Source organism: Talpa europaea (assembly GCF_964194135.1).
Source record: "Talpa europaea genome assembly, chromosome: 2".
Classification (NCBI taxonomy): Eukaryota; Metazoa; Chordata; class Mammalia; order Eulipotyphla; family Talpidae; genus Talpa; species Talpa europaea.
The window spans coordinates 135,947,237-136,019,325 of record NC_140068.1 but is presented as its reverse complement, the minus strand read 5'-3'; the positions used below and the strand labels follow the sequence as shown (position 1 = coordinate 136,019,325).

The 72,089-nt window shown below is 40.6% G+C and overlaps 2 protein-coding genes across 2 annotated transcripts; both read right to left on the bottom strand.

Annotated features, from left to right (window-relative positions):
* Positions 1-57,713: 57,713 nt before the first annotated feature.
* On the bottom strand, positions 57,714-58,649 carry LOC311185528 (olfactory receptor 14J1-like; the record flags this gene model as incomplete). The annotated part of the gene is made up of 1 exon (XM_084256153.1): positions 57,714-58,649. One exon carries the CDS (start codon positions 58,647-58,649, stop codon positions 57,714-57,716), a length of 936 nt encoding a protein of 311 aa, XP_084112279.1.
* Positions 58,650-66,712: 8,063 nt separating this feature from the next.
* LOC311167725 (olfactory receptor 14J1-like) lies at positions 66,713-67,645 on the bottom strand (the record flags this gene model as incomplete). Its single annotated transcript, XM_084228774.1, has 1 exon — positions 66,713-67,645. The coding sequence occupies one exon, from the start codon at positions 67,643-67,645 to the stop codon at positions 66,713-66,715; it is 933 nt and encodes a 310-aa protein (XP_084084900.1).
* Positions 67,646-72,089: the final 4,444 nt, after the last annotated feature.

Here is a 72,089-nt window from a genome sequence, read left to right as displayed (position 1 = left end):
CAATACTTGTTTCATGTCTTTTTTGCTTTTTTAAAAAGATTTATTGATTTATGCATACAAGAACTGGTGTGCAGGTGAGAGGTGCGGGGGCTGAGAGGATTCACCAGAGACAGAGTGGGGAGTAGAACAGGCAGATGTACTGAAATTCACTGCTGAGGGGAGCAGCGGGGAAACAGGAAAGGTCTGCTGCACCATGAGGTTCAGCTCCCTGGGTGGGGATTGAACTCACGTTACAGAGGCTGCGGGTAGCTTCACAGTGGTGTGCTTAACACCTTGCACCACCAGGGAGGCCCTTCTTGTCATTCTGATATAAGACATGCTCACAGGTGTGAGATGGTGTCCCACTGTGGTTTTGAATTGCATTTCCCTAATGATAAGTGATAAGGAACATTTTTTCAAGTACCTGTTGGTTACCTGTATGTCTCCTTTGGAGAATTATCCATTCAGATCCTCTGCCTATTATTTGGTTGGGTTGCATATTATTGTTGTTGCATTGCTTGAGCTCTTTGTATATTTTGGCTATTAATCCCTTTGTGGGATGTGAGCTATGAATATCTTCTCCCATTAAGTAGGTTGCCTTTTCACTTTTTTTTTTTTTTAAGATATATTTATTTATTTATACAAGCACTGGATACAGTCAGAAGCGCGGGAGGGTGAGAGAATTCACCAGAGCCAGAGCTGGGAGCATAACAGGCAGACTGACAAAGTACACTGCTGAGGGGAGCAGTGGGCAGCAGGAGTGGTCTGAGCACCATGTGGGACTCTCCCGGGCTGCGGGGGATGGAACCGGCGCTGCAGAGGCTGTGGGCAGCTTTGCAGCCCAGCGCTCAACTGCTGCACCACCAGGGGAGGCCCTGCCTTTTCACTTTTATCATGGTTTCTTGGACTGTGCAGAAGCCTTTTAGTTTGATGTAGTGCCACTTGTTTATTTTTCCTTTTGTTCCCCTTGTCCTTGGAGTCAAACCTCCAAAGACACCTCTGACCCACTTGTCCTTTTAAATTTGTCCTACACAGGTTTGATTTCAAATTTGAGCAATTTTTATATTCTTGGAATTCAGCATTGCCAGTGATGAATAGAATCTGCCTGGCTCATTGATCTAATGATTCATTTTACAGGAAGAACAAGGGGGAATGATTCGACAATCAACTAGAAAGTGAATTTAATATTCACTGAAACAGTGTGGGTTAGAGGGTAGGATTTTTGGTTTGTTTTCTAAGGAGTTATTTTTGCTTGTTGTGAGTTCATTTTGAATTCAGCAGGAGATATTATTGTTCGCCTCCAGTTTAGACCCAGAGTGTGAGACACAAATTGTTTTCATTTCCGTGAAGTGCCTTTTTCAAACTTTACTAGAGACTGTGCTGTCTTCTATTGGGTTTTCTGCTGGAGAGAATATTTTGATGGAAAGAACAAAACATTCAAATGATTGTGTGTTCCATGCCCATTCAGCACATTACCTTTTAAAAAGAATCAGCATGTGCATTGTGAACATTTTTTAGAAAAAAAATATTTAAATTGTCCTAGGGACAATATTAACTAATATTAAATTGTCCTAGGGACTAATATTAACATTTTGACTTTCAAGGATTTTATTGTCTTATCATATAATACAAATATATATTTACATATATACACAATGCAATACATAATTTGCATATATTTCATAATACAAATATGTATTTTTACAAAAGCAATGTCACAAATATTATTTAGTATTATGAACTTTCCAATAGGCTATCAATATTTTTCAAGTGGTTAAATATAACACATTTTAATGGTTGCATATTTCCTTTGTTATGTGAAATTAAATATTTGTCTATAACACATTTTAATGGTTGCATATTTCCTTTGTTATGTGAAAGTACCCTGGTATATTTAACAGGTCTCTTATTTGGGGATTTTTTTTTAAAGATGTATTTATTTAGTCATACAAGAACTGGGGCACAAGTCAGAGGTGAGGGGTGTGAGAGGACTCACCAGAGACAGAGTGGGGAGCAGAATAGGCAGATTGAGTGAAATACACAGCTGAGGGGAGCAGCGGGTGAGTCAGGAGGGGTCCGCCATGCCATCTGGGCTGCTCCCTGGCGGTGAATCAAACTCGTGCTGCAGCAGCCGCGAACAGCCTCACAGGCCATGTTCCAACCCCTTGCACCACCAGGGAGGCCCCCTTATTTGGGAATTTTTAAATTGTTTCCAGTTATTCAATGTTTAAGCATGATTTTAGTAAATATTGTATTCGTATACTTTAGGGGTTTGTATGTCACTTTTTACATAGGATTGAAATGCTTCCAAAGAGAATGCATGGGAGTTCAAAATGTTTAAGATTTTTGATACTTACTGCCAAATAACTCATCACCAGGCTGTATACCAACAATTTCTAGTTCTACCAATAGTGAATGAAGCACCCGCAGTCCTGCAGCATGTCCGACACTGAGAACATGTGTATGTGGGTGTGTGTGTTTTATCAATAGTATGAGCCAAATATCACATTTCACTTTTGTTATGTGCCAAGACCCTTATTTGTGGTGAATTCTTTGGAGTCCGAAGTAACATGAAATGAGACATAAGATCAAGATTGGTCTGACAGCAAGCTAGACCTAGGGTTTTTATTTTAAAAGATTTTTTTAAGGATTTTTAAAAAGATTAATTTATGCATACAAGAACTGGGGTACAGGCCAGAGGTGTGGGGGCTGAGAGGATTCACCAGAGACAGAGTGGGGAACAGAACAGGCAGACTGACTGAAATACACTGCTGAGGGGAGCAGCAGGCAAGGCAGGAGAAGGCTGCTGTGCCATGTGGGTAGCTCCCTGGCTGGGGATCGAACTCATGCTGCAGAGGCTGCGGATAGTATCATAGTACTGAGACTTAACCCCTTGTGCCACCAGGGAGGCCCCAACCTAGGATTTTTAGTGGCTGCATACTTCTTTATGGTGTGTGGAAGGACTCTAATATATTATACTTGTTCCATAGAGAATGAAAAAACAACAAGAGTACAGAGTTTTCAATGCCTTTGTGTTGTAAAGAGCTTTCCTCTGAAGCCCTACGAGACTGCAGAGCAGTTGTGATGGGGGGGTGAGTGGGTGGGTGTGGGGCAGGGATGGCCGTGGGGTGAAAGGGACTTACCATGAAAGCCAAAATAGAAATCATGTGTCTGGGAAGATGGACTGAGGCAGCTCATGGCGTGTCCAGCATGGGCAGCAGTAGAGGGGTTTCCTGTACACCCAAGAGTGGAGCAGAAGGGTGCAGGGGTTGGGTGCAGGTGGAGGACCTGATTTGGCTAAAAGCAAGTTTCTGGCAACAGTGAAATGGGCAGTCAAATATAAATTGATTCCAGTTATAGAAAGTTCCATTTTATGGTCCTCACAGGTTTCAAGTTAGGAATGCAAGCACCTGCTTAATTGTAACAGTTCTTCCTAGAACCTTCTTTTTTTCCATCACTATTCCAGATAAAATTCCCATGGGATCCAGCTGTCCAGAGGCATGGAGAGAAGGCCTGAAGTCTGAGGACACAGGTTGATAGAATAATTCCCAGGCCTATTCTCTCAGTAGTTCTCTTTTCCCTTTGGCTTGATTTTATTTTGTGACTCTCAACCAAGTAAAGGCTCTTCCTGCCCTCCCCAGAGAGGTGTCTCTCTGTGAAATGATTAACTATACCCACCCTTTCAGCCTTTCATGTGTGGGTGGGAGACTCCTCAATGGGTCTCTAGATAAGTTTCTTTTCTGCTCTGTGATGTCTGAAAAGAGGAAAATCTACTGAAGAGAGGAAGTTCCCACCATCTTTCACCTTTCCTTCTTTTGTCTTTTTTTGAATGGGGCAATATTTATGTTCACTGATCAATATTTATGCTCACTGATCAGAGTGTAGGAGGAAACCCTGAGTTTCTTCTGTGTGTTTATATCTGAGTTCACTGCAGAAAAGCAGGACATGGTGGGATTTTTGTTTGTTTTTTGGGAGGTTGTTTTGTTTTTGGTGAATTTATTTTGAATTCTCTGTGGGGTTAACTGAGTTCACTGCAGCAAAGCACAGAGTGCATAAGAATAAGGTAAACCATACAGATGCCAGACTAGAAGCTTGTATGCCTAAAACCTTATAATGTTATTGGTCAAGGTTACTGCAATACAAACTTTTTAAAAAGGCAAAAGTTAAATGCAGAAAGTAAGCCTTTCCTAGCTGGGAGTTGTATTCCTAAGATGTGTATTTCTCAGCTAAATGATAGGCTTGTGGTTATTCTATGTGGTAGTCTTGCTTTGAGCCAGCCTGCCTGCACCAGTGCAACTCACAAAAGGAAGAACCTCTCCTGAAGGTCTCTCTCCTCCCTCCCTACTTCTGGGATGTCTGGCTGGGCCAGTCAAGGTGCGGGATATGCCATCTTGCTGTAACACAAAGTGGGGCCTGGGAAAATCTCTCTCTGAACCCTGGCTGAGCCTCAGCATCTTCATCTGTTTCCTAAGTTGCAAGTGATCTCACACACACACACACACACACACACACACACACACACACACGGGGCTATGTTCCCTGTTACAAGTGATCACACACTAGATAGCGCCACAGAAATTCATTGGCTCCCAGTTTTGGAGGTCACAAGTTCAGTGCCAAGGTGTTGGCAAGGCCACAATCTTTCTCTCTCCTTGCTTCTGGGGATAGCCTCAATCCCCAGCATTCCTTGGCTTAATGGCTGCATCTGTCCAATTTCTGCCTCTGTCCCTAGTAGCCATCTTCTCCCCCTGTGGTATAAAGATACCACTCACACTGGACGCACCTTAATCCAGCAAGACATCTTAACTAAGTCCATTGACATGACCCTATTTCCAAATAAGGTCACAAATGAGGTAGTAGGACAGTGGGGTGGGGGGTTAGGATTTCAACATGCTTCTGAGACATCTTTAATAGTTATAAAATGGAGTTATGAAAATTAACAGCGATGTAAGGAAAAAACTACTACATTTAAAAAAATAAATAAAATAAAATAAAATATAAAGTAAAATAAAATAAAATAAATAAAACAGAGCTATTGGGCTAGTTAGGTCCTGACCTTCTGGTGTGATTGGAGTGAGAGGCCGAGCTGCAAGTGTATCTCCCTCCAGAAAATCATCAAAAGTTCCACCTTAATGAGCAGGAATGACCTTTGTCATGCTATGGACTGCAGGTTCTAAATACAATATTGCTTACCTAGGGTGAGGGTCCTTACAATATTGAAACTGTATAAACTTATATAAGAGAAAGAACCTGGTAAGATAAAGAATGCTATTCTAGGAAGGGAGGGGGATCTGGGTTATCATTCTCACTTGTTCATTCATTTATTGAGTGACCTCGATCAAGGCGCTGAGTCTGTTTTCTTGAAGATAGGAAAAGGATGCTAGACCAGATGATCTTCAGGGTCCCTTGCCAATTCACACATTCTGTATAATGTGTTTCTTATAGTCTCACCCTCCCACACTGGTTTCAAAATGAACTCAAATCTTTTCTGTTCACCCAACAATGTTAAATTTCTGTATTTTCACTATTTTTTCCCACCTATTATTCTTTTAAAGTATAAAATCCATACACATTTTTTACACAAGGATTGGAATTACAGAAAAGTAATGAAAATGCAGGATTGGAGTGAGTGATAGAAGATCAATTTCACATTTGATAAATGATAAATGTTCCCACCATAGCAGCCTTTAGCAAGACTTGAACCATTCTCAGAAGTCACTAGACCCACATGACATATATCAAAACGAAAGGGAAGTATGGCCCCAGGATATCAGAGAAGAATCAGCACTTTTGACTCACCCCACTCCCATGCTCCTTCCTTTGCTACCTACTTTTACTGTAGTATACATTTTGAACATATTCACTTCTCTGGCACCCAGGAATAGCCATGACTCTCATTTCTGGCCAGTGAAATAGAAAAAGAAATCTATCAGAAAGCCTCCATGACAATCAGAAAACACTGGCACAACTTTCCTATTTCTTCTTCCTTGGATTACACATGTAATACCTGGGGCTGCAGCAGCCATTCTGCTACCACGAGGGAACAAAATGAGGAATGCAGACATGTTGCTGAGCTCCTACCCCAGTCCTTGATCTGGCTATCTTTTATTTAATTTTATCTTTGATAATTAAATACTGTTATAACTGAATTGTGTCCCCACAGAATTCGTACATTGATGTCTTTACCTCTAGGCTCTCAGCATGCAACCAGATTTGGAGGTGAGGTCTTTAAGGAGGTGATTAAGGTAAAATGTGTAGGTAGGTCTTAATTCACTCTGACTGATGCCCTTTTAAGAAGGGGAAATTTATGGGGCCTCCCTGGTGGCACAGGGGTTAAGGCTCAGCACTATCACTGCTACAGCCTGAGTTCCATCCCTAGCCAGGCGCATGGTGGCCGCATGACACAGCAGAACTCTTCTGTCTCACCCACTGCTCCCCTCAGCAGTGTATTTTGATAGATCTGCCTGTTCTGCTCCCCAGTTTGTCTCTGGTGAATCCCCTCGCCCCCACACCTCTGGTCTACAGCCCAGATCTTGTATGCATAAATAAAATAAATGTTTAAAAACAAAAAAAGAAGAGGAAATTTGGGCCACCAGGACAGCATGGCTGCTCAGGCAGAGAAGAAAGGTCATCTAAAGGGGCAACAAGAGACCAGCCATCTACAAGTCAAGGAGAGAGGATTAAGAGGAAACTACCCCTGCCAGTACCTGGATCTTTCAGCCCCCAGAACTGTGAGAGAATAAATTTTATCGTTTGAGCCACCCAGTTGGTGGTACTTTGTTATGGCAGCCCTGCCTGATGAATACACATACCTATTGTTTAACTTGTTACTCATGAAAGCACCCCTGATACTTTTCAGTTCTTTGAAACATGTGCTGGGATTTTTTAGAACCCAGATTGAAAATTCAAAGTCAAGTCTGACTAACATTTTTTCTTAGTAGTGTAACTATTTCCCCCTCAACCCGTGTATCTTAAAACATTTTTGGTAGTCATTTTCTTTACAACCTTCACAATGCTCCATCCAAAGTTTTCAGTGAAAGGACCATCACCCTAGGTAAACAAAAAGTAAATGATACCAGAGTTGAATAAAGTACCATGTAGATAAAATGTTGTCATTTAATGGCTTTCACAATAAAAAAGAATTAGGAAACTTGACAGCTGTTACCATGAATGTTAATATAATTATTTAACTGACATCTTCAAATACTCATCATTTACACACTAATATAATGGGGAAGAGAAGCAGTTAATGGGATTTGACCTTGTCAAATCTGATATACAGAAAGGAAAAGGGTCTGTCGGCAAATGCCAAAGATTTCAGAGAAACATTATTCCAGGAATCACTGAGTTTATGAGTTCACAACTACCACCTTTTTGAAAGCAATGATATAGATTAAAAATCGTCATAACTTAAGTTCTAAGAAAAGATAGTGATAGTTGACTTAAAAAGTAATCTTACTAATTTTGCTCCCCTCAATTTTAACTTTCACAAAAAATATGCAAACAAAGGAAAAGTATATAAACAAATATATATAAACAAAAATATATAAACAAAGGAAACGTTTCTACCACATATGATTGAATATGGGCTTCTCTCCTTATTTTCTTTAAAGATTTATTTATTTATGCATACAAGAACTGGGGTACAGACCAGAGCTGTGGGGGGTGAGAGGACTCACCAGAGATAGAGTGGAGAATAGAAAAGGAGGATTGACTGTAATATACTGCTGAGGGGAGCAGTGGGTGAGTCAGGAGAGGTCTGCTGTGCCATGTGGGTAGCTCCCTGGCCAGGGATCAAATTTGGTTTTGTAGTGGCTGCAGATATTTCTTAGGTTGCAACCCAACCCCTTGCGCCACCAGGGAGGTCCTCTTCTCTCCTTATTTTACAAAGAGCTCATCATATCAGCAAGAGAGAGGTAAACAATTCTTCTGAAAAATAGATTATCAACAGTTCAATGACAATAAAAATGCAAATAGACATCAAACCTAGGACAGCTCTCTCAGTTACATTCATAAAGAAATACAAATCAAAATGTGCAGTGTAAATGATCACTTGACACCAAATAAATGGACAAAATCTAGTTTTGGTGAGGTTTGCCTGGAGGTCTGGTGGGAAGGTAAATATGCACAACATTTTGGTGTACAATACCTGTTGAGATGTAACATGCATTTCCTTTGCCAGTCAATTTTATCTTACATATATATATATATTTTAAGTACGCTATATCTCTTCTCTATCATCTATCTGTATCAATATTTGTATCATCTATCTAATTTTATCTATTTCTAGGCCTACGGATATTCATAGCAGCATTACTTATAAGGTAAAAAAATAAAAAAAGAGGGGGGGGAGAGCAAAGTAAAATTCCTATGTCCATAAATAAGAGACTAGATAAGTTAAGATATACACATATAATGGAATATTTTGCGGTTATTAACAGAATTGGATAGATCAATATATGCTGACATGGAAACTTCTGCAAGTCATGTCACTACTAAGTAAAAAGCAAGATTCAAAGCCACGTTCACAAACACACAGAAACATAGATGTGGGTATATATGTGCGTGCAGGTGTGCTATATATTTATGTATGTGTATGTGTATATTGATAATAATTTCATGTGGGTATGAATTTGAAGGATTTGTAGAGTCATCTCTATATATCAGAAGGAGGTTTAAGGAGGAAGTTTCTGAAGGGAAATGGAGTTTGTTTGGGGGTCAAGGTACCCTTCATTCTGAGTCAGTCCTTAGCTCGTGACTCCAGGAAATCTTTGATTGGGGAGGTAGATCCTTTTGGGCTGTGAGGTTGGTTTCAGTTGACATGAAATTGAAGCACACATTATAGTATATTACATATTACAGTATAGCCTTTTTATAAGACACCAATTCAAGGGTTTCATTTTAACTTTGGGGAGTATCTATGCTTGATGAACAAAGCAAACCACACACACCCAGGTGAGTTTCATTGTCAAAACCATTGAAACTGGCTTGGATCCATCTGGCAGCAAGATGGTGAAAATAGGTCCACACCTTACTACCCACTGCTTGACTGAGCACCTCTACTTTTAGACTTCGTGGGGAAGGGTACAATTTCGCACCTTTGTCTCTTGGTTTCTGATATGCATCTCCTGTCTTGGCTTCTTGGAACCCAGACACACGGAAGGAAGTCTCCACAAACTGGGCCTTCCAGAACGTGGGTCCAGAGATTTTACCAACAATGCTTAAGCGTCCAAAGAGCATGTCCACAAGGACAGTCCACAAAGAGGGCTTGGGAGGCATTACTCCCTTAAAAAAATTAAATCTGCAGAAACATATTATTAATTTTGTCCAGTTTCCCTAAAACTCTCCAAAGAAAGTGCTTGTCTTCACTCTAGAATGGCAGGGAACATTTTTTCCCCAATAAATAAAACAGGAATAAGACAAAAAACATCTGGTGTCTGTTACTTTTATAATGGAAAATGGGTTATCTTTGTTTTACACTGACCCACAGAGTAACAAAAACCAAGATTTTACATTTTTGATATGAAAGTTTCGATTGCATCAAAAAGTTTTAAAACTATTACACCATAGTAAGTCATAAAGATATGACTTAGTTATAAAGTAAATTCATCTTTTTTTCATCCTTCCTTCCTCCCTCTCTCCTTCCCTCCTCTTCTTTCCTTCCCTCCTCCCTTCCTACCCTTGACTGCCTTTTATTTGTTTGAGGACACATTATACATCTTCTCCACATGGAAGACTGCCTGGTCCTTTCCCCCTCTTCCTTCCTGAGGGAACCCCAATTATGTTGAATAATACATTAACTCTAGGGAACATCTCACAATTGGCTCGAAGTGCGCAGATCCATTCCCTTACCAGAGGTTGGTCTAGGAGAAAACTTTGACCCCGTGTTGGCCAATGTGACGTAAGAAGAATTCTGCTGGGTGCTACTTGAAAATATTTTCCTTCCTGGTAGGTAAGAAAGGTGTAAGAAGAGTCTTTTTGCTTCTCTCTTTCTTTTTTGGTTGGGACTATTGGGGTGTCACATGATGCCTGCAACTGGGGCGGCTGTCCTTCCACATCCCATGGTGCACCCTTGGTGGAGAGCCAGTGATAGCAGAGTAGAGGGACAGAAAGAAGCTGGTATTGAAACAGTCCCAGGCCTCTTGAGAATTCCTAAGTAAACTAGAATTGTCCTAATGCTTGAAGTCAGGTTTTTCTGTAACTTGTAGCCACAAAAGCATTTCCATGTAGACCTGGACTCTAAAATCAAGTGGAAAGCTCTATTACATTAAATAGAAAAGTAATTGTGTTAATTATGATGACAGAAATATATCAAAGGGTTTTGGCTACATCCAAGACTGATTTAGTAGCACTGTTAGAAGGGACTGAAGAGAGCTTCCCTGAGGAGGATGTAAGAATGGTAGAAGGGAGAGCTGGAAAGGTGGAATGGGGCCAGTGCGTGTAGGACTCTGTGTGGCCCAGTAGGAGCTATGGTGCTGTCCTCTAGAGGACAGGGGTTGAGACACATGCATGTGTGCATGTAACAGTCACACATGGATACACACACTTCTGCCTGATAAAGAATCTGACCTTTGTCCAAGTGTCTGGGAAGGAATCTCTGAATCCATGAAATTTCCCCAGTGACGGGACTATCTCTGTTATTTGTGAGCCCTGGTAGATTATGTGGATGGAGTGACTCCTGGCAGACCCTAGGATTTCAGTGGGGGCTGGCCATAATGGAAAGACTAACCATGTCGTTGGTGGATTGGGCTTTCGAGTCATGTGACTCAAGTCAATGCGACTTGAGTGGTGGGGGGCTGGAGATCGAGTTAGCCTTGTGGGCAATGATTTAATCAATTATGCCTTTAATGAACCCCCAATAAAATCTTGGACCTCAAGGCCAGTGGAGTTTCCTGGTTGGCAACTATGTTGGTGTGTTGGGAGGGTAATCCCCCCTGAGGACATGTGGAGAGGGCACAGAATCTCTTCATCTGGACCCTCAGCCTAGCCCTTTGGCTCTGTATTCTTTATGATAATCATGTAATCACATTTATTGTGTTTTCCTGAGTTCTTTGAGTTATCCCAGTGAATTCTCAAACCCGAGGGGGTTTGGGAACCCCAGAATTTATAGCACATTGATCAGAAATGCTGGTGGTCTAGGAACCCCAAAACTTATGGCTGCTGTCAGAGGTGAAGATGGTTTTGGGGGGGCCATGCCTCTCAGCTGTGAAGTTCATCCAGCCTGGGTAGTCAGTGTCAGAGGTTGCTGTTCTGCATGGAAAGATGACTCTTGTGCAGGAAAGAACCTGGGTGTGGGGTCTCCAATCCAGACTCTCCACACCGAGTCCACGGACTGACTGCTCTTTCAGGAACAGGCCTACCTTTGGTCAGAAGGGAGCTGGAAAGTCTGGAGAAAAGAGATCTGAGAAAAATAGGGAGAACCAAAACTATCCCAAATGTGGCCTCGGGACAGCTCACAGTCATTGCTGTGACCCCTTGATAGAGATGATGGCGTCATGGCTAGCAGAGAATGATCCTCATATGACTCTGCTGGGGGTTGCGAGTCTGTCCCACAGTGATGGGGTTGCAGCCCACGTGGAGCTCAACTGGGGGGTCCACCCTAGCTGAGTGCAGAGCCTGGCACCTTGCCTCTGACCCAAAGCCAAGGAGACCCAAGGTCAGAGCCCTGAGGAGACAGTTCTGCCTTGGTGCTGGGGCCTGGCAAGGTGAGTCGTGGGTTGGCTCCTGCCCTCCACCTTCCACCATCCTCTCTTCCTTCCAAAATTGACTTCCCTGCCTGAAGCTGCATCATTGGGGTGGGAGGGTATGTGAGTCAGGGTGGTGTTGTAATCTTGGGGCTCAGGGTTGGAGGACCAAGGGAAGAAGCATCAGAGAAGGAATGTCCTTTGGACTTGCAGCATGATTTGGGGCCAGGAAGGGGGGCAGAGAGCTGTCACTCCCCTGACCAGGGAGTGGTCACTTTCCAACAGATGCAGGAGTGATCCTTGGGAGTGAGGCTTGAGTGCTCAGGTAATTGGATTGGAGATACAAAGCTAGGGACAGGGTTCTTGATTTTCTGCCCAGGATAGAGGTGAAACAGAGTCGTAGCCAAAGATTAAGCAGGCAGGGTGAGGAATATGTATGTTCAGATAACCTGGGATTTAAGACTTGCCCCTGCCACTTTCTGTATCTTTCTAGTTTTCTAATCTCTAAAATGGGTGCAGTGTGAAAAGGGATATCAAGACTGGTTTAACTGACTCCATCTTGTATTGGAGACTCCATCAACTAAACTTTTAACTCAAAAACCAAAACAAAACTATTTACTCATTGTTAAGAACTAGTTCCCAGCTAGCTGTGGAAAGATGTATTTTTTTTTTTTTATCTTTTTCTTCTCTCCATGTTAACAAAGACCAGCTTGACTAACAACAAATAAACACTAAGGGATTAATCTATACCAATTCTTGGTTTTGGTCCGTTCTGTTCTTATCCCATTCCCCCCACTGCATTTTTTTTTCTTTCAAAACTCTCTTAGACAAAAGTCCCCGTGGGAAAATTTGGGTTGTGACTGAATTTGTGCTTCCTGATTTGCAAATCTAAGATACCCAAATAAACGCTATTATTTTATTTTAGCTTCTAGTTTTCCTCGATTGACATAGTAATACCTCCTTCATAGAGTTGGTGTGGAAATCAACACAGAGATAGGTTAAGAGTTTTGCACAGTGCTAGACATTCATAAAGCAGTATTATTTTTTATTTTTTAAAATACCATCCAGTGCAGAGGTGGAAAAACTGTGAGCCAGTAGTTTCAGAAAGAAAGGCTCATAACATATCTTTGAGTCTTTAGATATTTCCAGAAAGCCTTATAGTGGAGCTTTCAAAGCAACATACTTCCGGGGCTCCTGCTGTTCTGAGTCACCCAGGTGTCCCTATGACCCAAGCCCTGGGAACAAGCACCAACAACAAGTAGCTGTTATATTAGTGGTTACAAGAAGGGAAGGAGGAAAGAGGGGGTGAGTAAATTAGGTAAAAGGGGCTAATTGTATGTTGAAGCATGGAAACTAGACTTTGAGGGGTGACCATGATACAGCACATAACGTTTACGAGGCTGTGTACCTGACACATATAATATTCTAAACCAAGGCTACATAATAGATAGATCCACGTGCAAATTCATGCATAAATACATGAAAACTAATGCTGGAAAAAAAAAAAGACTTTCATCTGCTCAGATTCAGGTTTATTTGACCCAGGATGTCTCCAGCTGGTTCTGTGCCTTCTCTCCACGTGAGTTTGGTGGGGATCATCCCTCTCCCTCATCACACACCTGCCATGCTGGAGTTTAGAATTTCTGTAAGTGTCTGACACAATCCCTGTGGGTTGTGGGTAAGTGACTTGGGTGTTCAGGGTGGGAGTGTGGAGGCACAAGCAGAACACAGCTCATGCTGCTGAGCGGCCATTGTCTTGGATTCGTTGCTGGTGTTTGGGAATGTGGGGTAGGTTTCTGCCCCTCATTTCATGGAGGAGAAAGGTTAACAGATTTGCTGAGGTGACTTGCAAAGCAGGGCTGAGGTCTCATGTTTGCTTGTCTCCTCCCCACAGGCTGTGTCCCAGACATCCTCTCTGCTGGGGGTGTTCCAAAGACACTCTGTCCACACCTTCCTGCCCGCTGTACTGAAGCGCATTCCAAGCCCACTTCACACAGAGAGGCTACTCTGGGCCTCGCCGACCTCCTCTGAGAGTGGGAAATAATCTCACCCACCTTGCAGGGCTCTGGAAAGGGTCAATGAGCACACACACCCATAGGGCTTAATTCGGGGCTTGACACATGGTTGGCTCCTTATTGAGGTGAAATCAGCTGGCTGTTTGCCACAGAAGAAAGCACCCCCTAACCCACACACCACACTCCCCTCCTACCTAAGCTGTATCAGGAAGGCTTCACAAACCTTCCAGAACCTGTGGTGGAACCATCATTCTTGCACTTGCAGAGGAAGGACTAGATAAAATGAGACCAAGTTTCACACAGGAAGTCACATGGGAAGATGCTGTGTGGACCAGGATCCTGGTTCCCAGGCGTTTCTTCCTCAGGGCAAAGAGAACACCCCCACGACTTGGTCAGAATGTTCTCTCAATGTAACCCCAAAGTAAGCCTCAGGCAGGCTTAAATAATAATAAGCAACGTACTAAGACCTACTTTAGGAAACCCATTTTTGGACAATCTCCAGACACTGCAGACTCCAGTTGCCTATGCTGGGACTCTTTTCCCATTTTTCTTAGCTTTATGTACTTGTTTATTTTTATTGAAGTAACATTCCGTGTCACAACATAAAAGTTTCAGGTGTTCATCATCGAGAATCAACCTAGTATTAGCTACATCAAGTTCATGGTTAAAAACCCAAGTGTCTCCCCTTCAACACACACATTTGTCCCATTTGGTTCACTCATACCCACCCCCTACCCCTCTGGTAACCACTCATTGGTCTTATAAACCGAATGCTCACTTTTGTTTTATATAGTTCATCCGCTTGTTTGTTTTCTCTACAGCCCACAGAAATGAGTGAAATCACACGGTGCTTGTCTTTTTCTGTCTGGCTTATTTAGTGAACAAAGGCTAGAATCATGTGCACATTCTAGAGTCACTGGAGAGAAGACTGGGCAGGTTGGGGATTTAGTCCAGCAGCTCGTATCTCTGGGTGTCTGTTAGAATTATATTCGGAGGTTCTAACTCAGGAGAGGCCTGAGCTCCGGCCCCAAAGATTCCATCAGTCTTCAGTGAAACCTGAGCATCAGAACTTTCCAGAGCCCCCACCGGTGTGGCCACTGGTGGGAAAAAAATCCACCTCTGGCTCAGGAAAGGAAGCAGCTCCCCATGAGGCATTATATGGCTGTCAGCTTGCGATCACCCTAGAGAAGAGTGGGGTTCACAAGCAGCAGCCTGCTCTTTGGGGGCTTGCCCAACCTCCATTCTAGGCTCTTCCTAGAATGAGCCTTTTCTTTTCTTTCTTTATGCAAGTGCAGCCATCCAGAGCAAAACCACTTCCAGGTAATTTCAAGAATGAGCTGTGGGTACCTCAGGGCCACCCCCCACCCCCAGGCTGGGAGGCCTGGTTGACCACACCCGAGGGCCTCCAGATTAGCTGCGGGGACAGCCAGGTCTAGACCAGGACATCTGGCTGATCTGCAGCAGTCTCAAGGGTCCTGGGGTCCTAGCTGTTTCAGACTGAACTTGGAGATTTGTAAAGAGGGTAATAGAGAGTTTGTGCTTCTCAGAAAATGTGCTCCTTTTCAATTGGTTCTGAGAATTTTGCAAGAGGCAGGAGGGACTTTAGTGACTGAGAGCTTTTCTCTTTCACTAGTGATTCCCTATGTTGCATTCCAAGAAATATACTAAGCACTAGTGTAGAGACAGGATATACTGACAAAGTCCAGTAAGAAGAGGAGGTTAAGCACCAAGCAAGCCTGATAAGGGCATGTGGCCTGGAAGACATTATTCAAGTGACTTCCAGGAGAGTCCTTACCTGCCAAAATGAACATAACAGAGAGTTTATGCTTGAAGGGGGAACTTAGGCTTGTTCTGCAAGGGGGTGAAAGTTCCAGCCATGGAAAGACCACATCAAGCAGAAGATGGAAGGGCTAGGTAAAAATCCCTGTTCCTCTTCCCCCAGGAAATGGATAAGAAGGTGGTGAAGACCTGTCAAGGTTGCAAAGTACAGTCACCTCAATTCTGACAACAAATTAGGAATTAAGTTACAAGTGTGAATAGCACAGGTGACTTAGTTCTCATTTGCTTTCTACTAAAGCACTTCCGTGCAGTTTTCCACCAAAAATAAATGCAGCCCCTCACATTTTTCATAAATTGCTCAGGATGAAAAGTGTCTCTTTTTAGAGCCATGTTAGTCAGGTTATGAGCATCTGACTCCTTTGAGTTTAGGCGTGAGGGGGAGGAGGGGGGACACCCCACAGAAGAACTCTGGGAATTTCTGCTCCCTAGACCACAGGATATATGGAAAGCCAAATGTGTGATCTCAGACAAAAAACAGAGGGAAAAAGAGGCAACAAATTATGAAGCAGGATAGATCATTATGACATTTTCTACTCGCAGATGAAAGAAACAGAGCTTTGACTCTGTACAAGCACAAAGAGAATCTCAGAAACACAACCTGGCCTCCTGCGGTCCACGTTTATACTCTATTGTTGAGATAGTTTTATCTAGATTTCTAGCCTCAACAGATTCATCAGGGTTGAAGCATTTTTAAATCTTTGTGGACCTATGAAAAGTGACTGCAGAATTTGCTGTGGACCTGCAGTTTTTATTGCATGCATTGTTGTATGCTCTCTTCCTAGATGTTGTCAAATACTCTTTACAAAAAAGTTTCTACTTACCTATTTTTACCCCCCACTTGCATTTCTTTTGAGGAAAATATGCAACAAGTAAAAAATGATTGTTAACAAAGGAGCTGCAGTGGAAGTTTCATATTTGCAATGCATATGTGAAATTCATTCATTTTCTTGTTATTGTTAGTCATCTTACAAACACAGAACTACAGTCTTCACTTCCTTTGGTGCTTTAGCAATTGCAGCTCTGGGAATTACAAACTCATGATAATTTTTTCCAGTTTTGCAAATAGTGGGTTTCCTTTCTTATTGAAAGTGTATTCTCTCCCCAGGTGTCACTCTTTACATTTTTAAAATCAAATCTGTCAGTTGTTTCCATGTCTAACTCTGGGGTGACATTTTTACTCCCCCATAGGTGCACAAACTTCGCTCACCCTTCACCAAACCTCCCATGCCAATTGCCAATGCCCTGTCCCCTTCCTACCTCTTTTCCTTCCTCCCTGTTACCCACCCCCATTCCCTTTAGCAACCAGAAATTTTTTCACTAAGTTCAAAATTTGTTTTTGCTGTACTTTTCCAGCATGTGGTTACTTAACATTCCACAGATAAGCAAAACCATCCAATATGTCTTTCATTTTCTGACTTATTTCATTTATTAGTATTACCTTAAAGTCTATCCATTTTATCCCCACAGGCACTATTTCATCGTAACAGCTGAGTAATATTACACCAAGTATCTATTCCATAATTTCTTTATCCATCTGTCTGCCAATGGGTACTTAGGTTGGTTCCATGTCTTGGCAATTGTGGACAGAAGACATGAGACATTTCATATTAGAGTTTTCATACTTTTTGGGTACATTTCAAGCAATTACTGCTGGATGATACAAGTTTTCCACTTAAATAACTTCATTGGAAGACTAATGCAGCAAGCTGGAAAATTCTGCTGACTCTGCAATCCACTCTCCAATGCTCCTTAATCCCTTGCTTGAGGGCCTCTGTCCTGAAAGACAATGTTATTTATTCTACATTCACTCTGGCTATCTTTTTATTTTAAGAAGTTCAAAGAAATATGTGTTCTAGGAACCCTCCCTAGAACTTACAAGTTATTTCTTTGTGTCTTTGGCAACTTGGCTAATTTTTTTTTTAAGTGGCAAGTCTCTTAAAGAATGACTGTCATTTCGTGTTTCTTGTGGTCATTTTCAAATTTAGCCATGTGGGTGCGTATGAACTTGTTCTTTCTCTTTTTTTGGTATCACTGTGCCTCTCCTTACCACTCCAGCTGTAGTTTCACACGACCAGAAGTGGAGCGGTGGGGGCATTTACAAGAAACTCAAGGCATTACTAGCATCCCCCACTAGAAATGCCAATAAGAGCAAATAAGATCCCAGCACCCGTGTGGAAAATACACCTGCCGTGCTTTGTGCTGGGTTGGCGTTCCAAGCACAAGGCTTCTGAGAAATGGAAATAAACTATACATTTTTTTCAAATCAACAAAAATTGTTCTTGCTTTCCTCTTGTTTCAAATGTCTTTCCAAATATCTTGTAATGTCGATATTTCACGCCTTAACTGAAGAAGCTAGAGGCCAGCCTCTGAGACAGGAAAGGATGTAGTCTTAGCTCAGTTTCTTTACAGTCTTTGTTCCTGAGATGGGAATAGGTCAAAGTCTGCACAGTGGTCAGGTCCTTGATGGAGGCAGAGCCGCAGGCTTGTTTTACTGCAAAATCAAGACTCTGCTGATTCAAATCCTCCAGGTTCAAGATACATGAGGTTAAGTTTCTCCAGCAACCGGAACTAGGCTGTGAACATTCCGTTTTCTTTCGATACATTCTGTTCTGAATTAAATTACATTAACATCTCATTCTTTGCTAAGCTTCTTGGGTGTGATCATGGTATTGTGGTTATGTAGGAGAATGTCTTTGTTTTTAGTTCATACAAGAATTTTTAGGGGTGAAGTGTTCTGATTTGTGCAACTTTCAAATGGTTTGTGAGAGAAAGCGAGAGAGTTCCAATGTGGCAAAATGTGAATAATCCATATTATCAAGGATGAAGAGTAAATTAGGTGATTTTTTTTAAAATTTTTTCTGCAGGTTTAAATTTTGTTCATTGGGATAAATAGGAATGTAATAAAAATTCAGGGTCTCCATGAATAAATGCAGAAAATACTATTTAATGATCTATCATACAATTTGCATATGTAAAAATATTATTATAGAATTAAATAGAAGTAAGAAAAAATTTCTTATGTTTATATTAAAAAACTGATTCATTTTTATGAATGTGGGAGGATGGTGATTTAAATTATAAAAAGAAAATCAAGTCAACTCATTCATTCTTTTCTTTTAATATTGTTCAATTTTTTTTTAAGAAATTTGTTTTTCCTGCTTTCATTTCATTTCAGATCATTGCATATGATCTTTTATCAATATTTTCACAAAATATTTGTCTTGTTGAAAGCAATGCCAAATTAGATCATTTTCCTTGAGAGGTTGTGATTTTTAGACAGTTGTGGGTTTTTTTTAGCTTTTATCTTTACCATGTTTTTTTTTTTTAAGATTTATTTATTTATGCACACAAGAACTGGGGTATAGGCCAGAGGTGTGGAGGATGAGAGGATTCACCAGAGACAGAGTGGGGAACAGAACAGGTAGATTGACTGAAATACACTGCTGAGGGGAGCAGCGGGCAAGCCAGGAGAGGTCTGCTGTGCCATGTGGGTAGCTCCCTGGCCAGGGATTGAATTCATGCTGCGGTGGCTGTGGACAGCCTCATAGGCTGCGTCTCAACCCCCTGCGCCACCAGGGAGGCCCCCTTTACCAGGTTTTTTTTTTTTTTTTTTACAAATTTTTAATTTTGATTTTTTTATTTTTATATTCCCCATATAATTGCAACCCCCTTATTTTGACCCCAATCCTTCCTTTCCCCCCATAGTGTGTCTCTGGTTCATAGTTGTTTGTTGATTTTGATTTTTTCTTTCTTATAGTTATTCTTTTTTCCTGGTCCCTTATTTAGGTTTTCTAGATTCCTGCTAGAATCTTCCAGCTCCATCCATGTTGCTGCAAATTGCATGTGTTTATCTTTTTTGAATGCTGAGTAATATTCCATTGCGTATATGTACCACATCTTCTTGATCCAGTCATCTATTTTTGGGCATTTGGGCTGTTTCCAAAGCTTAGCTATTGTAAACAGTGCTGCTATAAACATAGGGGTGCAGGTGCTCTTTGGAATTGATGTTTCTGTGTCCTTTGGGTAAATACCTAGGAGTGGAATTGCTGGATCATATGGAAGCTCTATCTTTAGTAGGTTGAGGAATCTCCACACAGCTTTACCAGGTTTTAATGGTGACTTTTAGGGCTGTGCTGAAATATTTTTGCTTTGAAATGAGTTGATAGAATAATTGAGAAGCAGCAAGAAAAAGAAACTCTAATACTGAGTAGAGATTTCATGGCAAAAACACTCTTCCCTGAGAACAAGGGGGGAAGATTAAGCTATAGAACTTAAAGCTATCTTTCGTTTTAGCAATTTTGACTCTTAAAAAAATTTCCTAATAGGGCCTCCCCGGTGGCGCAGCGGTTGAGCGCTGGGTTGCGAAGCTACCTGCGGCCTCTGCGGCGCCGGTTCGATCCCCGGCTGCTCCCCGGCCACCGGAGGAGGGTCCCACATGGTGTGCAGACCTCTCCTGCCGCCCGCTGCTCCCCTCAGCAGTGTACTTCGGTCCTTCTGCCTGCTCTGCTCCCTGCTCTGGCTCTGGTGAATTCTCTCACCCTCCCGCGCTTCTGACTGTACCCAGTGCATGTATAAACCAAAAAAAAAAAAAAAAAACAAATAATAAATAAATAAATAAGACATGCCTCTAGAAAATTTAAAAAAAAAAATTCCTAATAAAATTTTTATTGAGTTAACATTGGGTTACAATGTTATTTGTGTTTTCGAGGTACAGGATCTCCTCCTGCAGATGTTGTTACTAACTCTGCCCACCCCTAAAACAGCCACAGTCCATCCCCACAGTCCTTCCACCCTGAGTTCCAAGCTGCCAGTAGCCCTCCTCCTTCTCTGCAGAGTGTGGTGCTTCACTGGAAACAGGAGATAGAGATAGGGAATCTGGAGGGCACAAAAAATTCAACAGGACATGGTTCTAGGATGTTGACACATTTATTTTATGGTTCCAAGAGAGGAAAGGGTAGACTCAGAATTTTGGTTGAGGAAGGTTTTGGCTGTAGATAAAGGCATGTCTGGTTGCTTTAGGGCCTATTAATGATCCTCTTCACGTTTCCTCGAGCTGTCACATATTAATTTGCAGCTTGATGTCATAGAAAGAATGTTGAATTACTGACAAGAACAGGCTGAGTGATCTTAGGCAAGTTCCTTCACCTCTCTGGGCCTTAGTCTCTTTACCTGTAGAATCAGGGGATTGTATGAACAAATCTTCAATGTTGCTTCCAGTTCCAGGATTTTATGATGTGCCACCCACTTAAGCACCAGATTTCTTCCAGCCTGGTGGGTCTTTTCTTCCAGATTAAATACATCAGGATGAAACTGAGTGCTGAGATGAGGCTCTAAAGCTCCATAAGTGCTGCAAGTTGGTGTCACAGATAATTCTCTTTGTCATGTCAACTGATCAGAATCAACCTCCCCTGGGGAATCTCTAACCTTTCTCCCAGGCCCTCTGAGCAGCGACTCTGCCTACTAGTGCTGAAAGGGGCATTTCCCTCCTAAAGAAATCAGATTTGCCCACCATACCACATCATCCACACTTACTTCATTCGATGGCACCTAGAAATCTCCCTGCAGCTTCTTGACTCAAGTTGTTCTGCTTTCTGTCACATTAATCCAGACCTCGAGAGAGCAATTCCCTTTTCCTCCCCATTCTCCTCTTTTTCCAAAATACAGATGCCCAGAGAACAGATGTGGGGAGAGGTTTTTGCCAAAGTTTTGCTCTGGCCTTCTCCTTAGAAGGGAGAAGCAAAGGGCAGGGTGTGTTTCCTCAAATAATAGATGTGTGGCCTTATTAATATAATAGCTATATGTATATATCGATACATAACTGTAGTATATCTAACTCAGTGAAGAGTTAGAGGATTTTTTTTAATGGAGTAACATTTCTTTTTTATTCATTTTTTTGTGCCTTTCTAAAGATAAAGATATTTTATCTAAAGATGAAAATAAATTCTTTATCTTTGGTCATTAAAAAGACATAATGATGCTTCTTCATTTCAGTCCATTAAATCATTTCTTCTCTGAAAGGGGGGCTTCCCAAGAGTTAAAACTGGCCCTTCATCTTCAAGACAGCAGTGCCTAGTGGAGAGAGACTAAATTGGGTGCCAGACAAGCAGGGATGTGATGCTGGCATCTGCGTGGACTGGCCGCTGCTGGACTTGGGTTCACATAGGGATGAGTGGCACCGTTGGAGGGCATGTCCCCCTCCCCCTAGCACATCTCCACCCTGTAGGGACCTGAATGCACATGGTTATGACACACAACTTAGCACATCACTTCTCGTAGGTGGCATTTATGTTAATAGCCCAGGAGAGGCCAGGGACTGTGAGGGGGGATTCCTAGCACCCTCGAGCTGGTGTGAGGTGCTGGGTGTCAACAGGGTTAGAGATGACACCAATTCTGCCCTTTGCCATTTGGAGTTGGTAATGGAGCTGGTGATATGATTCTTATTTGGCCTTACATGAGTGAACCAAACTTCAGGGGTAGTTAGGGGCAGTCAAGCCCGGACACTGCGTGTTCTTTCCTTTCCACCCTTCATGCTGCACTGCACAGCACCGCCTGCCTGCATGGCCATTTGTGAAGCTGGAACATTCTGAAACCCCTGCTCCTCAAGGCTCTGTGTCTCTCAGGTCTCCACTTCTGGAGGCTGCCCTTCAAAGATTCAGAGGTTTCACTTCAGCATCTCCAAGGGCACCCCTTCCCTCCTGCTGCTCCAACTTGGGGCTCTTTTTTCTTTATCTTGTTTTAAAGATTAATATAGTTATACATACAAGAGCTGGGGTGCAGGCCAGAAGTGCAGAGAGGTGAGAGGATTCACCAGAGACAGAGTGGGGAGCAGAACAGGAGGATCTACCAAAATATGCTGCTGAGGGGAGCAGGTGGGGAGACAGGAGAGGTCTGCTGCACCTTGTGGGTCATCGCCCTGGCCAGGGATAGAAATCGTGCTGCAGTGGCTGCCAGTAGTTTGACAGCACTGTGTCTTTAACCCCTGTGCCACCAGGGAGCCCCAGAGCTCCTTTTTCTTCTCAAATTGAACTATCTGTAGGTATCCTGAGCTTTTTCTGTGTGCCAAATATCCCACGAGCTTACACAACACATACAAAAGGGGAGTCAGAAACAGCCCCTGCATCGGGAAGGTCACAGTTCAGGGGAAGGAAAAGATAATCTTAAAATGAGTATATGGATAAGTTTAGTTGATCAGCTGGTATCCTGGTGGCCTCAGTGATTGGGCTAGAAAGAAATCACGACTCCATGTCTAGAGGGAAAAATAGAAAATATGACCAAAAAAGGGTAAATACTTGAAGGGAGCTGCCAAGGCAGATAATCACAGGAAGTGTGTAGGATGCTGGTAGGAATGAGAAGTGCTATTAATATTAAACACAACAGCAACCATCAGTGTCAGGGTACGGACCGAGCTCTGTCCTTGTCAGATCCAGGCCTCACTGCAGCTCTCCCAAGGAGGTATCACCAGTTTTGCAGGAGAGAAAGTCAAATTACAGTCCAGAGAATGAGACTCTGGCAGAGGGAAATCCACACATCTGTCTTCCTGGCTCCCTTACCCACCACTCCATGTTAATCCCCTTCTGTGCAGCTATGCCCCCCACCCCACCACCACCACTGCTAAGTGGAGGGTTTGGATTCATTTTCAGGAGGCTTGTTCCCCAGCCTTCCCATCCTTTCCTGGGACAGAGCTGATGGAGAGCCACTAGCAAAGGTGCCTTCAGGAGGGGAATTTTTTTTTAAATCTTTGCGTAGAAGAACTGGGGTGTAGGCCAGAGGTGGGGGGCAGATGAGAAGATTCACCAGAGACAGAGTGAGAGCAGAATAGGCAGATCTACTGAAATACACTGCTGAGGGGAGCAGCAGGCACCATGTGGGTCACCTTCCTGGCTGAGGACCGAACTTAGGTTGTAGTGGTGACAGTGCTGAGACTTAACCCGTAGGCCACCAGCGAGGCCCCCTTTGGGAGGGCCTTAATAAAAATTAAGTGGTGATTTTGCAGAGAGAAGAGAAAGACCATTTCAAAGGAGAGAACAGCATGAGTGGAGGTAGGGGTGGGATGAGTCGAGGCTGGTCTGGGGAAGATTTTCTGACCATGGAGTTGGAAAATGGGCAGGGGTAGATCACATGCTGTGGACTGACTATTGTGACAGAGCATTTGAGGGCTGGGAGGACTTTGTTCCTTCATAGAAGGATGGAACTAGAGTATGGTGGGAGAGAGCGGGACTGTCAGGACAGGCCATCAGCTGGCTCCTGGGGGTGGTAGATGGTGGTGAGGGGAGCAAGGGTTTTGGAATAAACTTTTGAACACAGATAAAACCACAGGAGTGGGAAGTGGAGGAAGGCTGTTCTCAGGAGTATTCTGAATCTAGAATATTTAGCACTATAGACTCTATAGTCTTTAATTGATTATCTCAAGTTGAAAGAAGAATCCAGGATGATTGAGTTTGCCGGCCTAAGTGATGAAGAGATGAAGCCGATACAGACTGAAATGGAGAGGACAGAGATTTGAGTGGGATAAAAGAAAACAAGTTCAATTCTGAAGCTGCTCTCCTCCAGCGGGAAAAATGGTGAGGATACTGTCAGGTTACAGGGGGTAGTGAATGTTGAGGCCAAGAAAGATATCAGAATGCGGGGTCTCTACTGCAGGCAATGGCTATCAGGGGTGATGGTTGAAGCAGGGAGTAGGAGACACCTCTGGGCAAAGGTTCTCAAACTTGAATCTGTTCAAGAATCACTCTGGAACCCTGTTCAGTGAGGACACAGACTGATATATTTCATAGAGATTGTTTCCTTCCCTAGCAGATAAGTGTTGCTCTAAATAAATGAGCAATAAAGGATTTCAGAACTATGGGGGGGAGGTAATTTTGTTGTTGTTTGCTGATTTCAGGCACTTTTAAAATCTAATAACTATATGACTGATCCCAATCCTGACTCAAGTGGGCTGAGATCGGAGCAGACTTCATTGTTCACTAGTTAAGAATGTGAACTTCAGAACATGGATTGGGGGTGCATTTTGCTACCTCCAAATGTGATCTTAGGTGATTTGCACAAATGTTGCAGGCTGTTCTCTGTGAAATGCAGATGACAGATGTCTGCACCTGTAGGCTTGTTGTGATGATATAATAGCATAGAAATTGACACCTACTGGTTCAATAACTGTTTAGTAACTGCTGGTTATGAATTTGATCATTGATTGGCCCTGGGGTGGGGAACTCATTGTACAGAGATTTTGCAGCAAATGAGTGCTGGTGAGTCAGAAGGTCATGGGCAGTTCCTTGACTCATGAGAAGAACCATGTGCCAGCCTGTGCTAGCAGAAGCTCATAGTGATACCCAGCCTGAAACTCAGCCAAGCTGCCATGGGTTGACAAGCAGAGGCCCCTTTTGAACCTTCTGGCTACTTGGTCAAGTTTCTGATGTGGGGAATTACAATGACCCGTTGAAGAATTTCCCTTCATTTCCAGTCGGCGAGTGGACTGAGCATCATCAACACTTCTTATTCTTACTGTTGACAAGAGTGGTCTTTGCCAATGGCCACCCTACACCCCACAGGCTAGAGCAATTTCCCAAGGAAACCACTGGATCTGATCAACATGTCACAGGCTAAATCAAAAAAGTCAAACAACCAACTCAACATCTTTTTAATCAGAAAGCTGCCTGGGCTAATGGATTTCCCCTTGTTTGGCCAATCAATTATTTCACTGATTCCATCAATTGTGCTTCATCTTGGAAGCCCATGCCTTCCATCTCCAGCAGCAGCAGCAACAGCACAATAAAAGTTGACATTTAGCAAGAACTTTCCCTGTGTCAACATTGTGTTCAGATCTGTGAAACATAAACTCACTTACACTCATGGCAACACTGATGAGGAAGAAACTGTTTTCATTTCTATCTGGCAGGTGAGGAAGCTGATAGCTGCACCAGTGAGGCCCAAGGACACGTCTCTGCTGGTGTAGGTGACCTTGAGGATTGACAGTCTTTGTTCAAACCTTAAACCCAATTCATCATTTTTATTGAAGTAACATTGATTTACAATGCTGTATCTGTTTTAAGAATATCTCTTCAAAGGCATGTTACCATGCTACACCCGCCACCAAAGTACCGCATCCATTCTGAATCAAGGATAGAAAGATAGTAATTAGCACAATGAGAATAAATGACAAGGCCAACATGGGCAGCAGAGGGGCTGGGGAGATGAAACCTGGAAGTTGGAAAGATGGGGTTCCAACTGATGGAGAAGAGGCAGGAAAAGACCCTGCCTTAGTAGGGATGAGGGCAAGGACAGATATGCAGGTATGGGAAGGAAGGGGCTGGGATTGAGGCGACAGATGGAACAAAGGCCTTCACATCTTATTTACATGCATGTAGCCCAGCTAGTGCCACTTCAGGAGGGGCGCCTGTGCTGCTGCATTACTAAAGAGTATTTATTTTCAGTTACTAAAGAAGCAGGACAAATGTCAGCTACTCAGAACACGGGTTTTTATTCCATCTCTGTCTTCGAGGGAAGGGGGGCACCTTGGATCTCATAGATGGGACATTTCTGTCCTTTTCTCTTGCACTTAGAGAAATTGGCGGAGGAGAGAAAAAAGGAAAAATGGGTATTTTCAAAGAACCTGAAGATCTTTCTTCAGGCTAAAGGAGAAAGGCACTCATTGCAGCAGGCACTTTACTGAGTATTTGATGAGGAATGGGCAGGCCTGAGTGGAAGAGGGGATAGGAGGCCAAGGGAGGGGCTGAGAGGGGAGCTGAGTGGGCCTGAGAGAGGTGGAGAGGTAGGGAGAAATAGGGGTGAGGTCAGGGAGAGAAGCCTAGCCTGCCAAGCAGTGCAAAAGCTGGAAGGCAGAGGCCCCAGACATAGGCTGGCAGGAAGAGGTGGGGTGGGTGTACAGGCACAGCTACGGAGACCTTCTCCGCTGAACCTGCATTATTTCGCAACATGCCTCCTATCTTGGGCAATGGTCTTGGGTGTGAGTCACGCAAAAGGGGTGTGTTCCTCATTTGGATCTGAGCAGAGAGAGGGAGGAGGGTGCTTGGGCAACCAAGACCCAAGGGAGATGTAAGCTCAGAGAGCGCTGGTGATGCAGCCAGCGGAGGCCTGGCAGGAGAGTTCCTGTGTCCTGAGGGACCTGTGAACACGGGTGCTGCTGCTGGGTTCCCCCCAGAGGTAACATAAAGGGACAGAGCCATGAAGCACACCTCTGGGCTGGGGAGGCCTCAGCGGCAGTTGGCCCTTCCTGTGAACCAGTGGAGAGATATCCTGGTACTCACACAGAGAAACTGCTTTGGTCTTGTTGTTTTGCTTGTATTGCTCTGCGAAAGTCAGTTAGAAACAGACAGTCTTAGGAGTAACTGGTACTTTCATTATTTATGGCTTGGTTTCGTGATATATGTGGTCTCCTTCCCTTTCTCTTTTTACTGTTCTCACCAGTATTTGAAAATCACGATGCCATGGAGCTGCTGACACAGTGGTGGATTCTGTGATTTCCCCTTTCTCAGAGAGAGGCTCCTGTGTGGGCCAAGGCACATTGTCCCCCCCCCCCTTTCTTTCCCTGAGGTTTCTCCCTCGGGGTCCAGCTCTCTCCTTTCCTCTCTGAATCATGGGCATAACCTCCCCCTCACCCAGCCCTGCTTCCCAGTCCAGCTCTGTGGTCACGCTTCTCACACACCTCTGCCGACAATATATGTGACAGCTCCAACCTTTTCACAAAGTTGTAAACCAGTGGCTAAGTCATCCCTGCCCCCCACCGCACACACCCAAACCTGAATTATTCTGAGAACTGTTGATTCAGATTTTAAGCGAGGACACTCCAGCTGAAGACAGTCAAGACTCCGTTCTCAAAACTCTAAGGAAAACAACATGGAGGTAGGTGGTGATAGTTCCCCCTTCACAGATGAGGAAACTGAGGAAGAGAAGCAGGAGGACATCTGGTAGGCAGAGAAGTGGGAATAGGATACTCCCAAGGCTCCAGGGGAGCCCCTGGGATGTGCCCCCCACCCCAGCACCCAGGGAGTGAGCTCTTAAGCAGAGTAGAGGCCACTTCTGATGAAGAACATTGGGCTGTAGAGGCCAGCTTCTAAAGAAGATCTACTAAGAGGAACCCGCCCTTCTTCCTCGGGGATGCCCCCACACTGCATGTATCCTGACCACCCGAAAAGGACTTAAGGCAACTGAGACTAGACAGGTAGCCACTGGGGCCTGTTGGGGATGAGGGGGGCTGTATCTGCTGCACAGGGGGTTCCAGTAAACCCTTTGACCACCCAGAGGCAAGTAAACCAGTCAAGGGAAGCTGTGTCATCAGACAAGCTGGTTTCCGGTTAGTCTTTTGGCTCCAGGCGCCACCTTGCTTCATTTCATTGTTCCCTGAAACAAATGCAAAAGGATAGGCCTCTCCAAGGTGTTCAGGGAGGCTTTCCCAAGACATGTCACCTTAGCATGAGGTCATTGAGACGCTCAGTTTCAAAAGAACTATTATCATTACTTCAACTATCTACAAGAGTGAAGGTTACCAGGTTTAGGGCTATCTCTAGAAATAAATAAAAACCAGAAAAACAACTACATGGCAGGACAAACATCTCATCTGGACTTTGTCCTCTGAGTCACCCTCTCCTCATCATGAGAGTTCCCTCTTCACTCCTTGAAGGCCCCAGACCCCTTTTCCATTGCTTAGCTCAGGATAAATACCTGCGGTTTGTCCTATTTACTTGAGAATTTATAACCCGGTAGACACGCCACAGATATGTGATTAAATTTGTTCTGTTGTCCTGTTAATCTGCCTGATGTTGGTTTTGATGACTCCAAAGCCTGAGCAGGTGGAAAGAAGCAGGTGGAAATTTTTCCTTCCTTGACTTTGCTACTTTGTGACTGCACTTTTACAGGGATCTTAGGTTTCCAAGAGGGAGTCTATATAGTGCAGTGAAGAGGCTCCCAATTTGGTATCAGAGAGACATTGACTCCCCTGTTTATTCAAACTTAGACAAGTTACCCTTTCTCTTTGATTATATTTTCAGGTCTGTTAAGGAGGGACAAAACTCTCTGAGTCACAGAATAACTAGGAACAGAGTCTGGGGGCTGCAGGACATGCATTCAATAATTTAATTTGTTGAGGATTGACGCAACAGACTTCAGACCTCAGGGCCTCTTCTTAAGTGCAACTGGGAAGTTTGTTTTCAGCTTCCCTTTTCTGAAAATTTGCTCCTGCTCTGTGGTTTCTTCTGCCCACCACAGGCACCGAGAGTCTGGATATCTTGCCTACTGAGCTGCTGTCAATACTACATTGGTAAGAAATTATTCCATTTCCAACGGAGCAGCAGGTGCCTTGCTCCTCAAGCCCATGGCTTATTATGAGCAGGTGGGTAGTCTCTGGATAAATCTGTAGATTTTCCCAGAGCATCATTTGGACTCCATGCTAAATTATTTTAAACATTTTTATATTTGAACACACTTGAACAGATCAGGAAGTAAACTATAGAGCTCATTAGAATTTTTAAAGATTAAAAAAAAGGAACCTTGAAGAAATGTTCCCACTTAAGACAGACAGACATTTCAAGTAATTTTCCTAAACTCTGAAGATGTTTAGTTCTAGTCCAACCACCGAAACTTATTTGCTCAGGGAGGAAACAGAGGTCCAGAGAAATGAAGGACCACACACCTCTCCTTGCTGTCTCTTCCTGCAAGGAAAAAGCCCTGGGGTCTCTACCCATAGGCAGAAAATGATCAGAAAATGACATCAGATACTTGAGAAAAGAAATCAAGTTTATTTTCTTCTTTTTTTATTTTTTTTTAAGATTTATTTATTTATGCATATGAGAGTTGGGGTACAGGCCAGAGGCTGGGGGGTGAGAGGATTCACCAGAGACAGAGTGGGGAACAGAATAGGCAGATTGACCGAAGTGCACTGCTGAGGGGAGCAGCAGGCGAGTCAGGAGAGGTCTGCTGCACCATGTGGGTAGCTCCCTGGCTGGGGATTGAACTCATGCTGTAGTGGCTGCAGACAGCTTCATAGATTGCATCTGAAACCCTTGTGCCATGAGGGAGGCCCTATTTTCTTCTTCTTCTTTTTTTTTAATTTAAAGAACAGGTTTATTAGGAAAGGGACAGAAAAGTAAAGTACACTTGATAGACACAAGCAGGCAGAAAGAGCAGCCTACTTTATTTTCAAATCCATTGGCAAGGTGGTAGGAGATGACATCAAATCCATTGCCCCAATTAGGAAAAATAGGTTTTATAGGGTTGGGAAGCCAGGGTTGAGAACAAAAGAGCTAAAAATTGATTGAAAAGCAGATTAGGGGCAAAGAAATGGGGACAAGGCCGAAATCCCTTGGCTGGTCCCCCGGGGAGCTGTTTGTTCCTCAGGCAATTGGAGTTTTTATAATTCCTGCTGATGACACCCTGCCTCTGGGTAGCCCCTCCTGTGTTTCCACTCTCCAGCCAGCTCTTTAGCTCAGCTGGAGGGGTTCACTTCTTGCCCAAGTTGTGATATAAAACCATGTCTGTAAATACAAGATCAAAAAGAGTGTTAGAGAAGTTTTTCCCCTCTTTTATGGTCTAAGGGTCTGAGACTGATTTAACCATTTAGTCTTGGTTTTGGTTTCAGAAGGATTTATGCCTGATAAATTTATGCCTGATTTATGCCGGATGTATCTTCATTTTCTGAACAGGGCCTGATAATAATAGTTGGCACTCAATAATTTTTATTTATCTCAATTAATTTTAAGGAGCCAGAGGATCAAAAATGCCTCTGAATTTCCAGGGCGGTAGTCTGTATTAACTTAAGGTGGGGGACCCAACACTGTGAGCAGCACAGGATGACCAAGTTTTTGATATTCAGTCCTGACCCTGAAGGACAAGAGTGTATATTTCTGGAGATAAAACTTTCCCAAGCATCTTCCTGAAGATGAAAAAACCTCTTCTTTCCTAAAAACCCTTCTCAGAGCAGAAACTGCACTAAAATATTCCCAGAAATTATTTCTCACAGTGAGATCAGGCATGAGTTTTAGCTCCTTAAACTTTTTCCTTGTTTCTTTTTTTATGAATCTCATGTATTTATTTATGCATAGAATAACTGGGATCTAGGGTAGAGGTGGGAGCAGTGGAGTGAGAGGATTTCAGAGACAGAGTAGGGAGCAGAACAGGAGGATCTACTAAATACACTGCTGAGGGGAGCAGCAGGGGAGTCAGGAGAGATCTGCTGTGCCATTGTGGGTCAGCTCCTTGGCAAGGGATCGAACTTGGGCTGCAGTGGCTGTGTGTTACTTCATAGGGCTATGACTTAAGCCCTTGTGCCACCAGGGAGACCCCTAATTAGACTTAAAAATAATAATAATAAGGCCTCCCTGGTGGCGCAGGGGGTTAAGATGCAACCTATGAAGCTGTCCACAGCCACTGCAGCATGAGTTCAAACCTTGGCCAGGGAGATACCCACATGGCGCAGCAGCCCATTGCTCCCCTCAGCAGTGTATTTCAGTCAATCTGCCTGTTCTGTTCCCCATTCTGTCTCTGGTGAATCCTCTCACCCCCCCCACACCTCTGGTCTGTACCCCAGTTCTTATATGCATAAATAAATAAATATTAAAAAATAATAATAATAATTAGACTTTTTTTTTTGCAGTAACACTGCATATAACATCACAGAGGTTTTAGGTGTCAGCATTATTATAAGTCAACACTGTTTATACTGCATTATGTTCACTGCCCAAAATCTACTTCCATCCTTCACCATATAGATTAACCCCTGATGCCACCCTTTGTCCCTTCCCTTGGAAGTGTCTTCTGAACACAGGACTCCCCCCAGTCCCTGTATGGTAGAGCTGCCAATTTGTCCATTGTTGAGGTGTTGGGTCAAATTTTATTTGAATGTCAAAGGACAATGTGACTCGAGCCAATACTTGAGTTCCATTTCCAGGGATATTCCTTAGAAGAAGGAGAATTCAGTGGAAATTCAAGAACTTCCCTTTTACTTTTAAACAAGATTCCTCTGCTTACATGTCCTGAAATCCTTATAGGGAGGCAGCACATTTAAGCTCATTGATTTTTCTGTGCTTTGGGGAACCACTGAGGTCAACAAGCATTTATTACATGTACCCCGTAAGCTTAGGCATATAGAAAAAATATCTCTATCCTCAATGAGCTTATACCATAAGTGAGAAAGTGAGATAAAACAAATGCAAGATAGGCCTCCCTGATGGCGCAAGGGGTTAAACCTGGTGTAATGAAGCTGTCACCAGCTTCTGCAGCACGAGTTTGATCCCCAGCCAGGCAGGGAGGTGACCCACATGGTGCGGCAGACCTCTCCTGTCTCCCCACCACTGCTCCCCTCAGCAGTGTATTTCAGTCAGTCTACCTGTTCTGTTCCCCACTCTGGTGAATCCTCTCACCCCCCACCCCCACACCTCTGGCCTGTACCCCAGTTCTTCTATGCATAAATAAATAAATCTTTAAAAAATGCAAGATTTGGTATCCTCTATTTAAGTGTCGAGTGCTAATTTCAGGGTATATGGAGAGAACCAGGCAAGGCCTTTGGGAAACGAGACCTGATCTGAACTTGGAAGCTTGAATGGCCACTCTGGGCATAAAGAAGAAAGTCAGTGTAGACTGGACCTCAGTGGCCACAATTTCAAGGCAGCTTAGCAATAGAGGTGAAAGGAGAAGGGAGATGTTAACACATCAGGGAGTAATTATAAAGCAAAAAGCCACATAACCAGGGGTGATGTTCAAAGTGCTTCACAACTGGTAAGCAAGAGAATTGACCCATGAGAACAGCAGTGACCCAATCAGAAGGAAAAGCACTGTAGACAACCAGTTGAATTCTCCCAGAGCCCACCAGGGGATATCACCAAGGAGATCCAGAAAATAGGAAGGTTCCTTGTAGCCATGAGATTGCAAATATACATATAAAATTATTGGCATATTCTTTCTCCACTGCACACTTTCCAACACACAATCTAGCTATAGGGAGATTCATTTTATCGCTTTCTATTCCTAATTTCTATTCTATTGTCACAACTACATTGCTTCAGTGCCCATGTTTGTGTGTTTTTTTTTTGCACTCTTATGATTATATCTATACAATAAATTCCTGAAAGTGGATTGCTGAGGAAAAGTGTCCTGGATGTTTTACATTTTGATAGTTATTCCGAGTAATCCTCCAGAATGCAGTACAAATTTACCTTCATAGATATGCATGCCTATGATGATCAAAACTTAGTGTGCATGCTAGGAAAGGCCACTGGGTGCACCCCATCTCCCCAAGAGTTTTGAGTGAGGTGGGCTCTGTATAAGCCTTTTGTTTGTTTGTTTGTTTTTAATTTTCACTCAGTAAGTTTGACTCTGGGGCAGGTAGAGTTCTGAGACTTTCAAATCCAGGTAAGGCACTTGTGTGGCTGTCCCAATCAGGACAGAGAAGAATTCCATCACCCAATGAGCTCCTGCATTGCTGCCTGCTTACTCCCTACACCCAGCTCAGACCCCTGGTGGACACCATATTTTCTCTGTCATTATTGATTTTTTTCTTTTCCAAGATGGAGTTATGCAGTACATAACCTTTGTGATTGTCTTCTTTCAGTGGGAATGATGCCTTTTAGATTCACCCAGGTTGTTGCTATGGCAACTGTCACTGTCACCCCTGATGTGCAAATGCCACTGTCTGTCAGTTCAACCACTGATGATGTATGGTTTTTTCTAAATTTTGGCGATTGCCTTTAAATAAACCTGCCACAAGGAACTATGGTGATGGGAGACTATAGTTGGTGAGTTGGTGGTGGGAATTTTTTTTTAAGATTTATTTATTTTTATTTATACAAGAACTGGGGTACAGGCCAGAGGCATGGGAGGATGAGAGGATTCACCAGAGGCAGAGCGGGGAGCAGAACAGGCAGACTGACAAAATACACTGCTGAGGGGAGCATCAGGCGAGACAGGAGAGGTCTGCCACGCCATGTGGGGAATCTCCCTGGCAGCGCGAAATTGAACCCGCGCTGCAGAGGCTGCAGACATCTTCACAGCACTGCACTCAACCCGCTGCACCACCAGAAGGCCCAGGTGGTGGTAATTTTACGGGGACTACACCCGAGAGGAGAAAGCATACATTGTACAAAAATGAACACTGATGTAAAATACATATTAATTAATTAATTTAAATAAATAAATAAATAAATAAATAAATCCACCATATGATTCTGATGCAAATGGACACAGTCATGCATAGGGAAATTATGCACCATGAAAGTGAATATTATCCATCTTTTTCATTTGTGTTGACTTGATCATTGGACCCATATGGTCTTTTGTCATCAAAATTTTTTATCCCTGATTCCCTGGAGTTGAAATTCTTTTACATCCTTACTAGCCATTTGTAATTTTTATTGCCCGATTATTACCTTTTTGTGTGTTTAAAAAATTAAGTGGCTTTTGTTTTTCCTATTGAAATGTAGGATCTAGGCCAAGGAGTTTTAATCTTTTGTTGCATGTTTTCACCATATGTTATCTTCTACAGTTTTTTGTCTGAGGTACTTTTTATTTTTATTTAAGGTCAGACAGAAATCATTTCTTATTGAAGTAGCATGGGTTTATAACGTTATACAGATCTCAGTTATACAACCTTATTAATCGACATTCGTATATACAGGACCCTGCTCACCACCAAAAATTTTGTTTCTATCCTTCACCATATACTTAGCCCCTTTTATTTGATTTACCCAAACCCCTTTTGCTCCCTTTTCCCATTTCCATCTGGCAGCCATTATTTTGTTCTTAGAATGTAAGAGTTTATTTTTGTTTTGTTTTGTTTCTTCATTATTTTTATTATTTTTTAATTTTTTTAAGATTTATTTATTTATGCATACAAGAGCTGGGGTACAGGCCAGAGTTGTGGGGGGTGAGAGGATTCACCAGAGTGGGGAACAGAACAGGCAGTCTGATTGAAATACACTGCTGAGGGGAGCAGCAGGCCAGTCAGGAGAGGTTTGCGGCACCATGTGGGCTGCTCTCTGGCAGCCCGGGGATCGAACTCATGCTGCAGAGGCTGTGGATTGCTTCATAGTGCGGTGCTTAACCCCTTGCGCCACCAGGGAGGTCTCTTCATTAGCTTTATTTCTTTATCTACCACATGTCTTTCTCCATCTGACCTCCACCAAGGTCCATCCATGTTGCAAATGGTATAATTTCATCTTTTTTAAAGCCAAGGAGTATTCCTTGGTGCTTTTATCTTTTGAGGAATAATCAGGGTGGCTCCCACTGATCCAAACTACTATACTTCCTTCAACTATGACCTTAGATGAGATCCTTTCCAAGGATTGGGAATAGCATGTTCTGTCTGATGACTAAATACACTATTTTGAAACACACCACTAGGTCCTTTCGTGCTATTGATTTATCTCCTTTTTCCTGCTTACCCAACAGCTATTTAACAATGAACTGAACCAAAAATGCATCATCTATTTCCAGCTGTATTAGTTTTGGTTCTATGTATTACAGAGTCTTCCACATTTGTTTATTATAGCTGCTTTCTGTGGTGGCCATGGCTGAATATCGTTTTCATTGTTTATGAACCAGAAAGTTAAGAGACATTGAAAAGCATGACACAGTCACATACTAGTGTTAGACTGGACTGGAAGTCTTACTCTAATGCTTATTCCCAATTTTTAGAAATTCTAATCAGCTATTAAAATAACCCCCAATCTGGAAGAAACTTAGTGAGAAACAATGTATTCTTTTAAAATAATATATTCTTTTTTAACTCGCTTTGATCACATTCTGTCTAAAATGCATTAAATATATATTTGTCTCATAGAGGAAACTATGCACAGTTTAATCTCTCCATTGATGACTTGAGAGTTTTTTTCCAGTGGGAACATTTATCTTAAGAGATGTTTGACCTATGTGCATTCACCACTGGCTGCCAGATCACCTTCTGTCTCTCCTGCCACCGCTAGTTGACACTGACATTTAGTACCTTCCGAATGTCTGGGTCCTTCTTGTCTTCTCGTGAGAATGAATTTTCTCTTCTCTCTCATCTCCTTTCCTTTCCTTATCAGCTGTTGTTTCCCTAGAAATTTCCTGCTGCCTCAAAACAGATGAGTGGATCATGAAGATGTGGTATATATACAAAATGGAGTACTTCTCAGCAATCAAAAAAGAAAAAATGATGCCATTTGTGGCAACATGGATGGAACTGGGATTATTCTAAGTGACGTGAGAAAGATAAATACCAGATTGTTTCTCTTATATGTGGAATCTAGAGAAGACAAACAAAGACTCAGACAGAGACAAATCAACCCTTGAAAGCAGAGCATAGATCTGAGACATTCAGGAGGGAGGGGGAACAAAAGGAGAAGAGTAGAGAATGAGTGGAGGAAAGCACAATGGACTGCAGTAGAGGACTGTGGGGGGGTGCTTGGAATACTACGGTGACCACACTTGAGGGGAGAAATCCTATATTGTTAAAAAATGAACAAGGATGTTTAAAAGAATAGGAAATTCCTGCTGTGTGGGATGCTGGGTCTCTTAATGGCCCTCTAGGCCTCAGCCCCTCAGCTCAGACATCCTGGGAATAGATGGCAGGTCTACCCTTAGAAGATAACTATCCCTCTTAGTGACTGTCCTTCTTCAGAAAAGGACATTATCACCTATGTATTGTTTCCTTTGTTGAAAATACATTTGTTGCCTACCATGTCCACTCAACAGGTGCTGGGAAAAGGTGGTGCCTGACCCCTAGTAAAGAATAGTTGCCCTTTGATTGGATCTAGCAACTTAGTGGGAAAACACTTAACCGTGTCCTGGTGACAAATCAGATCTCTTCTGGCCTTACTGAGGCAACAGCTAGCTCTCCCTTTATGTGCTCACACAAAACATTCCAGTCCCATATTTCTCTCTGCTTTTGATCGCAGTGGTTTGCATGGAAAAATAAGCAAAGGTGCTGGCCCTAAGGGGGATTCAGGCTCCAAAATGGGCCTTGGATCTGTAGTTCATGTTGCAGGCAATGGGTCATTTTATGAGTGTTGCCATAAGGTGTTAGTATTTAAAAGAAAAGATTAGCTCTAGAATTGTTTTCTACTAGTAACAGCTTATCACAAAGGTGATAGGGCTGATCTGAAAACAAAACCATTGCTTCTACTATTATATCGAAGTGAAATTACTCAGGGTTTCAAACATCTAGATTATGGTTATACACAGGACACCACATTAGAAATCAGGTAATGCTTTAGGTTGTATTGTTCTCTGAGGAGTGATGAAGGTGGAAGATTGGTTGCTTGAATAGAAAATTGTCTTGAATCTATTCTATCTTTTGAGTTCTTATGTCTGTTATTTTTAAATAGTTCATGTAGTTTTTCACTTTCAACTGTCTTTTTTTATTTTAACTAAATTTAGAGTTTTCACCTCTGATTAACATTCTTTTTACTTTAAATATCTTCAGTTAACTATTTTTTGGCTCCTAAGCAGGACTATTAATTACACTTGTTAGAGCTGGGTGTGAAAAGCAAATCCCTTTGGCTGAAGATAGGGCTAAGACTAATTTTCTATTTAGAAGTCTTTTGCTGTTGACTCCTGAATTTCAGATTGTTGAAATCCAGGCCTAAACCTCTAATATTTTTTGGTAGATGATTATAACCCATTTTATTAATATTTTCCAACACATATTTGTCATGATGTTCTGCCTGATGTCATTACATTGTCATTATATTTTACATTTTTTTAAATTTCTGCTTTTCAAAAGTGTGGAAGGGGTGAGAGAGGGAGGCAGAAGGGGTATGGGCTCAGATGGGTTGGTGGTGGGTAAAAAAATGAATGAATTTAATTAAATTTAATAATCTATCTCCCCTTAGAAATTAACATTGTAGATATATATGTATAAATAGATTGATAGATATAAAGATATATATATATGCATATGCTAGTACAAATTTACATGATTTCATTCAGTAAGAAAAGATTCTTGAGAAGGCAAAGAGGAGTGGAATTCAAAGCATATATGGAGGGATTGACTATTGAGATAAGACACTTTCAAAAAAATTTGAAATAAATATTTTACAATCAATCAGTCAATAATTTGTCCAGGGCCTCCCTGGTGGCTCAAGGGGTTAAGACACAACCTATGAAGCTGTCCACAGCCACTGCAGCATGAGTTTGATCCCCGGCCAGGGAGCAACCCACATGGAGCAGCAGACCTCTCCTGACTCGCCCGCTGCTCCCCTCAGCAGTGTATTTCAGTCATTCTGCCTGTTCTGCTCCCCACTCTGTCTCTGGTGAATCCTCTCACCACCCCCCCACCTCTGGCCTGTACCCCTGTTCTTGTATGCATAAATAAATAAATCTTTAAAAAAAATAATTTGTCCTGGGCAGCAGGTTGGGCAACCAAGATGTGTGGTCACCTGGCCTCTGAGAAAACCTCTTTTCTCCCCAGACCCAAGGCCTGATCTCATTCACCTTAGTTACCCCACTGTTTACCTTGCTGGCAGAAACAACCCTAAAAAAAATTAAAAAATTAAGTTTCCCCCATTTATGAAGAGATTAACTTTTGAGATCCTAGATAACACTCTTCCTGAAAGCAGAGCAACACACTCTTTCCTTTTGTACCAGGAGTGTGTGGGACTCGCCTCCTAAGTACATTTTGTCTCATGTTTTTCTCTAGTTACATCAATTTTCTCTTCAATAAATCATAAATTTCTTTTAAGCAGGAATCCCTGGTGCCTGGCACATTCTGCCCCCATACATGTTGACGAAGGTCAACTAAAAGCAAGTGTGTCTTGAGTATTGTCTGATAACAGTGCCTGGTGATGCGGATTCTTCAATGACAAATGTATTCATTGGGGTACCCCAAGAGGGGTCCTCTATGTGTTAAAACCTTATAAAAAAGCCTTCAGTAGGATTCATACCTCATTTACTATGCCTTTGATAAAATGACCCCCAAATTTAGTTTGTTTTTGGCTGTGATCCCCTATAAACTTTTTTTATATCTGAGAAAGTTAGAAAATGTGCAGCTGCAGAGAGGCCCAGACTCACGGGCTGCAGGAAACTTGGTCTGCCTAGGCTCCTGGGAGAGCAGTTCCAGTGACCTCATGGTTGAACTGGAATCATGTCATCTCAGGAGTGAAATGTGGTTGCCCATGCTGGGTACCCACTCTGAGAGCACATACATGTGGTCCTAATGGAAAGGTGCACATGGCTCACTGGAGGAATCCCACCAAGCTGAAGCTCCCTGGAGGGAGAGGAAAGGCTGCAGGGATTGTGCCATGTTTTTGTTGTTGCCTTTAGTGAGCAACTCGAGGGGTTTTATAAGGAATGGAGATTAATCAGAGCTCATTACTGTGTCCTTGTAATTGAGAGCAAACACTGCCTAAACAGAACCCTGACACTTGGGGTGTTTTGAAGTGAAACTTAGATTTATCATCTTAATAAAGATTCAAATTGAAATACAGCACCAAAGTAAGTCAGTAGTAGCTTTTTCATCCCATCTAGCCATCTCTCTACCAGTCCATCCACCTATCTATCCACCCATCTATCCATCCATCCATCCATCCATCCTTTCCTCTACCATCCACCCACCCATTCATCCATCTATCCATCCCTCTTCCCTCCTTCCCTCTACCAGACCATCCCTCCTCCATCCATCCATCACTCCTTCCTCCCTCTACCAATCCACCCATCCATCCTTCCAACACAGTTTTTCATTCAGACCTATCAGATGCCAGACACTTGATGCTTGAAATACAGAGATGAATCAACCAGATGTGATCCAGTCTTGGTTCTCATGGAGTGAATCTTACATTCTTGTGGAGAAACTGAGTCAGAAAATAGAATCTACTTAGTAGGTCAAGTGATGCTAGAGGACCTCACAGAGGAGTAGACTGATATGATTCATCCAGTTCATAGTTATGAGAGATTAAATATATCTCATTGTCCTCTGGACTGGGGTCACAGCACTCCCTCCCCCACAAGCTGCTCCTCCAGAAGGAAGTCATATGACCATTTCCTATAATGAATTCACTGGTGTCAACCAACTCATGCCAATGACTATTTTAACTTGTGATGATAAACCTAAATGGTGAAATTCAAAATATTATTATTATTTACATGATTTGTTAAACATACATTACATGTTAAACATACACAGACACAGACTCTGGGGGGTATTGTGGGTCTGGAAAACATGAGCAGTGGGGCCAAAGAAAAAAGGTCAAATACTCCTGGTGTCAGAGATTTTCTGGCCCACAGAGCTATAGCAGGTGACTCATGAGGTACAGCTCCCTTTTCAGGTGTTTTCATTTCAGGACTCTTCAAGGGGTATATGACTTTCCAGCACAGCTCTGTGGTTTGCCAATGGAGTAGAGTCAGTTTTTCATTTGAGTCCACCCCAAAGGACAAATGAGCTGTGTCGACTCTCTTCCTAGATTCTTCCTCAAGGCGCCCAATGTCTTAATGAATCCCCTGCTTTATAGCACTTTTTTGCCTTAGGCCCAGCAAGCTGCCTTCAATGAAGAGGCAGGAGGAAACTTTTAATGAAATGGAAAATGTCAGTTATGTAACATTGGGTGACAAGAAACTGTATATACAGTCTGATAAAATTTTGTATGAATAGACTACTACACAGACATATTCCAAAATAGCTGTTATATTTTCTTCTTGAAGTTTTACAGTTTTATGATCCATTCTGAGAGATCTCAGTATCAGTTTATCTTGTGACATATAGGTGTATAATTATCCCAATATTGTACTATGAGAGATCCACTTTCCCCAATAAGTTGCTCATGCACTTTTGTCATTAGTCAGGTGAACATATTTGATTAGGCCTATTTCTGGACTCTATTCTAGTCTATTAATCTGTCTTTAAGCTGAAACCACATTGTCTTATTTACTATAACTTGATAGTAATTCTTGAAATCAGGCAGTGTGAGTCCTCCATCCTTATTCTTATCACCTATTTATTTCTGTTTTGCTAAAATGTTTCAGATACTTGGTATTTAATGTTATGGCAACTCTCCCCTAACATTTTATAATGCAATGACATCATAATCCACCATCATCCTTAACAACATTTACACTAATTTCTTATTGTCCTCAAATTCTTGGTTTCTCTTCATATTTCTAGGTACAATTACCTTTTACAGACTTCTTATTCCTCTCTCTCTCTCTCATTAAGATCCATAGCACCCATTTGGAAGCAATACAACAAAAAAATAAACTGTGGTTACCCCTGCGATTCTCATTGCTTCCTATCACGTGCTACAGCATCACAGAAAGTTAGCTAAACCTCTATCCCAGAAAGTGGGGAAGGAAAAGGCAATTTCTGGTAACATATGATTTTTATTTATTTATTTATTTATTTTAAAAGATTTATTTATTTATTTATGCATCTAAGAACTGGGGTACAGGCCAGAGATGTAGAGGGTGAGAGCATTAACCAGAGACAGAGTGGGGAGCAGAACAGGCAGATAGACCAAAGTACACTGCTGAGGGGTGCAATGGGCTAGTCAGGAGAGGTCTGCTGCACCATGTGTGTTGCTCCCTAACTGGCTGGGGATTGAACTCATGCTGCAGTGGCTGTGGAGAGAGCTTCATAGGTTGTGTCTTAACCCCTTGCACCACCAGAAAGGCCCCAACATGTGATTTTTAATTCCACCATCACAAAACAACTGGGTCATCTTCTATTTGCTGATATTTTGGTCTTCAACGAAATTCAATGTATTAAAATTTTAGAAATCAAATTCCAATTTTATCTCTGAATTGTGGTTGTAAACTTATTCTCTCAGCATCCAATTAAACTGCTTATGAGAATTATATTTCCTCTGATTAATATACAAAAAGTTATCAAGTGTGACCAATGCTGTGACTTTAGGAAAAAAAAAAAGCAACACATTAAAAAATAGACTAATTAGTCTCTTTCCGGTGTCACACTATCTCTCCTAGGACATAGAAGTAGGTCCCTAAAAATGTCAAGAAAACTCGCATATCCAGAATAAAGGAATGATCAGAAGTGTGCTGAATCATTTCACTGTTAAAACAGGACTGGGGGGCACTTTCTATCTTGCTAATATGCTAAGAGGTTTAAAATCAGATGGAAAAAAAAGAAACAGGAAAGAGAGGAAGAAAAATCAAGCAGATGTGCAATAAGGAAGTGACTTTTTCGAAACGTGCAAGGTGTTCCTCTGAGTGACAGCTGATCTGGAAGACTGGTCAGTTACAACGTTCTAGGGAAATTGTGTCGTGTGTGTGTGGGAGTTGTTCGTCAGCGGGAATACCCCAAGGTGCTCCACTTCTTAAAAATTCACGAGGTAGAAAGTACAGACAGAATTGTGTAATCCTTCTACCCTCCAGCTATCTCTGTAGGATTCCTGTCCTGCAGTGATTGTGATTTAGTCCCAATAACCATAGTTGACATTTTGATATTTACTGTGTCTGGAACACCTATGTAAAATACAGGTATTAATTCATTCAATCGTCAGACAAAATACCTGGACATGCTGACACTATTGTTATTCCCACTTTATAGGTGAAGGAACAGAGAGAGGCTCAAGGTCACCCTTGAGTTCATAAGTGGCTTTGCTCAGATTTGAAGGTAAGTCTTCCAGCTCTAAAACTGGAGACAATGCCACCTCCTCTCAGCTACTTCTCAGGCTTGCTCCTGAATCATAAAATTATCTAATTCTTATACAGATGCACACATAACACCACAGGGTAGCAGCCCTTGGCTGGCATTCATTGCATCCACCCACATTTATCAACATTGTCACCCACTGGCTCTCCGCTTGCCTCCAGAGTGCTAGCTGACACCCCAGCATGGACAGATTCATTTCCCCCTGAGGCCTCTCCTCCCTCCTCACTATGAGGGACCTACTGCAGATCCAGACTGGTGAGCTGCTTTCCTTGGCATTGCCCACTCCCCGCCAGTCTCCTGGCACTACAAGTGTTCTTCTCTGACCCATTGGGACCCACTACATCACAAGTTTCTTGTTTGAAACCAGAGGCAACTAAGCTGCTTTTCTAAAATAACATTTTTATTGTTACCTACAAAACATATCCAGAAACACATTAAAAAGCTTCCCGTATGAGAAAATGCCCTGGCCTCCATCCAAGAGAACGGTGGGGCAGGGCTAAAGGAAAGGTCCTCCAGATGTTTCAGGTAGGGCTACAGCTACCAAGGCCCTGAGGCAGGAGAGCTCAGCTGTGACCAGCCTCCAAGGAGCGATTTTTTCCTGAGCATTTTGCTCCTCCACTAGCCACATATAAGGCTGTTTCCTTATAAGGGTGAGAGCTGGGTGGTCACACAAGGTCTGGTGCTCAGGAGGACCCCACGCTAAGGATCACATTCTGTTGACACCATCTAGATAGTTTTCACTCAAATTTTTTTTGGTAATTTTTTGCATAAGGCTTGCACATTTTATTTTGCACTGGGCCCTGCAAATGACTAGCTGGACTTGGTTGGTCCTGTGTTCAGATCAGAAGCGGCCAGTTCTCCTTTCACACTGATCTTAGGAGCCTCTTATGTGGGCTTCACCCTACAACCTTCTCCCACTCCTGTCCTAACACAAAGTGGGCCCTTGAGAGCTCCAGTACTTCTATTTCCCTCTGCCTTCTGCTCAGGCCCCAGTTTTCAAGGGCTTCCCTGCCCCTTACACAATCCTCGACTTCCATCATGAGCTCAGGGCAGCCCTTCTCTTCTCTGGGGACTTTGAGTATGTTGAGGGCCTTTTTCATGTAAGGGAGCATCTGTCTCTGGCCTACTGAGGCCTGTAGGTCTTCAAGTAGGAGAAGGCCTGCAGGTCTTCACCTTGGCCTGATGCGGCCAAGGAGGATCCCTGAGTATAGGCAACGAATGACCTCTGACCTCAGGGTGACACTTTGGCTAATGTCCTTTGTTAATCAGCATTCAAATAAAGAAGAGACCCACCAGGGCAGTAGTGTTAAATTTCATGGAAAGATCTGGAATTGTTTTCTCCACTCAGATATATTTGTAGGCTCAGTAGTTTTTTTCTTTGTCAAATAAGGGGATTAATGAATTGCTTGGAAAGAAAAATTCAGATTTGTAGGATTACTGAGGAATGCATAGGCGTGAAGGTGAGTCAGATTAAAATGAAAATGTTTTGCAAATTAAAAGGAATTAGTCAAACATTTCTAAAGGGGTGCCTCAAAACTTGCTGCTCTTCCACAATCATCTGGCTCCCTCTAGAGGGCCTTTAATCACTGGAAAGTGTGAGAGAGAAAGAGACTTGGTTTTACCCATGTTCCTTGCCTAAATTCTTGTCAACTCCTCTTCAGAGCTGTGGGAAAAGGAGTCACCAAATATGATCTGCAGGTTGAAATGCAGATGAAGCACTCAGTTCAAATGCCACCACCAGGAAGCCTTCCCAGATCTCCCAAGTGGTTTATGCTCGTGTGTGTTGAGGCAGCTTGGCATATACTATAAAATTATGTGGGCATGTCTGTTTTATCCTGTAACCCATGAACTACTGGGACATAGATTTCTTTCCTTGTTCTTTTTTTTTTGTTTTCTTAGCACTGATAATTGTCTAGCACTACAAGTGCTCAATAGATGAATGTTTGTTGACTTAATAAGAAAATGAATTGCTTGCTCATTCATTCAGCCCCCTGCCTACTATATACACATAAAGGATTGACACTTGAGGATTAGTCTTCTGTGGATCAGTGGACTTTATTCTGAGCTGTAAGAACACCATGGACTGTAAGAGAGTTTAGGCATTAGGTTTCCTGGAAGAGATGAAGTATTCGCTAGATCACCAAAATTCTAACTTATATGGTAAATTACAAGCCTCCTTGTCATGGGGTTCTGTGGGAAGAAAACAGGCTAAGGAAGTTTTGATGTGTGTCTTTTGCTGGGAAAAGACAATGGGAAGGAATTGGGGGCAAAGAAGAATGAATTCTCTTTGGAGGACGTTCAGGTCCTCCAAAGGAACTCACCAGTGAGTGTGGTGAGGAAGTGATGCAATTGAGTGTGTGTGAGAAGCAGAGCATGAGGACTTCAGTGCCCTGGCTGGTCCAGTCCTGTTGCTGGTGAGACAGTTGTGAGGGAACCATCTCCCAGAGTGCCCTCAGGTCCCAGGGCCTCCCGTGATCAGCTGGACCTCATCTGTGCTGCAGAAATTCTGTGTTCAGAAATTCTGTCTGTTAGTGTGAAGCTGTGGTTGAGGATTGGCAAAAGTAGTCAGAAAGATAAGGGGGCTAAGCTCTGAGTACCCCCCACCACAGAAACAAGCCAAGGTAGCTCATTGAGGGGGTTACGACTATGGGGTTAAGGATTTGACTTCAAACCCAAGTGGTGCTAGCTCTGCCGGCAGGACCTGTCTCAACAGGGTGACTTATTTGCACCGACTTCATTGTCCTCTTCTTTGAAGCAGCCTGCAAGTTGGCTGCTGGTTTTATTCAGCAGGTTGGCTGTGGACAAGGAGTGCCACAACTGAAGCAATAAAGTGACCCACTGGAAGACTAGGTGTGATGTTTTAAAGGTTAATGCCAAAAAAGGTCCTGGAACAGAGTGTGATACACAATAACTCCCCAGTAGACGTCGGTCAGGGCTTCCCTGCAGTTATTGGGGTTGGTGATGGTTAAGGCAAGGCAAGGCACTTAGCATCACATGTGTGCAAGCACTCTGTAACCTGGATGGTATAATATAAGCTTTTAAATGTGATCACTTTGAATGCAAATGGCCAAAAAGCATATGAAAAAAATGTTCAACATCACTCGTAATCAGGGAAATGCAAATCAAAAACCACAATGAGATACCATCTTACACCAGAGTATGGCACATATCAAAAAATCTAGCAACAACAATTGTTGGTGAGGATGTGGAGAAAAAGGAACTCTCCTACACTGCTGGTGGGAATTCAAACTGGTCCAACCACTATATGCTGTATGGAGGTTCCTCAAACTACTAAAATGGAGCTTCCATATGATCCTGCAATTCCACACATAGGTATCTACCCAAAGGACACAAAAACATTAATTCAAAAGAACACCTGCACTATGTTTATTGCAGCACTTTTTGGATAGGTAAACTATGAAAACAACCCAAATGCCCAAAAATAGATGACTAGATCAAGAAGATGTGGTATATATACACAATGGAATATTACTCAGCAATCAAAAAGGATAAACTCATGTCATTCGCAGCAACATGGATAAAGCTGGAAGGGACTATGCTTAGCGAAATAGCCAGAAAGAAAAAGAAAAGTATCAGATAGTTTCACTTATAGGAGGAATGTAGAGGAAACAAATAAGGGATTGACAAAAAAAAATAATAAAGTAAAAATCAAAATCAACAGGAAACCAGAGACATTCTGTAGGGGAAGAGGAGGGAGAAAGATCAGGACAGGGGTAGTAAGAGCACAAGAAACTATAGTGATGGTGCAAGAGTGAATTGGTGGTGGGATTTTCACAGGGAAATCACACATTGTACAAAAATGAAGGATGATGCCATATATATATGGCATATATATATATATATATATATATATATATAAATATATAAATGTGATCACTTTGGAAAAGCACCCAGAACAGAGCCTGGCCCATGGGTACTCAATAAATGGTGGTGCTTTTAATTATTTTTAAATAGCAAGAGATGATTACAAAGCATTAGCTTGGGTTTCAAACCCCATATTTGGGCTGGAATACATTCTTCTCCAGAGGAAACCCTTCCATCCTCTATTATCCTCACCCCAGATAGAACTCCTGGACCCTGTAATTCCTGGACCCATGATCCTAATAAAGTCCATTTATCACTCTGATTGGAAAATAATTGCAGACCAGGAGGGTGGCCCCCCTCCCCACACCCTGGTCAATCCAGAATGAAGAATGAAGAATGAAGAACACCAGCACAATAACACAATGCTAAAGCTGGTTTCAGGAAGGTAGACCAGGTAACATGGGGAAACCCAGTGGGCCTCAGTAGCCTAGGAGACCCCAAGGGCCCAGCCAATCAGCAAGAGACACAAAGTGGAGACACTCAACAGCAAACCCCCACTCCTTGCCCATTGTACTCCATTGCTCCATTGTATTCATATAAGCATCTGCTTTTCGCCCCTCTCTGCCTACCCACCGGGAACCTGTTCCACTTGGAAGCTTTCCCCTTCTCCTTCCTATCTATCAATAAATCTCTTGCTTTTCTGAGAGTTGACATTGAATTCTTTCCTTATCAAAGACAATAGCCAAGAAAGACCCCTCCTGGGGTCCTCAGATTCCAGGCCTGCTCCAAGAACCCCAATTCAGGGCCTTTTGCTCAGAGAAGGAAATATTTGGTTCAGCACAGCCCACTGCAGCAGGGACTTTTCATCTACATATGGGATGTCAAGCAATAGCAAAGCCAAAGGAAAGCCTCTGGCAGAAGCCCTGCCAGCAGGCTGGCTGCCCCAGGGTCTTGAAGGCACGTCCAAGGCGGTGGCCCATGAGGTTGGTGGAGACCTTGCAGCAAAATTTGTGATCTGTCCCTCCAACCTGAAATCTATAGCTCTGACCAACACATTTATATGGTCTTCTCTTCTCTTTCCTTTTTTTTTTTAAGGATTTATTTATGATTACAAGAACTGGGGTACAGGACAGAGGTGCAGGAGGTAAAAGGATTCACCAGAGACAGAGTGGGGAACAGAACAGGCAGGTAGACCGAAGTATACTGCTGAGGGGAGCAGTGGGCGAGACAAGAGAGGTCTGCTGCTCCATGTGGGTAGCTCCCTGGCTGGGGATTTAACTCACACTGCAGAGGCTGTGACAACTTCACAGCACTGTGCTCAACCCCTTGCGCCATCAGGGAGACTCTAGTCTCTTCTTTTCAATGCTTGTCTGTTTTATGTGAGTGAGGCTGATATTTGTTGCAAGGTTCTAGCAGAAAACAGATGACCAGGGTTTTGTGCACTTAGGATCTCTGAGCAGGGGTCTCGATTTAAGTGTAAACAGGGAGGGACTGAGGAAACCACACAGGAAAGTGAAACCTGCTCTTACCTTGGTGATGGGCGGCTCTTACCACTCCTAAATGGACCTAGAGCCCAGAGCCCAGGAGAGGTGAGTGGATCGGGCTGACTAGGGGGCTACTGACAGCACCCACACAGGCAGCCAGAAGGGGAACTGCTTGCGAGCCCCATTCTGCTCTCCTCTGGGTCCCTACTCTCTGATCCAAACTGAAGCCAGAGGGCAGGGGTCACTGAGTGGTATCCTGGAGCCCAGGCAGTTTCTAGAGAGTGGGGGAGGATATCCTAACGTAACAGTAAGGAAATTCTTAAGGTAACAGTGAGCTGCTTAAAGGGCACAGACCCTATCCTAAATTCCTAGCTTATAGAGTTAGGACCAGAGAAAAGTTTCTCATCTTTTAATGGGGATAGCAATGAAATGAAGACAGGCTCACTCCAGGGAGACTAACCTTAAAACCACAAAGGGGCTCACATGGCTAGAAGGTGGCAGAAGGTCCGTGGGAGATTCGGAGGTACTTCCCCTGCCTGGTACTGTCCCTAATTCACTTTGCTTAAGGGCATACACTGGAGGCCAGCAGATGCTGCTGCTTCTAGGGGCCCACCTGAGGGTGGAAAGGCATGCAGCTTACAGGAGTAGATGTTTCCCAGTTACCTTTCACCGGTTCCTCTTAGCTTAGAGGAACAGCAGAACAGGTGGATTAACTGAAATACAGATAAACACATTTTTTAACAACAACAACACCCAAAAGAAGTGTAGATTCAACTTCAAATTTATGGTGGAGAATAAGTAAGTATTCGTTAACCTTCTCTTCTCTCTCTAAGCCAAAGCCTATGGTTAACCAAGTACTAACAATTTCAAACCACAGAGTCCTGTCAGGTCCCTGCTTATGAAATGTGAGGTATCCAGTCTCATCTTTATTTTCACCAAGGCTGAATTCAAGAGCTCTGAAGCTTATACTTTTCTTATTCCACTTAATGACATAGAGAAGTTTCATCTGGACATGAACATTCCATGAGCTGGAATTTTGACTATTCAACCAAATATCAGGGAGTATCTTCTAACAACAACAGCATAGAAGCATAGACAGACAGACAGACAGACAGATGGATAGATAGATAGATAGATAGATAGATAGACAGATAGATACATAGATAGATAGATAGATAGATAGATAGATAGATAGAGGCAGGCAGAAGGAAACTAGTAGTTCTTAGAAACACCTTTTTCTCTGCTACTTTGCAGTGGAGTTGCTAATAAGGGCATTCTGAGCCAACTCAGAAGTTGCCAAGGCCTGTTTGCTCAACCCTCCTTCCAGCTGTGGGCCACCTGGGGAGGAACAAAAACAAAATAAAGAGCCCCATTCTCCCCCCACCCCCGGAGTGTGGGTCCCCCAGCTTCCTGCTCCTCTTCAAGTGATTCTTCAGACTAAGGTGGAGAAGAACTGGCAGCAGATATCAGCCTCTCCCGAAAGCAGAAAGTTGAGTTTCAGAAGAAACTTGGAGGTTATGAGTAGAGAAGATTTTACTAGTGCCTATACCACAAAGGAACTCAGAAGCAGGAGTGAGGACACAGGCAGGAACAGGGCAGGCCAGGATTGGGAGGAGAGACAAAGAACCTAAGCCCCAGGTTAGGGCCTCGCCAACCTTACAGTTGACTCTACAAACATTTCTACCAAGGTCGCAAAGAGACATGCAATGAAAATTTCCCCTAAATAGAATTTCCATGGCCCCCGATTGCAAAAGATGCCTATGGGGTGAAGAGACAGAGCGGAAGGATTCCTGAGTAGTCACCGACATCTGAAAGCAAAGCAAAGACCCTAATATCCATGACACCTTGGGTGGTGAATCTTTTATTGGGTGGGATATTAGTTATCCATCCTCCCCCCAACTTTCCAGGAAGGCCATTTGTCATCTCCAGTGAAGCAAACCTTGTTACTTTCCCAGCAAGCTATCCCTTTTTTAATAGCTCTTTATTTGGAACTACTACACTGATATGTGATTGACATGCAAAAAGCTGTACATATTTAATGTAGACAATTTGATGGGTTTGATTATTGACATATATCTGTGGATCTGTGGCCTTCACTGCAATCCTGGAAACTCCAAAAGTTTCCTTCTGCCTGCCTCTATCTATCTATCTATCTATCTATCTATCTATCTATCTATCTATCTATCTATCTATCCATCCATCCATCCGTCTCTCTGTCTATGTTTCTATGCTATTGCTGGTAGACAATACTCCCTGATATTTGGTTGAATAGTCAAAATTCCAGCTCATGGAATGTTCATGTCCAGATGAAACTTCTCTATGTCATTAAGTGGAATAAGAAAAATATAAGCTTCAGAGCTCTTGAATTCAGCCTTGGTGAAAATAAAGATGAGACTGGATACCTCACATTTCATAAGCAGGGACCTGACAGGACTCTGTGGTTTGAAATTGTTAGTACTTGGTTAACCATAGGCTTTGGCTTAGAGAGAGAAGAGAAGGCTAACGAATACTTACTTCTTCTCCACCACAAATTTGAAGTTGAATCTACACTTCTTTTGGGTGTTGTTGTTAAAAATGTGTTTATCTGTATTTCAATTAATCCACCTATTCTGCTGCCCACTCTGTCTCTGGTGAATCCTTTCACCCTCTGTACCTCTGGTCTATATCCCAGTTCTACCAATAAATAAATAAACATTTTTTTAAATGTGTTTATAGGTCTACTTAGATAAGGCAATGAGATAATACTGGAAGGTTTGGGGTTTTTGTTTACTGTTCCACCTGGCAAACTCAGCTCTCTGTCAGAGCAGATGGTATTTGGTAGCGTGTTTATTGAAGGAAACTACTTTTCTCTGCAAATTGGGATGTACGTTTGCACAGAGCTTGGTCTCATTCTCTAATCTCATAGTGACTACCCTGGTGATAAACAACTTGCTGATTTCTGTGTGTCAACCTTGGTAGCAAAGATTGTATAGACCCTTATAGAGCTATTAACCTAGCTAAAGGCTTCTCTTTCAGTAAATATAAAAAAGTGGCTATTGTAGACTAACTTTATAAAATGATGTACAATCTCAATTTTTCCTCAATAAGCATAAAAGGCCAGCATGTACATAAATTTCAATAAACCTGGTCCATGCTGGAAAAGCCAAAAGATGTGATCAGATCACATCTGCATTTTTAATCCAGGTGTGTACAGAAGTATAACTTTTTAGGGATTATTGGGTATTGACTTTTTTCCCAGCAAATATTCCACCTTTGTCTAGAATTTAATTTCAGAATATGCTGGAACCACATGATACTTCAGCAGATCAGAATTTCTCAAACCTTAAGTGATCACTTTTATCACTCAAAGTAAGTGCTACTAAGTATTCTATGTTGGTATTAAGTGACAATTAGTCCAAAACAACCTGAAATTCTGCTTTCTGACACCAAGAGTGAACTTTGCTGAGATTACAGTTTCGCTCACCAAAAATATCATAAGAATGCTCAAGGGAGTTTTTTTCTTAATGTAACTTTCATAAAGGAAATGAAAGAAATGTGGATTGAAACAGCTCAGATAGCTAAGTTAGCTATCAGTATGTAAATATGATTGTATTCTAAGCAAGCTGATTGCAGTATATATTAGACTTTCTATCATTTTATTTATGCTAAGAGACTTTATACCATTGGAGAAAAAAAGAAAACTTATTAATAAAATCAGAAACAAAAGGAGGAGAAATTACAACAAATACCAAATAACCTATGAACTATCTATCTAAATGCCAACAAATTGGACAACCTAGAAAAAATGGATACATTTTTAGACTTATACCACCTCCCAAAACTGAATCAGGAAGAAACAGAAAGCGTGAACAGTAAGGAAATCAAAACAGTCACTGGTAAGGAAATCGAAATGGTAACCAAAAGCCTCCCCTCAAAAAAGCACAGGATCAAAAGTGTTCACTGGCGAATTCTACCAGATGTATAAACAAGATCTAATACCTCCCCTTTACAAACCTTTCCAAAAATACTGAGAAGGCGAATTTTCCCAACTCATTTTATGAAACCAGCATTACCCTGATTCTAAAACCAGACAAAGACATCACCATTAAAAAAAAAAAAAAGAAAGAAAAGGAACTAAACTATGCACTAATATCTCTGATGAACAAGTCCTCAACAAAATTAGCAAACTGAGGTCAACAAAACAGGAATTTTTACATTGTCCTCCTTTGTGGAAAGAAACCACAGATCCTTCCATCTTTAAAACAACAGACTGTTTCAAGTACTCCTGTCTAGGTGTTCAGGAAATGTTCAGGTTCCTCTCATCAAGCTTGTCAAACTATGTGACTGTGACTTCTGACTCCACCAAGGCAAGCCTCTTATGTTATTTCTTTTTCATAAGTTGGTTTGAAAATGAACTTACAGGGCTTCCCCTGCTGGCGCAGGCAGTTGAGCGCCCTGCTGTGAAGCTGTCTGCAGCCCCTGCAGCGCCCGTTCCCGGTTCGATCGGCCGGCGAGGGTCCCACATGGTGCAGCAGACCTCTCCTATCTTACCCACTGCTCCCCTCAGCAGTGTATTTCTTCAGTCTGCCTGTTCTGTTCCCGGCTCTGTCTCTGGTAAATCCTCTTACCCTCCTGCTCATCTGGCCTGTACCCCGGTTCTTGTATAAATAAATAAATAAATCTTGAAAAAAAAAAAAAAGAAAATGAACTTGCATTTAACATATGTCCCTGTGGTTGCAACTCCTGCTTCTCTATGGACTCTCCCCATCAAGGGCTAATCTGTCACACGCAGATGTAGCACTGTGCCACCCTCAGGCCAGCTCCCTTGCAAGTTCCAGATAACATCTAACTCAGCATGTCCTACAAGCTTCCCTTCACCAGGCTGATTTTTATCCATCTTTCCAAATGAAACCTCTCTTCTCCTGGCCTAGAATGCTTCCCTATCTTCTTTTCCATTGTTAAGATAATCAGCTCCTGATTATTGGTCATATCCTGGCAGAGGCTGAAAGGCCTCACACTCTGACAAAGGTACTAGATAAGAAGCTAGGCTGGAAGATGTTTAAGGCCAACTCCTATGTCCTGTGAGTATCTGGGTTTCCTGGAATCCTGAGACCAGATGATTTCCTGGCCTCAATATCAGATCTGAGAACAGCTATTACATCCTCCTTGTTCTGCTTCCAACACTCCATAAATAGACCCCCTCTTGTACTCAGCTTCTGTTGTATGTGAAGCTGCAAGGGAAACTATATTTGAAATTGTATTTGAAAAATCATAAATTCAGTTTGCATTTATAAAGGTCATTAGAGTTTTTAATCTACTAAGGAATATTAGCGGTTGTTTTGCTTGCTAAGACCTTTAAAAAGAGATTGATGTGGAATGTGTATGTGTGTATATATAGATAAACATATACATATATAGGGAATATGTACACATACATAATGAAATACTACTCAGTCATGAAGATGAAATCTTGCCATTTGCTACAACATGGACGGAAGTGGTATTTGGAGAGAGAAAAACCACTTTGATAATGGGATGACGATGACCAATAAAAGGAGTAGGTCCAGGAGCATTATCAGCAATAAGCAAAGTCTTGAAAGGTGTTATTTGCCAAACTATAATTCTCCATTTTGCTGGCATAGCAATTGAGGAGGGCATCCTGGAAGATGAGCCGTGTCAATGTCCCTGCAGTTCACTGGCAGTGTGTGCTTACTGATGTCCTTGAACGTCTTGGGTTCTCACTGTGCTAGGCCACAAAGAGTTTTATAATAGTTTGTATCCTGCAACACGGCCCCAAGCAAGACTATCCTTTCCTTAAAAAACTTGAAACCTGGTAATGACTTGACCTCTTGATGAATGAAATTCCTTTCAGACATCTGTTTCCAGAACAGGGAGCTTCATCCCCATTGAAGATTCGCTCTAGCTAGTAATTTTCCTCTACCATTAGCTTATCTAAAGTTTCCAAAAAACACTTTAGCTGACTTTAGATCAGCGCTGGCAAGACTCACACTCACTTCCACACTGTGTAATGAATACCAATTCTTGAACCATTTAAACTACCCAGAGCTTGGTTTAACATCACAACCTATTTCACAAACTTTTTGCTTTCATTGTGATCATTTGGTGCCAAGAGGGATACTCTCAGTCTTGAGTTTGGTGCCAAAAGGGATACAGTCTTTTTTTTTTTTTTTTATTTATGCAAGCACTGGGTACAGTCAGAGGTGCAGGAGGGTGAGAGAATTCACCAGAGCCAGAGTGGGGAGCAGAACAGGCAGAAGTACACTGAAGTACACTGCTAGGGGAGCAGCGGGCGGCAGGAGAGATCTGCACGCCATGTGGGACCCTCCTCCTGTGGCCAGGGAGCAATCGGGGATCAAACCAGTGCTGCAGAGGCTGTGGACAGCTTCACAACCCAGCACTCAACTGCTGCACCATTGGGGAGGCCCAAGGGATACAGTCTTGAGTTCGGGGCTAGTGGAAATTTCTCCTATATTTGATATCGCCCTTCTCAAATTTGCATTGGTTTTGTTACTTTCCATGAGGTAGATGCTTTATCTCTCTGCCACTCTGTCCTTGCTCTTCAAGATCATGGGGAAACAGGACATGCCTGAGCCATGAGTAATAACAATCACCAAGCTTCCATCTTTAATCACTTTTAAATTTGTTTTCAGGTTAGACACTCAACTGACCTCTTAGTGACATTAGCACTGTTTTTGTAAGCTTAGGGTTCTTGTTGAACAAAACATGAGATTAAAGAGAAATGATGTAACCAGAAGACACAGTAACCACAACATGTCTGAGTCTGTTCCCAGGGAAAAACCCATGAGGTACCCTGACTCTGATATCACCAGGCAACTGGCATTTGGAATTGCTTTGTGTGTGTGGCTCATCATTGAAAGAAAAGAAAAACAAAGCAAAAAATCTCTTACCCCTCAAAAGGCAAGACTCTCCAATTCAAAAACAAGCAAAGATGGGCAACAATAGTAAAAACAGATAGCTTGGATGATGTCAAAATTAAATGGTTCTGTGCATCAGTGACATAATCAACGGAATGAAAAGGCAAACTTGGGATGGGAGGAGAGATCTGAAAATCATATATCTGATGAGGGGTTAATAGCAAGGATAAAGAACATTTGTAGCAACAGCAAGAAACTAATAATCATATTAAAACATGAGCAAAGTACCTGAATGGAAAATTCCCCCAAGGAGATTGACAACAGGACAATGATACATGAAGAAAAGTTTGACATCATGAGCGGTGAGGGATATATAAACCAAAACCACAAGCAACCTTCCACATCTCCTAGGATGGTTATCATAGAAAAGAAAGAAAATAATAAGCATTAGTAAAGATGTTGAGAAATTAAATCTCCTGAACACTGCTCTATGGAATGGAAAGTGGGTCAGCTATTGTGGAACACTTTTTGACACTTCCTCAGAAACTTGAACATGGCATTACCACAAGACTCAGCAGCTCTGCTCCTAGGCATGAATTAAAAAACCTAGAAAACAGGCACTCAAACAGATACTTTTATACAAATATTTATTGTCATAACATTCACAGCAATCAAATGGTGAGAATGACTCAAATGCATAAATAAGAATGAATGAAGGCACACTAATACATCATGGATAAAATTAAAAAATATTAGGCTAGGGCCTCCCTGGTGGCTCAGAGATTAAAGTCTCAGCACTATCAAGCTATCTCCAGCCTCTGCAGCATGAGTTCAATTCCCCGCCAGGGAGCTGACCCACATGGCAGAGCAGACCTCTCCTCAGCGGTGTAGATCTGCCTGTTCTGCTCCCCACTTGGTCTTTGGTGAATCCTCTCGCCCTCCCTGCTCCTCCTCCCCCCACCCCTGTACCTCAGGCCTATACCCCAGTTTTTGTATGCATAAAAAAATAAATCTTTGAAAAAAATATTAGGCTAAATGAAAGCCAGACACAGAAAAACACATGCTCTGTGACTCCATTTATGTGACTTAACCACAACTGGCAAATGCAGAGAAGCAGAGGTAGATTGGTTGTGGAGGTTGGGAGGAAGGGGGAATGGGCACGAGATTTCTTTTCAGGAGCTGGAAGATTTCTGGAATGTGATAGAGGTGGTGTTTGCACAACCTTGCGAATGTACTAAACCCCAAAGAATTGTGCACTTGGAAATTTTAATTTTCATAGAGCTTTGATTTAGCAGGAATCGATAAGAGAGCTCTTCAAGGAAAAATCGAAACTTTGCAAAGCAGTGTGATGGCTACATATTAAATGCTTTATTTATTTCTCTCCAATGAGAAAGAGCTAGGGCAGCTTTGAGTATGTTAGATGAAGGGAAAATCTTATTACAATAGGACACCATTTGCGTTGGAAAATAGAAAAAAACAAAGAAACTATTTGACTTTGCCCTACTTCAAAATATTTCAACTTCAAATAGTGTCATGAATTGTAACACACATCATTCTTCCATTTTGCAATACTTTCCCTACTACTTAATAGCTCTAGGAAGCATTAATCATTCAAAACTTAGTGAAAGCAGGTGTAAAGGGGCATCCACGTATCTGTGCGGCTGAGTGCTCCCCAACTCCTCCCATTGTGAGCCCCGATACTCTGGCAACTGTATGTCGCTGTCACTATTTTTTATGGGCTTTGCCACTCTCTGAATCTGCATTGGGATTTCTCCTCAGAAACAACCCTGGAGTTGTAAAAAACAAACAAACAAACAAACAAACAAACAAACAAACACAAAAACAAAACACCAAAAAGCCCACCAACAACTATGATCTTAATACCTGAAAACCTTCGGTCAAGAATTTTTTTTTTTTTTTTTATGTGTAAAATAGATCTTGCCAAAACCTTGAGAAAGTCGAGTAAAACATGTGGGAACAATCCAGAAAATGAAAATGTCTGTGCTTGCTGTTCTAGAAACGTGTCCCAGGGAAAGCCAGTCCAGCCTCCTGCTCAGATGTAAGACCTCAGGCTGGAGCGTTTGCTGGGCAGAAACCGGTCTCATTTGCCCCCAAGCCCCCACTGCCGCTCGTTTGTTACCTAGGAAACGAAGCCCCACGCTCCACGGGAACTAGAAATGGGGTTCAGGCGCAAGCTGCTGATCAAGGATGGCAGCGCAGGATGCTGAGAGCTCATAGTTTAGTGGTTGAAGGGCGCCCCTTTCAGGTCATCGATTAAATCAAATTGCGAACTTCAGAAGAAAAGGAGCTCAGTATCGCGTCATGATGAGAATTGGTGGAAATAACAAGAAGCAAAGAACATGACAATGTACAGAAGTCTATTACTTTCTTAAATGCTAGTAATGAACCATTGGAGCTTGAAAGAAAAACACCATTTACAACACATGTGCAAGGAGGGATGGAAGAGTGGTAGGAAGAAAAGAAGAAAGAAAAGACACCCTCGGGTTTCAATCCAACAAAAAATGTACAAATTTGTATGTAGAAAACTAGGGAACACTGTCAAGAGACAAAATAATTTAAAATAATTTTTTCCAACTTAATGGATAGATTCATCATAAACACAATAAAAATCCCAACAAATACCTTTGCAGCTCTAGACAAATTTTTTAAACCTTGAATAGTCTAGAAGGCACTGAGGTACTGATCGGAAGAAATCATATTCCCAATTCCAAGATTTATTGCAAAATGAGTGTAATCAAGAGCGCATGTTATTGGAAGGAGAATAACAGATAAATCAGGAAAAAGACACTTGCAAAAGCAATCAACAGATCTTGTCAAAAGTTTGAATTCTTGTTATTATGTCAGTCCCTCTCCTTTCTCTTCCTTGCCTCTGATCATATCAATATTGGTGTCTCTCCAGTGTTGATTTCTTTCCTCAGATGTGGTCAAAGTGAAATGTTCAGCCACTCACCAGTGAGAGTGCCTGATCAAGAGTAAGATGGGACCAGCCATCTTATGAAAAGGAACAAATTTCAAAGCTCATTGTAGTGCTGCCTTGCTGCCCTGTCATCGTCCCCAGGAGGCCAATGTTCATATTCCATTTCTACCCCAGGCCTTTGCTAATCCTTTATTCATGTAAAATTTGAAGTCCCTCAACAGCATATTTAATATGTAGCTATTTTACAAACCATCTTTTTTTCACATGAAATTATGTAATTAGATGCTATCTGTCTGCCTTGATAAGTCAACCAATACCCGAATTAAAAACTATATCATTTTAACAAATACACTGTATGGATAAATGAAAATAAACATGTATTTCTTATACTCATTGTCTCACTTAGCTATAATATCTTGGTGAGCTATGTTATCAATATATTTTTCCAATATATTTTGAACTTATCTCCCAACTAAGAATTAACAGATGTGCATCAACAAGAGAGGTCAGCTTTTGTTCTTTGGAAAACCTTTCTTAGAGCTGCCTTTATAGCTTTATTTCTCAGACTATAGATCATCGGATTGAGTATTGGGGGCACAACTGTGTACATAATAGTGAGTAAAATGTCCAGTGCACTAGGAGAGTCAGAAGGTGGCTTCAGAAACTCAAAGACACCAGTTGAAATGAATAAAATGACAACAGCGAGGTGGGGAAGGCAAGTGGAAAAGGCCTTAGTTCTACCCTCAGCAGATGGCATCCTCAACACGGTAGAGAATATCTGGATATAGGACAGTCCAATTAAGGTGACACAAAGAAAGACCATAATAGCTACAAAGCAAGTGACCCCAATCTCTCTGATATATTCATTAGCACAAGAGAGTTTCAGGAGCTGGGGGATGTCACAGAAGAACTGGTGAATGATATGGGAACCACAGAAGTGCATGGAGAAAGTGGCAACTGTGTGCATGGTTCCAGAAATGACCCCACTGACCCAGACTCCAGAGACCCCGTGAACACAGGTGCTGACATCCATGATGATTTCGTAGTGCAGGGGAAGGCAGATGGCCACGTAGCGATCGTAAGACATCACTGTCAGCATGGAGAGCTCAGCAGAGCTACAAAGAATTAAAGCAAAACACTGCACTATGCATTCACCTATGGAGATATACCCATTATGCATGAAAGAGTTGTAAATGGACCTTGGTACAGTCACGGAAATGTAGCACAGATCCAGGAAGGAGAGATGTTTCAGGAAGAAATACATAGGTGAGTGGAGACTATTGTCCATGGAAACTGCAGTGATAATGAGGATATTGCCAGTTAATGCCACCATGTATAAAACTAAAAACAGAGACGCATGGAAGAGTCCTAGCTCAGGGTTGGCAGAAAATCCCATCAGAAGAAATCCACTCATAGTGAAATTAGCCATAGTCCTTCTTAATTTCCCAGCGAAGTTGGCTGCAAGACAATATGGAACCATTGAAAAGAAAATTTCTATTACTTAACCACCTAACCCACCTTGGACTCAATGAAATTAGGCAAGAAATCACTTGAAGAATTCACTACTTCATCATTAATGTGGCAGTCCTTCTAATAATCATGTATACTAATAAAGTCAACCAATTTTAATCACTTACATTCAGTCGTGGAAACATGGGTAAGGAGATTATAAATTTCATTATTGTCTATTTCAATCAAAGAAAAGGAAAAAGGTATGTATTTAATAGAATTAGTAAAACATATAATCTTGCTATTGGGAATATGGAGCACTGAATTTGCATTTCTATTGCAAAGTTTTATATAGCTCAAATACTCACATGTGTAAATGTTTGTTAACTACCCATTAATTTCCATTCATCATCCTATCTATTCATATACCACTCCAATTACAATGTTTCTGTCATTTAAATTTAATAATTTTGTTTATTATAGGAGATGAAAAATTTCTCATGATTTTTTCAACTGTTTATTTTCCTAATAAATAAAATTATGAATTGCCAATTTGATATGTATGCAATAATTATAGCTATAAACAACCATTATCATTTACATAAAATATCATAAAAAGTGGTGAAAAATACTAATTTCCCAAGGGAAATGGAAAAGAACAGACTTTCCCCCGGGATACTTTTGTAAGAAATAATAGAACTAATACACACATGGAAATATCATCTATTTTAACTCCTAGTTAAATAAAATGTAAATCAACTATGAAACATCAATTTGTATCCAACACATTAATTAAGAATAAAATACAAATACTCAGTTTGACTACCAAAAAAAAAGACATCTAAAGGTGTAACCCTAGACCCCTAAATCATATACAGTGTTGTAAACAAATGTTACTTCAGCAAAATAATAAAATCAAAAAATAATAAATGTAATACTTAGTTCATGAAATAGATACAGAAATAAACTTAAAATATGCAAGTAGTATGTTCATAATTTTGTGCATACTTTCTAGTAAACAGCAAATTATTTAGCAGAGACTTGAAGCAACCTGCAACTTAAACCTTGTCACTTTCTATTAGATAATATTTCAGTTATTTGATAGTGTTAAAAAAACTATGTTCATTTCAAATTAGCTCAGTAGCAAACTCTATTGACAAATTCTAAAAATATTTTCATGATAATATTTTAGGTACTCTTGAAAATCATCATTATGAAGTATTCTTTATGAAATGGAATCTAATCACTACATTCTGACAAAGAAATAAGAAATTATATTATAAACACTTTATGTTCTCAACATATGTAAATACACAGGAATGGAATAAGCACTGAATAAAGAGTCTAGGGAAATGAAACACATAACTATAATAATTATTAACGAATGGCAAGTGAATGATTATGTTTATTGCTGGTTGATAGATTTGTTAGCTTGACTTGAGATGCACAGAAAAATGACCCTCCTTTTCAGTTTTTCAGTCTGAAATTCATGATATACCTGCAATGATTTATTAGAAGCTGAGAGTGATAGAAGCTTCTAAACATTTATATTTAGTGTTTAGGTGGATATAATATTTTTAAAACATGACAAAGTTTATGTTAACAATTTTATGATATATTTAATGATTTTACCAGTTATTTTGTTGTAAATCCTTTTCTCTACATTTATAGAAAAAAATTGACCATTCACTTGCCCCTTCCAAATCTTCTTGAACTTTCTGTAACTCAAAAATTTCTCTAATCATTTAAATCAGATGACTGGGCAACTGGTTATGACTAGAAGTTGGTCTTTTTTTTCATGTTCTTTCAGTCTTTACTTACGGTTCCTTTTGATTCTTACCATGTGAAGATGGAAAATGTGGTTGTTTTGCTCTTATTAAAATATTTGATTCATTCTCAAATTTTTAATTTTTTACCATACCTTGTTTTTATTGGTAATAGCTGATGTGCAAAGTATCTCACAACTCACATCAATATTATAAGAGTCGATGGATAATATGAACACAAAGACTATCAAACAACATTATCCTGAAACACATTCACACTGAGTTACTTCTATGATGGTCACATAAGATAAGGCATTGCTAGGGGGGTGGAAATTGCACTCCAATTTTTTTTTTTTTTCTGTAATGGAATGAATTTACAAAGTTCTCTCCAAGATTCCTAATGTCCATGAAAATACTCATAGTTCATACATGTTTCATGTATTTCAAGTTAAATGGTAGTGACTGGCTCTCTCACCCACTCAAACCCAGGAACATGTGGGGTTTTTATTATTCCATGTAATTTATTCTTTAAGAGCCTAAGGAAACTCACCAGAGCATATGCAAGAAATTCTTCCCTCAACAGAACAAGAACATGAGCAGCTGACATTTAGCTCAAAGTCCTGATCTCTGAAATTTAGTCACATTCAGAAAAATATGAACTGTGGAGGAAAAAAATAAATCCATTTCAATCCTTCTTTGGCCCCTGGAGATTAGACTATGAAATCTCTTTGGTACAGAGTTTCTGAGTGTTATGGGTATTTGGGGTTCTTTGTAAATACCCTGGGAGCAAAACTTTAAATTATCTTGATTAGTCCTGAGTCGATTTATTTTTATCTTGATGTCTCTTCTGAGTTGATTTTTTTTTTAAGATTTATTTATTTATTTGCACAAGAACTGAGGTACAGGCCAGAGGCTGGGAGGGCGAGAGAATTCACCGGAGACAGGGCGGGGAGTAGAACAGGCAGAAAGACCGAAAACACCACTGAGGGGAGCAGTGGGCAAGACAGGAGCAGTGGGCAAGCCGTGCTCCGCCATGTGGGAATCTCTCTGGCTGGCTGGGAATCAAACCCGCACTGCAGAGGCTGCGGACAGCTTCACAGCACTGTGCTCAACCTGCTGCGCCACCGGGAAGACCCCCTGAGTTGATATAATGATCACTCCTGGTCACCTGTAATTTCAGCATTTGTGTTTATTGGACCAAATTATTGAAAAATGTTTTTATTGTATGTTAGATTTAGATATACACAGTAAAGTCTTAATTTCATTCTATTCATTGAATTAACATGTAATTAATTTATAGTTAATATTGTCTAACAATATGTCCAAAAAATAAAAAAAAAATAATCTTATACCTCTAAATGGCAATCTAATTTCACTTTCGATGAGAAAGTAACAAATAGTCATTTTTTAAAAAACATGGATGTGTGTCCTATGGTTTGTCTAGCACAAATATAGTATTTAAAAATAAACTTATTGTTTCAAGTTTATGTCCATATTAGAAGAGTTGACATTGTGCATTCCATTATCACAAAAAAGTCTTATCTTGTTATTTCACAAAAGTGAGCTTTTCCAGTCCCAAAAATGCCAATAAATAGAATCCTCCTGGCTTCCAAGTAAACTATCACTTTAAAAAACCTTACAACTGGTTATCAATGCATCCACTTTTATGAACTAAGAGTAGCATACAAGGTTTTAAGTTATTCATTCAGTACATGTAGTTTCTTAATTTAGAGAATAAATCCTCTCTACTAGTTAATGAAAAAATATATAGATTTCTGATGACATAGACCAAATAACAAAGAAATATGTCTGAAAAAATAAGACATATTTCTTATTATTTGTGTGTGTGTTGCTCTCATTCTGCCTTCAGATTTTTGAACATTTGCTTTAAATTAAAAACACTTAGATGTTGGGTGTATATAGATTTACATTTGTTACAACCTCTTTATGAATCTATCTCTATCATTGTGTAAAAATGATTTTGTCTCTTCTTAAAGCTTTTGACTTATTGTCTCTTTTGTCTGGTGCAAGTGTCTCTTTTGTTTTCCATTTACATGAAATATCATTTTCCCTCCCTTTCCTTTCAGAGAATGAGAGTCCATAAATGTAAAGTATGTATCACATAGACAGCCTTTAGTTGGATCTTGGTTTTTATTCCAAATTTATTGACATATAACTTTGTATACATTTAAGATGAACAATGATTTGATTCGACACACATAATTGTAAAGTAGTAATCATGGTAGCACTAGCTACTTCATCCTTCATGTCACATAAATCCGTATTTCTTTTTTGTTTTGAGAACATCTTCTTTACTCTGTTAGCAACTTTCAATTATATAAAAACAATTATAAGTAACCATAATCATCATCTACTCTACAATAATTTCCAAAACTAATTAATCTTATAATTAGATGTCTATTGTCTTAGAGTTGGGTGTTTTTTAAATCTATTTAGTCACACAACTTACAACATAGTGTCAACATAGAGTTTTCTTTTGATGGGAAAATTTACTTACAATTAAGTTATTAATAAGTAAGGACTTCTATGACCATCTTGAGAATTGGTTTCTGTGATTTGATGCTTTACCATAATGTTTTGCTTAGTTTGCTTCACTTTATTTTTTGTGTATCTATGATAGTATTTTGCTTTTTGGATACATGGTTCTTAACTAAAACAACTGATAATATAATAATTTATAATAATTTATTTTAAACTGGTAACTTGATTTCCATTGCATGCAAAATCTCTACTTTTTTATATGCCCTTCCACATTTCATGGTGTGATGTCACAATTTACCAGTTTTTACATTGTGTATCCATTAACATATTATGTCTAATAGTTTTTAGTACTTCTGTCAGTTAAACTTTGTTACTGTGAATTGATTCACACACTGCCATTATGGTGCTACGTCATTCTTAATGTGACTATATATTTAAATTGCCAGCAAGTTTTATATTTTTATATTTTGTTGATATTAAGAATTCTTCCATTTCAACATGAGGAACTATTTTTTTCCCCCACTCTAAATATTTTTTTTTTCATTCTTGATAGGATCCTTTTATACACAGAGGTGTTTATTGTTGGTAAAATCTAATTTATTTGTTGTCCTTATTTACTCCTGCTTCTTGTGTCATATTTGACAACTTTTTAACAAATTCAAATTTACATAGATTTACTGCTATATATTCCCCTATTTCATAATTTATCTCTTACAATTATTTCATTCTTTCACATCTGGTTATGCAGTTGTCATGTCATTTACAAATCTAAATAATTCATCTCCCATCAACAACATATAGATGGATTTTAAATAATTAATTCCAATAACCTCTCTATTTTGATTACCTTATTTAATAGTCATATCATTGTTTATAACATGATTACATTCCCTTGTCTGTTTACTTTTTGTTTTCAGTATTCCTCAGATAATTTTCAACCCTCTAATAAGCCCTTTATGGCTCTCTTTTATTGAATTTTAGTCAATAGGCAAGAACTGTGTACATGGACAGATAAATGGATAAAGAAGATATAGTATATATATGGGATGGAATGCTACTCAGTAATAATTGAAATCTTCCCATTTACAGCAACAGGGATGGGTCCAGAGGGCAATTCAGCTAGTGATGTAAGTCAGAAGGAGAAAGACAAACACTATGATTTCATTCACAATGCTGTGTACAGCAAAACCAAACAAATACATGAACTAAATTAAACAAAACATTCTTTTAGACTATAAGACAAATTAGTGGTTGCCAGAAAGGAAGAGAAGGGAAGATTAGGGAGTAAAAATAATTTAGAGTTTGATATTGTAAGCATAAACACATCAATTTAACATTTATAATTCCCACACCTATATCGTCATCTGACCTTAACAGAAAAATATTTCTCAACAAGTCATATTGATTCAGTTGGATAACCCTATGAATAAAGTAAACCACAATTTATACTTTCCATCATATGTAAAAACAATTTTAAAATGGATTACTGAATGCAGAAGATATAATAAGGTTTTTATTATAATTGTTAACATTTTTGTCCTTGGTTTTTAATAGATTCAGTGGGATACCATACTTGTGAATTCAATTTACTTACTGGCCATATTTTTTCTTCAAATCTAAAGATTTATATTTATAGTAATTCTAAAACATGTAGGAATTATTTTTATATATCCTAATGCCAATTCATCAAATAATGGGAAATAATGGGGAAAATTGATCAAATATATACTTGGAAAAATTTAATGGGATAATGTTAAACTCTTCTACTATTTATGACTGAATCTCTCTTTTTAAGAGAGATTTTCTATTTTCATTTAAATTTCAGTGCAAAATCATATTATTACATTTGATTACCAACTTTCGAATTCCCTAACTCTGTCTTTCCTTGTTTTATCTGCTGATTAATCCAGTCAATAAATTTTAAATTTTGATCATTAATGTTATATTAACACAAGTATTTACAATTTTTTTTCAAGTGTATCTTTTTCTTAGCACACGATTCTTTCAATATTATTTCTATTTCTTTAGTCATATTTAATGTTTAAAATATTTAGTCATATTTAATGTTTAAAAACACACATTTTTTCTACTCAGCTATAAAGAAAAAAAATCAACAATGATCCAGTCATCTATTTTTGGGCATTTGGGTTTTTTCATAGCTATTGCAAATAGTGCTGCTATAATCAAAAGGGTGCACGTGCCCTTTTGAATTAATGTTTCTGTGTCCTTTGGGTAAATAGAGGAGTGGAATTGCTGGATCATATGGAAGCTCTATGTTTAGTAGGTCCAGAAATCTCCACACAGCTCTCCATAGTGGTTGGACCAGTTTGCACTCCCACCAGCAGTGCAGGAGAGTTCCTTTTTCTCCACACCCTCGCCAACATTTGTTGTTGCTAATTTTTTTTAATATGTGCCATTCTCACTGGTGTGAGATGGTATCTCACTGAAGTTTTGATTTGCATTTCCCTGATTACAAGTGATGTTGAGTATTTTTTCATATGCTATTGGACATTTGCATTTCCTCTTTGGAGATGTGGTACATATATACAATGGAATATTACTCAGCAATCGAAAGAGATAAACTCATGCAATTTGCAGCAAATGGATGGAGTTGGAAGGGATCATATTCAGTGAAGTAAGCCAGAAAGAAAAAGAAAAATAACAGATGGTCTCACTTATAGCAGGAATTTAGAAAACCTAAATAAGGGTCCAGGAAAAAGACTAATTATAATAAAGAAAAAAATCAAAATCAACAAGCAACTATAAACCAGAGACACACAAAGGGGAGTTTGAGGGGACAAGAGGAGGGATTTGGGTCAAAATAAAGGGGGTGGGGATTATATGGGGAATATAACCAAAAGAAAATCCATAAATTGTGCAAAATTGAAAATGATGTAAGAATTATATAAAATAAAAAAATAAACAAAAAAAAATGAACCATGATAACCTGTGACAACATAAATAGAACTAAAGGGGTTGATGCTAAAAGAAAACAAATACCAAATGATTTCACTCATATGTAGAATATAGAGAAGTAAAGCAAAGGGAAAAACAACACTAAATCAAAATAAATCTGAGAAATCTGATTGAAGAATGAGTCTACCAGAGTAGGAGGCTCTGAGTTGGGAAGTTTTTTTTTTTTTTTTTTGCTTGGTTTTTTTTTTTTTTTTTTTTTAAATTTTCTAGAGGCATGTCTTATTTATTTATTATTTGTTTGTTTGTTTGGTTTATACATGCACTGGGTACAGTCAGAAGTGCAGGAGGGTGAGAGAATTCACCAGAGCCAGAGCGGGGAGCAGAACAGGCAGAAGGACCGAAGTACACTGCTGAGGGGAGCAGCGGGCGGCAGGAGAGGTCTGCGTGCCATGTGGGACCCTCGCTGGTGGCCGGGGAGCAGCCGGGGATCGAACCGGCTGCAGAGGCTGCAGGCAGCTTCGCAACCCAGCACTCAACCGCTGCGCCACCAGGGAGGCCCTCTGAGTTGGGAAGTTATTGGAGAGGAGGGACCCAATGGATTTTTGGTGAAGGATTATGATGCTTTGGGGTGAAATATAGCTGAAGATATGTGAACTTATACCCTTAAATCATGAAGAACATTATAAACCAATTCTTGAATTAAAGTTATATAATTTGAACAAATAAAATACCTGGCATATTTTAAAAAGTGTATTTTCTATAACATTGTCTTATTTAGCTTTAATGTGTTGGTGGCCTCTGTTATGTTTTCCCAATATATTTTGCACTTAACTCCCAAATAAGAATTAACAAATGTTCATCAACAAAAGAGGTCAGCTTTTCTTCTTTGGAAAACCCTTCTTAGAGCTGCCTTTATGGATTGATTTCTCAGGCTGTAGATCATTGGGTTGAGTGTTGGGGGCACAACTGTGTACATAATAGTGAGTAAAATATCCAGTGCACTAGAAGAGTTAGAAGGAGGCTTGAGAAACTCAAAGACACCGGTGGAAATGAATAATAAAACAACAGCAAGATGGGGAAGGCAAGTAGAAAAGGCCTTAGCTCTGCCCTCAGCAGAAGGCATCCTCAGCACAGTAGAGAATATCTTTGTGTAAGACAGTCCAATGAAGGTGACACAAAGAAAGGCCACAATAGCTAAGAAGCCACTGACCCCAACCTCACTGATATACTCATTAGAACAAGTGAGTTTTAGGAGCTGGGGGATGTCACAGAAGAATTGGTGAACTTTGGAACTACAGAAGTGCATAGAGAAAATGGCAGCTGTGTGCATGGTTCCAGAAATTACCCCACTGATCCAGACACCTAGGACTCCTTGGACACAGGTGCTGACATCCATGATGATTTCGTAGCGCAGTGGAAGGCAGATGGCCACGTAGCGATCGTAAGACATCACTGTCAGCATGGAGAGCTCAGCAGAGCTACAAAGAACAAAAACAAAACCCTGCACTATGCATTCCCCTACGGAAATGTAGCCACTATGCATGAAAGAGTTGTAAATGGACCTTGGTACGGTCACGGAAATGTAGCACAGGTCCAGGAAGGAGAGATGTTTCAGGAAGAAATACATAGGTGAGTGGAGACTATTGTCCATGGAAGTTGCGGTGATAATGAGGAGATTGCCAATTACTGCCACCGTGTATAAGACTAAGAACAGAGAAGCGTGGACAAGTTCTAGTTCAGGCTTGGCAGAAAACCCCATCAGAAGAAACCCACTCAGAGTGAAATTAGCCATAGTCCTTAATTTCCCAGTGATGTTGACTGAAAGACAAGATGGGACCATTGGAAAGGAAATTTCTGTTATTTTACCATCTAACCTAGCTGGACTTAATGAAGTTAGGCAAGAAGTCACTGGAAGTCACATTTCATCATAAACGTGAAAGTAGTTCTTATCAGTCTCTATGCTAATAATCAGATCAACCAGTTTTAAATCATTTACACTCAGTCATGGAGACACATATAAGGAATTATAAATATTAATATTGCCATTCAATCAAAGATTAGGTAAAATGTATGTATATAATAAAATTAATAAAATAAAATCTGAAAATATGTGGATTTTTATGGAAAAGTTTTATACAGTTCATATTCTCACATGTACAAATCTTCTCTGCCTATTCACTTCCATTTTTCATTCTATATATTCATATACCATTCCAACCATTATGGCTTTATTATTGCAACTTTATAATTATTTTTCATACGAGATGAAAAATTCCCATATTTTTAATCTTCTAACCACTTATTTTCTAAATACATAAAATTATGAATTAACAAACTGGTAGAACCTGTGCAATAATTATATATATATAAATAACCACTATCATTAATGTCAAATATCATAAAAATTGATGAAAAATGCTAATTTCCCAAAAGAATGGAAAAGAACACACCTTTCCTGGGATACTTTCTTAAGAAACAAATGCACACATGAAAATATCATTTATTCTAATTCCTAGTTAAATAAAATGTAAAAAATCCTATGAAATATCAATTTATATCTAACACATTAATTGAGAATAAAAGACATTTTATATTCTCAAGTTATGTAAGTATACAGAAACAGAGAATAAAGAGTATAAGTAATTGAAATATATAACAACAGTAATTATTGCTGAATGGCAAGTGAATGATTGTGTTTATTGCTGTTTAAAGATTTGTTAGCCTGACCTGAGACACAGGAAAATGATCCTTCTTTTCAGTTTTCATCCTGAAATCCACGATGCACCTGCAGTGATTCACTGAGAAGCTGAGGGTGATGGATGCTTCGAGCTTCTGTAGTGAACTATGTAAATTAATTGGGAAATTATTCAAGTCTGTGCTAGATGGAGAGGACTTGGCATAGATCAGACAGTCCCTTGCAGACACAGGTAAACTTATTTAAAAATTGGGTCAGTCTTACTCTGTGTGTGTGTGTGTGTGTGTGTGCATATGTGCATATGTGTATATGTGTGTCTGGGTGTGGGCCACTGGAGTATTAAAATACCTTTAAATTAACCCTGCTAATTTTATATCTAAGAAGCATTGAAAAAAGACTTTAAAGATGACACCTGACATTTCTAGAGATGACACACCTACTCATCAAGGCAGATGAAGTGTGCGGAACCTACAGAAACTTCCACTTCTTACATTTCTAGGAGAACGTTGCTTTTTTTTTTTTCTTTAGGAACCAACAAGAAGTCTCCATTTCACATACATGGAAGTATTGCTTGATTTACTCTAAAGTCTTTCCATTATTTTAAATCAACAATTGTAGATAATTATTACAGTGGCCATGTAGTGGGGTTAAATTAAGTTTTTGTTTTCATCTTTAAATCTTTAAATATGTTTTCTCTCTCTTGGAAAAAAAAATATATGTTTATATATATATATATAAAATACATATCAACCCAATTATGTGGGTGTTTAAAACAACTTTGTCACACTATGGGTTATAAATATCGATCTCAGACTTATTTTATATACTGTTGTATTAATTCTCTGTGATACCAAATACAAATGAGGGGAAACAAGGAAGGAATTTAAAGTGTCTCTTTTGCTGGTTCTTGGATATTATTTCAGGACTTTTTCATTATGACATAGCAATTTAACTAAGAATCCAATGATAGACTTTTTTTACTTTAATGAAATTCCTACTTTCAGTATTGATCAGAATTTTACATTGGTTTTATGTCTACGATTTCAATGTCCACAAATTATTTGCTTTACTAGATCATGGAACATTGAAAATCTAAAATCTCTATCACAGTTTAGGAAAACATTAGTATTGCTAACCATTATATCTTAGTGTTTAGGTAAATATAGTGTTTTAAAAACATAACAAAATTTTGATAACTGTATTACGATACATTTAATCATCTTGACAAGTTACTTTAGGAGTCCTTTTGTCTATATATCTAAAATATGTATGTGATTATTCATATATCCATTCCAGAATTTCTTGAATTTCTCTATCTCAGAAGTTTTCCCTAAGAGTTAGTATCAGAAGACTTGATGACTTGTTATTACAAGACCATTACAATGGTCTCTGTTTATGCTATTTCAGTCTACCTGATTTCTTTTAATCTTTAACTTTGTGAAGATGGAAATGTGACTATTTTGCTATGGTTAAAATATCTGATCCATTTAAATTTAAAATTTTTCTAACATATTTCAACAATTTATCTATAATCTCTGATGGTGAAAGCAGCTCCTATCTCTTATAAGTCAATATTATAAGAGTCGATAAATAATATGCATACAAGGAATATCAGACAGCACCATACTGTGATATAGTCATGCTGCGTTATTTCTCTTATGTTATATGAAGAAAAACATTACTAGGGACGTGGAAATTGCCCTCCACAAAATGGTTCTGGAGTGGAAGGAATTTATAACGTTCTCTAACCGAGTCCTAATTTCCATTGAAATAATCATAGCTCATATAGATTTCATGTTTTATAAATTAAATGGCACCTGCTGGTTCTCTTACACGCTCAAAACCAATAATGTATGGATTTTCCATTTTTTCTGTGTAATTTGCCTTTTAGAATCACACTCACCAGAGCATAGTCAATAGCTTCTTCCTTCAACAGAAGGAGAAGCAGTCAGTGTGAGCTGCTGACACTTAGCTCAAAGTCCAGGTCTCTGAAATAAATCAGCCATATTCAGAAAAATGTGAACTGTGGAGAAAAATAAGTCCATTTCAACTCTCTTTGGCCACTGGAGGTTAGATTATGCAATCTCTATGGGATACACAGAGCTTCTGGTTGCTCTAGGCATTTGGTGTCTTGTTAAGTACCCTGGGACCAAAATTGCAATTATGTTGCTTATTCCTACGGAGGATTTTTCTATTGTGATTATTTAATGAATACATCTAGTCACCTGGAATTTCAGCTTATTTGTGTTTATTGGACCAAGTTATAGAAAAATCTTTTAATTTGTATATTAGATTCTAAAATATCCAACAAAATGACTTAAGTGCTATTAATTGAATTAATGAGTCATTAATTTAGTTTATAACTAGTTAAGAGTATTATGTCTAACAGACATATCCATTATCTGAAAAGGTTAATTTGCAACAGATTACTACCAATGAAGCAACAAAATACCCCCATTCTTATGCCACTAAATGCCAATCAAATTTCACTTTTAGTGAGGAAACAATAAAAAGCTATTTTTAAGAAATCTGAGTGTGTGGTCCATGTTTTCTAGTGTAATTATTGAAAATAAACTCATTGTTTCAAGGTTATATTCAAATGACAAGAGGTGACACTGCATGTCCTATCCCTCATTTCAGAAATCTGAGCTTTTCCAGTCCTGAAAATGCCACAAAATAAAATTCAGATTGTTTCCAGGTAAACTATCATTTTAAAACAACCCTGTAATTAATGATCAATGCATCCCATTTGTAATCTGAGAATAGCATACAAGTTTTTCATTCAGCACATGTATATCTATCTGAATTTGATGAATAAGTCTTCTCTAGTAATTCATGAGAAAAAAATCTATATGTTTCTGAAGACATGGAAGGACAAAGAACTATGTCTTTTAAAAAAATCAGTATTTAAAAATGTGTAGGTTTGAAAGTTTTTGAGCTCATGAAGTGGACAACATTAAGAATGAAGAAAAGTGAAAAATTTTAGAATTTTTCAAAAATTAATTGATTATAGAAAATTCCTATAGGTAGCTTCACATATTTGCAGGATTATTATGGACCAGATTCATCCTTTCATAAATATTAAAAGAAGTAGTAAAGTCCTAGGTAGCAGAGACAATGCAGCTCAATTAGGAAGATGCTAAAATGTTTTCACCTTTAAGTAGTAAATTTGGTGTCCTTGAGATGCACTGAGGCCCTATAACCGTCCATGACAGCTATGCAGAGGTGGAGAGACACATTTTTAATTTGGTAGAATATTGCCCACCATGATCTCTAATTTTTTTTAAAGATTTATTTTATTTATGCATACAAGAGCTGTGTACAGACCAGAGGTGCAGGGGGTGAGAAGATTCACCAGAGACAGAGTGGGGTGCCCAACAGACAGACTGACTGAAATACACTGCTGAGGGGAGCAGCGGGCGAGTCGGGAGAGGTCTGCTTCACCATGTGGGTTGCTCCCTGGCCTGCTGGGGATTGACCTTGTGCTGCAGAGGCTGCAATTGCTCCATAGTGCAGTGCTTAACCCCATGTGCCACCAGGG